The sequence below is a fragment of the Vicugna pacos genome, unplaced genomic scaffold, assembly GCF_048564905.1.
Source record: "Vicugna pacos unplaced genomic scaffold, VicPac4 scaffold_20, whole genome shotgun sequence".
NCBI lineage: Eukaryota > Metazoa > Chordata > Mammalia > Artiodactyla > Camelidae > Vicugna > Vicugna pacos.
The window spans coordinates 71,634,689-71,705,425 of NW_027328741.1; the positions used below are offsets into that span (position 1 = coordinate 71,634,689).

At 44.7% G+C, this 70,737-nt stretch overlaps 8 long non-coding RNA genes across 16 annotated transcripts; all 8 read right to left on the reverse strand.

Annotated features, from left to right (window-relative positions):
• Nucleotides 1–16,725: 16,725 nt before the first annotated feature.
• LOC140693922 (uncharacterized) lies at nt 16,726–21,806 on the reverse strand. 2 transcript variants are annotated; one of them, XR_012069631.1, is made up of 4 exons: nt 21,646–21,785; nt 18,365–18,437; nt 17,199–17,269; nt 16,726–16,991 (listed from the first exon to the last, which is right to left on the reverse strand). It is a non-coding gene; the product is annotated as an uncharacterized lncRNA (long non-coding RNA). The 2 variants fall into 2 exon arrangements; XR_012069632.1 differs by lacking the exon at nt 18,365–18,437 and having other exon boundaries at nt 21,646–21,806.
• Nucleotides 21,807–22,025: 219 nt separating this feature from the next.
• On the reverse strand, nt 22,026–27,106 carry LOC140693929 (uncharacterized). Of its 2 annotated transcripts, XR_012069647.1 has the most exons (4): nt 26,946–27,085; nt 23,665–23,737; nt 22,499–22,569; nt 22,026–22,291 (listed from the first exon to the last, which is right to left on the reverse strand). It is a non-coding gene; the product is annotated as an uncharacterized lncRNA (long non-coding RNA). The 2 variants fall into 2 exon arrangements; XR_012069646.1 differs by lacking the exon at nt 23,665–23,737 and having other exon boundaries at nt 26,946–27,106.
• A 219-nt stretch (nt 27,107–27,325) lies between these two features.
• On the reverse strand, nt 27,326–32,406 carry LOC140693927 (uncharacterized). Of its 2 annotated transcripts, XR_012069641.1 has the most exons (4): nt 32,246–32,385; nt 28,965–29,037; nt 27,799–27,869; nt 27,326–27,591 (listed from the first exon to the last, which is right to left on the reverse strand). It is a non-coding gene; the product is annotated as an uncharacterized lncRNA (long non-coding RNA). The 2 variants fall into 2 exon arrangements; XR_012069642.1 differs by lacking the exon at nt 28,965–29,037 and having other exon boundaries at nt 32,246–32,406.
• A 219-nt stretch (nt 32,407–32,625) lies between these two features.
• LOC140693926 (uncharacterized) lies at nt 32,626–37,706 on the reverse strand. 2 transcript variants are annotated; one of them, XR_012069639.1, is made up of 4 exons: nt 37,546–37,685; nt 34,265–34,337; nt 33,099–33,169; nt 32,626–32,891 (listed from the first exon to the last, which is right to left on the reverse strand). It is a non-coding gene; the product is annotated as an uncharacterized lncRNA (long non-coding RNA). The 2 variants fall into 2 exon arrangements; XR_012069640.1 differs by lacking the exon at nt 34,265–34,337 and having other exon boundaries at nt 37,546–37,706.
• A 219-nt stretch (nt 37,707–37,925) lies between these two features.
• On the reverse strand, nt 37,926–43,006 carry LOC140693924 (uncharacterized). Of its 2 annotated transcripts, XR_012069635.1 has the most exons (4): nt 42,846–42,985; nt 39,565–39,637; nt 38,399–38,469; nt 37,926–38,191 (listed from the first exon to the last, which is right to left on the reverse strand). It is a non-coding gene; the product is annotated as an uncharacterized lncRNA (long non-coding RNA). The 2 variants fall into 2 exon arrangements; XR_012069636.1 differs by lacking the exon at nt 39,565–39,637 and having other exon boundaries at nt 42,846–43,006.
• A 219-nt stretch (nt 43,007–43,225) lies between these two features.
• LOC140693925 (uncharacterized) lies at nt 43,226–48,306 on the reverse strand. 2 transcript variants are annotated; one of them, XR_012069637.1, is made up of 4 exons: nt 48,146–48,285; nt 44,865–44,937; nt 43,699–43,769; nt 43,226–43,491 (listed from the first exon to the last, which is right to left on the reverse strand). It is a non-coding gene; the product is annotated as an uncharacterized lncRNA (long non-coding RNA). The 2 variants fall into 2 exon arrangements; XR_012069638.1 differs by lacking the exon at nt 44,865–44,937 and having other exon boundaries at nt 48,146–48,306.
• A 221-nt stretch (nt 48,307–48,527) lies between these two features.
• On the reverse strand, nt 48,528–53,606 carry LOC140693932 (uncharacterized). 2 transcript variants are annotated; one of them, XR_012069650.1, is made up of 4 exons: nt 53,446–53,585; nt 50,165–50,237; nt 48,999–49,069; nt 48,528–48,791 (listed from the first exon to the last, which is right to left on the reverse strand). It is a non-coding gene; the product is annotated as an uncharacterized lncRNA (long non-coding RNA). The 2 variants fall into 2 exon arrangements; XR_012069651.1 differs by lacking the exon at nt 50,165–50,237 and having other exon boundaries at nt 53,446–53,606.
• Nucleotides 53,607–53,825: 219 nt separating this feature from the next.
• On the reverse strand, nt 53,826–58,906 carry LOC140693923 (uncharacterized). 2 transcript variants are annotated; one of them, XR_012069633.1, is made up of 4 exons: nt 58,746–58,885; nt 55,465–55,537; nt 54,299–54,369; nt 53,826–54,091 (listed from the first exon to the last, which is right to left on the reverse strand). It is a non-coding gene; the product is annotated as an uncharacterized lncRNA (long non-coding RNA). The 2 variants fall into 2 exon arrangements; XR_012069634.1 differs by lacking the exon at nt 55,465–55,537 and having other exon boundaries at nt 58,746–58,906.
• Between the last annotated feature and the right edge of the window lie 11,831 nt (nt 58,907–70,737).

A 70,737-nucleotide genomic window follows, 5' to 3' on the forward strand; every position in this document is an offset into this window, starting at 1 on the left:
AACCAACAACATAATGCCATTTTCAGCAACATGGATGCTCCTGGAGAAAATCAGTCTAAGTGAAGTAAGCCAGAAAGAGAAAGAAAAATACCATATGAGATTGCTCATACATTGAATCCAAAACAAAACAAAACAAAACAAGAAAACTCAAATACAAAACAGAAATAGACACACAGACATAGAATAAAAAGTTTTGGTGGCCAAGGTGGCGGGGGGTGGGAATAGATAGACTGGGAGTTCTATGTTGTAGAATAGATAAACAGGATTTAATTATATAGTACAGGGAAATATATAAAAGAACTTACGGCCACCCACAGAGGAAAAAAATGGGACAATAAATGTATATATGTTCATTGCAACTGCAAAATTGTGCTGTACGCTGGAATTGGAGACAACTTTGTAAAATGACTGTAAATCAATAAAAAAACTTAAAAACAGAAAAAAACATGATCCTAAATACTACAGGTGTAAATATAAAATAGAGAGAAAAATAAAACTATGCAAAAGAGCAGTAAAATCAAAGATTTTTTATTTTTTTTTAAGACAAGCAAAATCAAAAAACCTCTAGCCAGGTGCATCATGAAGAAAAGAGAGATGCTCCAAAGAAATAAAGGAATAAATAAAAGAAAAGAAATAACAACTATTCCCACAGGTATACAAAAAAGGGATAATTTGTCAACACTTACATGCCAATAAACTGGACAACTTAGAAGAAATAGACAAGTGTCTAGAAAGAGACAGAGATAAGGAGAAACAAGTAATTTGAACAAACTGTTTACTAGAAGAAAGATAGAATCTGCATTTTAAAAAATCGTTAAATAGAAGTGTAGATTTAAGAAACTCCCATGGAGAACTGTACAAAAATACAAAGCAGAACTTATACTCTTCAAACTATTCAAAAATATTGAAGATGTGGGAAACTACAAAATTCTATGTAACTTTCATCACCCTGATAGCAAAGTCAGCAAACAAAGTAGAAGCAAAGGGAACTTCAAGCCAGTAAATTTGATAGATTTAGAAGCAAAAATTATACAAAATATTATTAGCAAACTATATTCAGCAATACCTAAAATGAATCATACACCATGGTCAACTTGGATTCATTGCAGGGTCACAAGAGATTTTCAACATACACAAATCAATCTGTTTGATACATCACATTAACAAAAGGAAAAGAGAAAATGACGTGGTCATCCCAATAAATCCATAAAAAGTATTTCACAAAATTCAACATTTGTTCATTAAAACAGTAATAACAGCAACAACAACAAAAACAGCAACAACAGAAACCTCTTACATGAGTAGGATTCAGGAAATATATCTCAACATAACTAAAGTCATTAATTACAATCCCACAGACAACATAATATGCCAGAATGAAAAACTGAAAGCCAAATTGAGGAATAAGACAAGGTTGCCCAATCTCACCAATTCTATTAAACACAGTATGGGAAGTCCTAGCAACAGCAGTCGGACCAGAAAAAAATTTATTCAAGTTGGAATGAATGAAGTAAAACTGTTATTATTTTAGATGACATGATAATCTATATAGAGATCCCTAAAGATTCTCCAAACCAAAACAACTAAATCTAATAAAGAGACTTAGCAAAGTTGCATGATTCATGATTAATATACAAAGACTGTCACATTTCTTTACACTAACAATGAAATATTCCAATTTTAAAAAATCCATATGAAATCAGATCATAAAATGAAAACTCTATGGAAAATCCAAGATAATAAAATCTATAGGGCACTGATAAAAAATTTGAAGATGATGCAAAGAAATTGAAAGAAATCTCAAAGTCTTAGATTAGAGGAATTAATAATGTTAACATATACACACTACAGTATGTCTACAGATATAATGTGATTCAGATCGAACTACATGATATTTTCCACAGAAGTAAAAACAGTCCTATGATTTGTATGGAACTGCAAAAGAAACAGAACTGCCAAGGAAAGAATGAGGAAAAAGAACAAATTTGGAGGCATAACCCATAACCCTCCCAGATCTCAGACTATATTACAAAAATACAGTAATCAAAACAGCACAATACTGGATAACAAACAAACATGTATATCAATGGAACAGAACACAGAGGCAGAAATATAACATCACACCTATGGTCAACTAAACTATGACAAAGGAAACAAAAATAAACAATGCCTTAAAGACAGTCTTCAGCAAGTGATGTTGAGAAAGCTAGACAGCTACATGTAAATCAAAGAAATAAGAACACTCCCTCACACTGTATAAAGATAAACTCAAAATGTTTTAAATATATGAATCTAATACATAACAGAATAAAACTCCTGGAAACTAACATAGGCAAAACAAGACAAAAATCGTAGCAAAATTTTCTGTCACAATCCCAAGCTGAAAACAATAAAGGCAAACTAAACAAATAGGTCCTAATTAAACTTAAAAGCTTCTACACAGCAAAATAAATAGAATGAAAGTTGAAGTTCCAAATGGCAGAAAACATTAGGAAACAATGCAATCAAAAATTGGCTAATTTCTAAAATACTCAAACCGTTCATTCAAATCCATTTCAAAAATCTACAAACATCTCAGCCAGAAAATGAGCAGAAGACAATTCCCTAAAAAAGACACACAGATGACAAACAGGAACATAAAAATGTGCACACATTGCTAACCATTATACAAAGGCAAGACAAAAATAAAATAATGTTATACATCACTCTAGTGAGAAGGGCTGTCATTCAAATATCTACAAATAATAAAGACTGGGGAGGTTGTGGAGAAAAGGGACTCTCCAATGCTGCTGGTGGGAATGAAAATTTGTGCAACCACTTTGGAAACAGTATGGAAGTTCCTTTAAATAATAAAAATAGACCTAGCCTATGACCCAGCAATCTCACTCCTGGACATATAAAATATAAACCTGAAAACAAAGAATCCTAGGGTAAAACATAAGAAGTACACTTGACTTAATTTGATTCTTTATATGTCTCCTCTGGCAAGGGAAGCAGAAGCAAAACTAACAAAATATGATTAGATCACTCTAAACAGATTTACACTGAAGAAGAAATGATCAATGAAGTGAAAAGTCAACCAACACAATGGGAGAATATATTTTCAAGTGATATTTTCCAATCAAGTGTTAATATCCAAAATATATGGCAAACTCTTACCCCAAACAAAAACGAACAGACCAAAGAATCCAAATAAAAGAAAATGTCCATAAGGAACTGAATAGATAGATCTGAATCAATTATCTGTAGAAAACATACAGTTGGCTAAATGACACATGAAAATATGTTCAGAGTTATAAATTATTAGGAAAGTCATAAACCAAAAATGAGACAAGACCTCACAATTGTCAGAAAGCTCTCAACAAAAAGAAAATATATATATGTTGGTGAGATTGTGGAGAAAAAGGAACACCATGCACACTGTTGATAGGAATGCAAAATATTGATTCCATTGCATATATACATCAAATTTTCATCATCCATTTTTCTGTCAAGGGATGTCGAGTTTGTAGGCCCCTGTCTGAATGCTCTAGGGAATAAGCCCATGGGCTGAAATGATAAATAAGCTGTGAGGAATTCACATATCCAGGCTGGATAAGAAATGGCCTACTCAATGTATCCAGTATGGATGACTGGATAGCCAATGCTGGGTAAGATCCTCAGAGGAGGACAACCTAAGTCAGGCAAAGCCGGCTGGATAAGAGGTGGCCTACTTAATGAAGTTCCATGATGAACTTTAAAACAATCCTTGATCATTTAACATCCTGCGCTTACTGCAGGAGCATGGGGACATAAATAGCTTAAGATTATTATCATTGTTATAACTTAGATGATATGTGAGTCATTGTGCAAGTCCTATATAAACCCTTCTTCTAAGAATCAATAAACAGAGAACTGCTTCGCTTCTCTCCACACAGTGTTTGTGTGTAAATGATATCATGCCAGTGACAGGATTAATTTAATTTGTTGGGAGTATCATAAAAGGATGTTGCATTGTATACAATACACTTTCTGCACCTTTTGAGACGATTGTGAGTTTTATTTCTCATTCTATTAGTGTGGCATGTCACCTTTATTGATTTGAATATTTTGAAGTATTGTTAAACCAAGGGATAAATCCCTTTACCTATGTATGTGTATGATACATTAAATGTGTTGTCGAATTCATTTTGCTTGTTTTTTGTTGAGAATTTTGGCACATATGTTCATCAGGGATAATATTGTATATATTACATCTAATGTCCTTTCTAGCATTTTAGTGCAAATAAAGCTCACATCATAAAACATGTTTGGAATCTTTCACACCCTTCAAATTCTGGGATGATTTGGGGAAGAATTGGTGAAAATTTGATTTCAAATATATGACAGAATTCACCAGTAAATTAGTCTTGTAAATTTTTTCTGGTTTGGGAAGTTGGGATTAATGATTTACTCAAACACTCTTTTGCTCTATTTTACTTTCTAATTTCTTCTTGATTCAGGATTGGAAGACATATGTTTCTGGGAATTTGTCTTTTGTTCTAAGTCATTCAAATCGTTGACTAGTGGTAATTTCTTATGATGCTTTGCATCTCTACAACATCAGTGGTAATATCTTCTCTTTAATTTCTAATTTTATTTGAGTCTTTATTTTCTTAGCCAACCTAAAATTTTTCCAGTTTATGTTGAAAAGAAACAGACTTAGGTATTTTCTTTTTTATCTTTTCAATTGTTTCTGTTGTTATTTGTCTTACTCCCATTCATTCAATTTTCTTCTTTATTCTTTCTGTTGTTTCCTAGATTCTTGAGTTGTGAAGTTAAGTATTGTGTATCTTTGTATATCATTTATTATTATATATTTTTATTTATTTATTATTTATTTATTTATTTACATATTTTTTCATTTATTTATCATTGAATTACTGCCATTTACAATGTGTCAATCTGTGGTGTATAACACAGTGTCCCGTACATGCATATAATTGAGTGCCTATTAAACATTACCTCACGAGATTTAAATTATTGCCCTGTGTCTTACAGGAGAAATTTTGAAAAAAATCTATTTTTATATATAGTGGATAACATTTTTAAATCTACAGCTCCCAAATATATCCTCTCACAGCCCCTTTCCACAGTAATCATAAAATTGTTTAGTAGATCTGCGAGTGTGTTTCAGTTTTGTAGATGAAATCATAGTGTTCTCACCCAAATATTTTCTAAGGTTCCACATATGTCATGTCTTGTATTATTTTTCTTTCTCTTTCTGTCTAACTTCAATTAGGATGACACTTTTTGGGAACATCCATTTTGCTGGAAAAGTCATTGTTTTATCATTTTTCATTGCAGAATATTATTCCATTGTATAAATATGACATAATTTCTGAATACTGTCATCTGTTTTGGGGAATTATGTTGCTTCCATGTCGTGGCTGTTGTTTATAGCACTGTGAAGAACATTGTGGTGCAGGTATCTTTTTGAATTAGGGTTCCCTTTGATATATACCCAGAAGTGGAATTGCTGGATCGTATCTTAAGTCTATTTTCATTCTTTTGAGGAATCCCCATCCTGGTTTCCACAATGACTGCACCAAACTACATTCCTTCCAAAAGTGTAGGAGGGTTCACTTTCTCCACAGCTACCCCAGCATTTAAAGTTTGTGGACTTTTGAATGATGGCCATTGTGACTATTGTGAGGTGATACTTCATTATAGTTTTGAATAACCCTTCTCTGATTATGATAGTGAGCAATTTTCTTTTTCATATTTGTATGTGGCGTTTGTGTGTCTCTATTGGAGAATGGCTTGTTTAGGGCTTCTGCCCATTTTCAGATTGGGTTTCTTGTTTTTATTTTTTTATTACTATTAGGATGTATGAAGTCTTTATATTTTAGAAATTAAGACTTTGTCAGTTGCATCACTTCTAAATATTTTCTTTAATCCTGTTGTTTGTCATTTTGCATTTTTTATGGTTCCCTTTGCTGTGCAAAAGCTTATAAGTTTAATTAGGTCCCATTTATTAATTTTGCTCTTACATCAATTACATAGGTAGGTTCTTCTAGGAGATCATTGCTGAGATTTATCTCAGAGTGTATTGCCTATGTTTTCTTCTAGGAGTTTAACTGTGTCTTGCTTTTCATTTAAGTCTTCAAGCCATTTTGAGTTTATTCTTGTGTATGGAGTGGTGGAGTGTTCTAACTCCATTGCTCTGCATGCTGCTATCCAGTTTTCCCAACGCCAGTTGGTGAAGGGATCGTCATTCTTTGTCATTTTCCTTTCTACTCTGTCAAAGATTAATTGAACATAGGCCTGTAGATTTCTTCCTAGGCCCTCTATTCTGTTCCATTGGTCCATATGCCTATTTCTGTACCAATGTCATGTCATTTTGATTATTATAACTCTGCAATACTCTATGGAGACCTGGTGGTTAATTCTTCCAGCCTCTTTCTTTTTCTTTAATTTTGCTTTGGAAATTATGGATCTTTTATGACTCTATGTAAATCTTAGCATCATTTGTTTCAGTCCTTAAAAGAAATGTTTTGCATAATTTGATAGGAAATCACATTAAGTCTGTGGACTGCCTTGGGCATTGTGACCATTTTAACCATAATGTTTATTCCATTACAAGACCATTGGGTATCTTTTCAATACTTCAAATGTTTTTTGATTTCTTCAATCAATCTTTTCTAGTTCTCCATGTATAATTCATTCACCTCTCTGGTCATATTTATTCTTAAGCATTTTATTATTTTCAGTGCAGTTATTAAAGCGGTTGTTTCTACACTTTGTTTTCCTGTTGATTCAATGGTAGTGTAAAGAAATCAAATTGGTATTTGACCTTACTCTGGGTACATTGCCCTGTTCCTTTTTTAGCCTTAGTAATTTTTTGTGAAGCTTTTATATTTTTCTATATATAGTGTCTTGTGTGCATATTGTGAAAATTTACCTCTTCTTTTCCAGTCTGAATATTTAATTTCTTTTTCTTGCCTGATCGTTGTGGCTAGGAATTCCAAGACTATATTGAATTGAAATTGTGAGAATGGGCAACCTTATCTTGTCTCAGGATTTTGTGGGAAGGTTTCAGTTTTTCACAATTGAGTATTTTGCTGGCTATATATTTGTCATAATTAGCTTTTATTATGTTGAGATATGGTCCCTCTATTCCCACTGTGATAAGAACTTTTATTGCAAATAGGTGTTAAATTTTATCAAATGCTTTCTCTGCATCTACTGAGATGCTCATGTTGTTTTTTGTCCTCTCTGTTGTTGATATGGTGTATCACAATTGATTGATTGATTTACGTATGATAAACCATCATTTTTTTACTGGGATGAACCTAAGTTGACTACGGTGTATAATCTTTTTTTACATGCTGTTGGATTCAGTATGTAATAATTTCTTAAGGACATTTACATTTATGTTTATCAATGATATTTGCCTATAGATTTCTCTTGGGGCAGTGTCTCTGTCTGGTTTTGGTATCAGATTGAAGTTGGCCTTACAGTGTGAGTTTGGGAATACTCTCTCTATATCAATCTTTTGGAAGAGTCTGAGGAGGGCTGATATGTATTATTCTTTGTATGTTTGTTCCAATTCCGAAGTGAAGCTATTTGGGTCTGAATTTGTTTGCAGAGATTTTTTATTTTATTGATAATTTTTTTCGATTTTTGGTGATCGGACTGTTCAAATGGTTAATTTCTTCTTGATGCAATATAGGTGGGCTGAATATTTCCAAAAACTTCTCCATTATTTCCTGGTTATCCAGTTTGTTTCCATACATTTGCTCATGGTATTCACTTATGATATTATGCAAATTTGTTGTACATGTTTTAGTTTCTCCATTTTCATTTATTATGTTAATTGCGTTCTCTCTCTTTTTTTGTTGGTGGGTCTGTCCAGAGTTTTGTCAATTTTGTTTGCTATTTCAAAAAAGAGTTTGATTGATTTTTTCTATTTTCTAATTTGTATTTCAAATTTTCTTCCTTGATCTTTCTTATTTCCCACTTTGTGCTGACCTTTGGCTTTGTTTAATCTTCTTCTCATGATTAGTTTACATACAACGTAAGATTATTTATTTGTAATTGCTGTTCTACATTGAAGAGGGCCGTGTCACTTTCAACTTCCCTCTTAAGCCAGCTTTAACTGTATTCCATAGACTTTGTGTAGTGTTTTGTCATAATTGTCAAGATATTTTTTAATTACTTCTTTTACTTCATCACCTCCCCCCCTTGGAATAGAACCACATTTTTTAATGTACATGTTTTCATATTTTCTCACAATTTTTCGGTGATGGAATTCTAGTTTCATGGTATTATACTCAGAAAAGTTGCCTAAAATAATTTTTATCTTCTTAAATTTGTTGAGGCTTCTTCTTTGCCTGAGTCAATCCTAGAAAATGTACCATCTGCACTGGAAAAGAATGTATATACTGTTTTGGGAAGTAGTACTTCTACATTCATAACCTGGGCTGGGATGGTTTGGTTTGAGGCACAGGATGCACAACAGCTCTGTGGTTGTCTTCGTGCATCCGGGCCACAAGGATGAGAGGACAAGGAAGAGTGGTCAAAGTCCACAGCATGAGAAGTTGAAGCATTCCTCTCAGCATTATCTCCCAAAAGCAGATGCTACATTTTGGATGGCACAGAAATGGTACGGCACCAAGGACACCAAGGTCGGTCTGCGGGATCATTCCAGCAGGCACTGATGTATGACATCCATAGGTATGTTTCCACTGGTGTTTCTGTAGACAGACAAGTTCTGGGAGGAACTAGTTTCATTGGGACATTCCCATGAAACTAGAGAGCACAAGCAAACTCTCAGTTTGCAGTTTTGGAAACACTCCAAAATGAAATAGAGCCGAATGCAGAGCTGAGAACCTTTAGAAGCTTAATTTCCACAAGAGGAAGAGTCCTGTGCACTTTCAGAATTGAGAGATCAGCATAATAATTGTGTGGTTATGCTAATCGAAATAGTATGGGGGGTTAATCACAAACAAAGGAAACAACAGCAATTGGAAATATGCCAGACAACACACACAGGAACAGGACATGGCATCAATGTCTAGGAGAAGTTGTCTTCACAGAAATAGCATGGAATTGCATAGAGCCAAGAGTCTAAAATTTTCACTTAACAAAACCCTAGAAGTCTGCATTAGATACCTGATATTACCTGACCAGTAGAGATGAAGAAGTACAGTAAAAGAAACAGGAAGTACAATTTTCAGTTCCAAAAGACTGAAGGCCCAAAAGATAAGCTTTCAAACAACTAGACTGCAAAACGCTACCAGAGCAAGTATTGAAAACAGAGGTGAGGGAAACACTGAAGAACAACAGGGTCTCAGAATCACAAAAGGCAGAACACCAGAAAAGGGGAAGAGAAAGTCTCAAGACGAGCCAAATACTATCAGAAAACTCAGTGGATGAGATAATATCAGGGCAAAAATTCAGTCCTAAGCAGACTACATAATGCAGAGGGATGCGTGAATGACTGTGAAGACAGGGGAACAGAAATCCCTCGGTCACAAGCACACATAGAAAAGCAAGTTCAAACCAATGAACACATTGCTGTCGAATCCTGGGTAAGAAAAGGCATGAAAGACAAGGAGTCATAAGAGTCCCAGATGGAAAAGCAAGAGATAAAGAGAAAAAAATATCTGAAAAGATATCTGAAAAAATATTTGACTGAAAATTGCTTAAACACAAGAAAGAATCATCTATTCACATTCAAGAAGTACACAGCGTCCAAAGGAGGTGGAATACCAATAGAACTACCAGCGGCGGTATGATTCAAATCAACAGAGTTCACGAGCACCGCAGTGATTAAAATTGCACCTGGAGGAAAACAACATAGTCACCAGAGTACATCCAGAGGGGTTTCAGCTGATATATCGGCAGCAATATTGTAGGACAGGGAGGAGTGCCAGGACATAGACCATATCCTGAATGGTAAAATGCTGCCATCTCTGGTAGCCTATGTCACATGACCCCCATTTCTAATAATGGCAGAGATAGAGAATTCCACAGACCGGCAAATCTTAAAAGAATTCAGCAGTTCAAAACTTTTCCTAAAAGAAAGGTTGAGAATATTCCCCTGAATAGAAAAGCAGCAAGATGAAATGGAAAAGAAGCAAACCATTATTGGAAATGCAAGAAGAGCTTGAGTGGCAAAGAAGAAACAAGAAGGCAAGGAGGACATCAAAACCCTAATGATGGGAGAGGGAAGCAGGAAATCGTAGGTGATTGGAAGCACTTTCTTATGTGAATCAGCTTATATGACTCTCTCTTTGAAGTGAACGGAGAGATGAATGGCATGACATTTTTGCTAAACAAACGAGAAGCAGGCCAACAAAGAATCAAACAGACAAACAAGTAACAAAAGGGTATGGTTGACTGACATATAACAAGGGAACCAGGATTATTCACAAGAAAATACTGAAGGTGATGTGAAGGATCATTTAGCATGCATCAACCCAGTATCGTGGCTTGCATATATTCAGCACACTTGTTTTGTAAATCATAGGTGTGCATTTCTATTCATAAATATTGATTCATAAGAGCATATTGTGACCTAAACCAAATGCCGATTTGGTATCAGATGGATTCCTAGTCCGTGATATAGACTTGCAAGTCTTCCAACAGGACGAATGAATGCCATATTCTACCCTACATAGAGAAGAAATGGCATAAGCCTATAACAAAGACAAGTAGATCTGCAAAAGTGTACCAAGAGCAAAAGGGATAGACATTAATGTGCACATTGTTGTTGGTTTCATTTCTTGGAGTTTCAGCCCCAATGAAACCAATGGATACATGTCCTGAGAGTGCGGGGGCTTCAGCAGAAATCAACCAACGTATATGTATCCTGGATGTACGGGTATTACAGGAACATAAGATTCTTTATTGGGTCTCTGTGTACTGTGAAGTGTAAGAAAGTTAAAACACGTGTGGAACCATCAACTGAAAATGGACACACTTCCCTCCTTTGGTACTGTGCATACAAATCTGAACAAAAGGATACAGGGGAGAACAAAGGCCCATGGGACGCTAGTGGGTAGAATCACATTTGCCTTAGGAACCTCTCGTCGGGTGCAGCCACTCCCCTAACAACGACAAGAGGCAGCAGGCTTTGGGGGTGGCAGTTAGCGGTTGGATTCCAGGTGGAATGTTGGTGTGTACCGCGAGGCTTGTTGTGGCTGGTGGATCCTAGGTAACCGGGCAGAGTTCTGTGGGTGGATCAGTGTGATGGAGGGGCTGCCGCCCTCTGTGGAGCTTGGCTTAGTTCTTTGGTCTGGGAAGCTGTGTAAGTTCGAGATACTGCTGCTGTTCCCCTAAGACCTGAGTTCAAGGGTCAGTTTCCAGAACCTGAAAGGCAGATAGTGGAAGATCAGCCTATCATCAGCTTACTGGTAAGGCTCCGAAGTACTTACAGACTTGCCCAGTCCTGTTGAAGTCGACCTTATGGGAGACACGAAGAGAAGCTGGCTGAAAAGCGGGCTGCACAGTCTGAGGTGAGATGCGAACACATTGATTAGAAATATTCTGCTACAATGGAGAATACTGGCCTGGAGACAGCTGTAGACAATACCAGGATCAAAAGACATTCATGAGACATATTGAACCTTGCTGATACTGGCAGAAACATACAGAGTGCCAACGTGGACTTGTGGAAGTTCCTCAATTCTCTGCTCCAAGAACGGGTCCAAGATGCCTGACGTCTAAAAGAGAAGAGATGGCAGAGATGAACAAAACGCTCATGTTCTTGAAAGAGGTCGTGAGAATCCACACTTCCCAAGGAGCATTTCCAAGCCATTCAGACCGAAATGCACCAATCCCAGGTAAGCCTTATTCCAGGTTTGGGCCTAGCTAGCAAGCACTTTCTCTTCCATCCTCTCCACTCAGGCATCCATATTGAAGGATCAGTACCTGACCTGCAATGAGCCAGTACGAGAAATGCAAGACCTTCCTAGAATCAGAGTTCTTCCTGCTTCACACTCTGTGAACAACAGTGAAATCCTTAAAGGTCAAATAGAATCGACTGAAATAGCTAGGAATTGAAAAATTCACTCACACAAAGAAACACTGTCCTTCCTCAAGATTCTGCCAATGCTGGGTTTATGTCAACTCTGGGGTGAAGGGAATGTGGTAAGTGAGGGGAATCTTTGACTGAACTTGAATATGTATTAGGCCTCATATTTTCAAGACAGTATAGGTAAATATTATAAGTTTGAAAGTGAACTCAACTGTAAAGGTCGACAAAGACATTAAAGATTCAGCTTATGTGGAGAGTCATTCACTTGATTCAAGCCCCCGGGGCACTAAATCATGGGGGAGCAGACTTGGTTGCGTTAAATGACTTTAACAAACATGATCGGATGATTAAGCGTTCTCATCACTCATAGAAAAACACCTGGTTCTCAATAGCCTAACATAGCTGCAGCAGGGTTCTCATAAATATAATGCTTCTAGGTGGTTTTGGATTCAAACCTAAAAGTATATATTTGGTTTGTTTACTTTTGTATTTTCCTAGAGTGGGATGTTACACCTAGAATGCCAACACTGGCCAGTAGGAGTCATAGGGAGTAAACGGCACAACATGCACAAGTGAATCCAATGTTGGGGGTTATTCCTATTTTTCAATAGGTATTTCATGGTTCCTGTTGGTTTCGGAGGCTTCAACAGGAAAGAATTGACATGAACCCTTTAACAGTTTGGACTGCTAGTTTACATTCTATCTGTCTATGTTTTCCTTGAAGCTGAAAAAATGTTAAAAAAAATGACAAGTCTCACTTCTAGGTCGATTTAGTATGTTTCAAAAGCTAACTTCATTTTCGTATAACTCCCTAAACATGTAAACCGATTCTATTAAACTTGTTAAAGCCTGCAAATGAGATGTCAACACAATGTCAAAACTGGAGTCTTCGGACAATCCCTCCCACCATGGCTGTATAGAAACAAAGAGCAAAACAAAAATCACATTTCTGTGAAATGAATCTGGAAAGTGTTGATTCATCGATGCCCAGTTGGCAGAGAAGCAGTGCGACCTGCGCTCACTCGCTCCCATGTACACAGCAATGGAAATATGCACTCACCCAGCCCTTGGCACAGGACACTTGCCGAAGAGAGGTCTGTTACTTCCAAAGACAGGATGAGGCCTCAGAACACCTGGAAGCAGGAGAAGGCAAAGCAGGGAATGGAAACCAGTGCAGGGTCTGACCCCTGGTGATGGAGCAGCAAAGGTGAAACTCTCTTTAACTTGGACGCACACTCTCAAGTGGACAGGAGACATGGGATTGAAGGTGATGTGCTGAGTGTTAGAAGAGTGCACAGCAGACGCTTGGCTGGCAGAACTCAAAGAAACCAGCACAAAATATCCCCAAAGTTGATTCTGAGACCAAGATCCGAGCTGCCAAATTTGAGGTAGCAGAGGCAGCGGTCAGTGAGGAATAGGGCTATGGATGATGGCACACGATGGTTCTCAGGGATCTAGAGTGGGTTGTGGGATGTGGTGGGTCTATCAAGAGAGCAAACCCACCAGTGACACCAATGAGAAAGCAACTACACTGGCGTGCGCGGTTGAGATTATCTATATGTCCCATGGCTACACACAGTGAATCTGCAGGGCCAGGGACCAATTGGGCATTTGGCCAATAGAGCACGTGTGGGGCTGAATCATAGATATCATGCATCGGGTCTGAGGGATCCAGGGGGCCTTCACTTTGAAATCAGAATGAAAAGCCTTAGGATCTGCTACATTCATAACCTGCTCTAGGATTATGGTTTGATTCGAGGCACAGGGTGCGCAACAGCTCTCTGGTTGCCTTCGTGCACCCGTGCCACAAGGACGAGAGGACAAGAAAGAGAGGTCCAAGTCCACAGCGTGAGAAGTGGAGGCATTTCCTTCAGCATTATCTCCCAAAAGCCGATGCTACATTTTGGATGGCACCGGCACGGTACGGCACCGAGGACACCAAGGTCGGTCTGCGGGATCTTTCCAGCAGGCCCTGATGTGTGACATCCATAGATCTGCTTCCACTGGTGTTTCTGTAGACAGAGAAGCTCTGGGAAGGACTGGTTTCACTGGGACATTCCCGTGGCACTACAAAGCACAAACGCACTCTCAGTTGGCTGTTTTGGAAACACTCCAAAATGACACAGAGCAGAATGCAGAGCTGAGAACTTTAGAAGCTTCATTTCCACAAGAGGAAGTGTCCTGTGCACTTTCAGAATTGTGAGATAAGCGTAATCAAAAGGAGTTTATGCTAATCGAAATAGTATGGGGTGTTCATCCAAACAAAGGCAACACCAGCAATTGGAGGGGTACCAGGCAACACACACAGGAACAGGACATGGCATCAATGTCTAGGAGAAATTGTCCTCACAGGAATCCCATGGAATTGCGCAGAGCCAAGAGTCTAAAGTTTTCACTTAACAAAGCCCTACAAGTCTACATTAGATACCTGATATTACCTGACCAGTGGAGATGAAGAAGTACAGTAAAAGAAGCAGGAAGTTCCATTTTCAGTTCCAAAGAGATTGAAGGCCCAAAAGATAAGCTTTCACACAACTAGACTGCAAAACTCTATCCAGAGCAAGTATTGAAAACGGAGGTGAGGGAATCCCTGAAAAACAACAGTGTCTCAGAATCACAAAAGGCAGAATGCCAGAAAAGGGGAAGAGAAAGTCGAAAGACGAGCCAAATAATATCAGAAAACTCAATGGATGGGATCATATCAAGGCTAAGATTCAGTCCTAAGCAGACTACATAATGCAGAGGGACGCGTGAATGACTGTGAAGACAGGGGGACAGAAATCCCTCGTCAGAAACAGACATAGGAAAGCAAGTGCAAACCAATGAACACATTGCTGTTGAATCCTGGGGTAAGACAAGGCATGAAAGACTAGGATTCGTAAGAGTCCCAGATGGAAAAGCAAGAGAGAAAGAAACACAAAATTTCTGAAAAGTGATCTGTCGAAAAATCAGACTGAAACTTGCTGAAAGCCAAGAGAGAATCATCTATGCGAATTCAGGAAGTACACAGCATCCAAAGGAGGTGGAATCCCAATAGACCTACCAGCAGCTGAAGGAGTCAAATCAACAAAGTTCGTGAGCATCCCAGTGATTTAAAATGCGCCTGGAGGAAAACAACATAGTCCCAAGACAACCTCCAGAGGGGTTTCAGCTGATATCTCGGCAGCCATATTGCAGGAGAGGGAGGAGTGCCAGGACATAGACCACATCCTGAATGGCCAAATGCTGCCATCTAGGGTAGCCTAGGCCACATGACCGCCATTTCTAATAACGGCAGAGCTAGAGAATTCCACAGACCGGCCAATCTTAAAAGAATTCAGCAGTTCCAACCTTATCCTAAAAGAAAGGTTGAGAATCCTCCCCTGAATAGAAAAGCAGCAAGATGAAATGGAAAGAAGAAAACCAGTATTGGAAATGCAAGAAGAGCATGAGTGGCAAAAAGAAACAAGAAGAAGGCAAGGAGGACATCAAATCCCTAAAGATGGGAGAGGGAAGCAGGAAGTCCTAGGTGATTGGAAGCACTATCTTAAGTGAATCAGCTTATATGACTCTCTGTTGGAAGCCAACGGAGAGATGCATGGCCTGACGTGATTGCAAAACAAACGAGAAGCAGACCAACAAAGAATCAAACCAACAAACAAGCACCCAAAGGGTACGGTTGGCTGACAGATACCAAGGGAACCATGATTATTCGAAAGAAAATACTCAAGGTGATGTCAAGAATCATTCAGCCCGCATCGACCCAGTATCGCGGCTTGCATGTACTCAGCACACTTGTATTCGGAAATCAGAGGCGTGCATTTATATTCGTAAGTATTGATTCATAAGAGCATATCGTGACCTACCCAAATGCCGATTTGGAGTCAAATGGATTCCTAGTCCGTGATATAGACTTGCAAGTCTTCCAACAGGATGAATGAATGCCATATTCTACCCTACGTCGAGAAGAAATGGCATAAGCCTATCACAAAGACAAGTGGCTCTGCAAAAGTGTACTAAGTGCAAATGAGACAGACAGTAAAGTGCACATTGGGGTTGGTTTCATTTCTAGGAATTTCAGCCCCCATGAAACCAATGGATCCATGTCCTGAGAGTGCGGGGGTTTCAGCAGAAATCAACCGACGGATATGTATTCCGGGTGTCCGGATGTTACAGGAACAATAGTTTCCTGTAGTGGGTCTCTGTGTACTGTGAACTCTTAGACAGTTTAAAGACGTGTGAAATAAATCAACTGAAAATGGACACACCTCCCTCCGTTGGTACTGTGCATAGAGATCTGAACAAAAGGGAAGAGGGAAGAACAAAGGCCCATGGGACGCTAGTGGGTAGAATCACATTTACCTTAGGAACCTCTCGTCGGGTGCAGCCCCTCCCCCAACACTGACAAGATGCAGCAGCCATTGGGGATGGCAGTTAGCGGTTGGATTCCAGGTGGAATGTTGGTGTGTACCGCGAGGCTTGTTGTGGCTGGTGGATCCTAGGTAACCGGGCAGAGTTCTGTGGGTGGATCAGTGTGATGGAGGGGCTGCCGCCCTCTGTGGAGCTTGGCTTAGGTCTTTGGTCCGGGAAGCTGTGTCAGTTCTAGATACTGCTGCTGCCCAAAGACCTGAGTTCATGGGTCAGTTTCCAGAACCTGAAAGGGCAGACAGTGGAAGATCTGCCTGTCATCAGCTTACTGGTGAGGCTCCGAGGTACTGTCAGACTTGCCCAGTCCTGGTGAAGTCGACTTTATGGGAGACACGAAGAGAAGCTGGCCGAAAAGCTGGCTGCACGGATTGAGGAGAGATGCGAACACACTGATGAGAGATGTTGTGCTACAGTGGAGAATACTGGCCTGGAGACAGCTGTAGAGGATACCAGGCTCGAAAGACATTCATGAGACATATTGAACCTCGCTGATCCTGGCAGAAACCTACGGAGTGCCAACGTGGACTTGAGGAAGTTCCTCGATTCTCTGCTCCAAGAACGGGTCCAAGATCCCTGACGTCTAAAAGAGAAGAGATGGCCGAGATGATCAAAACGCTCATGTTCTTGGAAGAGGTCGTGAGAATCCACACGTCCCAAGGGGCATTTCCAAGCCCTTCAGACCAAAATGCAAAACGCCCAGGGAAGCCTTTTCCCAGGTTGGGGCCTAGCTATCAAGCACTTGCTCTTCCCTCCCCTCTACTCAGGCATCCATTTGAAGGATCAGTACCTGAGCTGCAATGAAGCCAGTACGAGAATGGCAAGCCCCTCCTAGAACCAGAGTTCCTCCAGCTTCACACTCTGTGAACAACAGTGATCTCCTTAAAGGTCAAAGAGTCTCGACTGAAATATATAGGGATTGAATACTTACCTCCCACAAAGAAACGATGGCCTTCCACTAGATTCCGCAAATGCTGGGTTTATGTCTTCTCTGGGGTGAAGGGAGTGTGGTAAGTGAGGGGAATCTTTGACTGAACTTGAATATGTATTAGGCCTCCGTTTTTCAAGACAGTCTAGGTAAATATTAGAATCAGATAGTGAACTGAACTGTAAAAGTCGCCAATGACATTAAAGACACAGCTATGTGGACAGTCTTTCACTTGAGTCAAGCCCCCGGGGGCACTATATCATGGGGTGCAGACTTGGTTGCGTTCAATTGCTTTACCCAACATGATCAGATGGTTAAGGTTTCTCATCACTGATAGGAGAACACCTGGTTCTCAATAGCCTAGCATAGCTGCAGCAGGGTTCCCTGAGCTATAATGCCTCTAGGTGCTTTTGGATTCAAACCTAAATGTATTTATTTGGTTTGTGTTCTCTTGTATTTTCCTAGAGAGGGATGTTACCCCTTGAAATGCCAACACTGGCCAGTAGGTGTCATTGGGAGTAAAGGGCACCACATGCACTAGTGAATCCAAGGTTGGGGGTTATTTCATGTTTCCAATAGGTATTTCATGGTTCCTGTTGGTTTCGGAGGCTTCAACAGGAAAGAGTTGACATGACCCCTTTAACAGTTTGGACCGCTAGTTTGCATTCTATCTGTCTAGGTTTTCCTTAGTGCTGACAAAATGTTACCAAAATTGACAAGTCTGGCTTCTAGGTCGATTTAGTATGTTTCAAAAGTTAACTTCATTTTCGTATAACTCCCTAAACATGTAAGTCGTTTCTATTAAACTTGTTAAAGCCTGCAAATGAGATATCAACACAATGTCAAAACTGGAGTCTTCGGACAATCCCTCCCACCACGGCTGTATAGAAACAAAGAGCAAAACAAAAATCACATTTCTGTGAAATGAATCTGGAAAGTGTTGATTCATCGATGCCCAGTTGGCAGAGAAGCAGTGCGACCTGCGCTCACTCGCTCCCATGTACACAGCATGGGAAGTATCCACTCACCCAGCCCTTGGCACAGGACACTTGCCGAAGAGAGGTCTGTTACTTCCAAAGACAGGATGAGGCCTCAGAACACCTGGAAGCAGGAGAAGGCAAAGCAGGGAATGGAAACCAGTGCAGGGTCTGACCCCTGGTGATGGAGCAGCAAAGGTGAAACTCTCTTTAACTTGGACGCACACTCTCAAGTGGACAGGAGACATGGGATTGAAGGTGATGTGCTGAGTGTTAGAAGAGTGCACAGCAGACGCTTGGCTGGCAGAACTCAAAGAAACCAGCACAAAATATCCCCAAAGTTGATTCTGAGACCAAGATCCGAGCTGCCAAATTTGAGGTAGCAGAGGCAGCGGTCAGTGAGGAATAGGGCTATGGATGATGGCACACGATGGTTCTCAGGGATCTAGAGTGGGTTGTGGGATGTGGTGGGTCTATCAAGAGAGCAAACCCACCAGTGACACCAATGAGAAAGCAACTACACTGGCGTGCGCGGTTGAGATTATCTATATGTCCCATGGCTACACACAGTGAATCTGCAGGGCCAGGGACCAATTGGGCATTTGGCCAATAGAGCACGTGTGGGGCTGAATCATAGATATCATGCATCGGGTCTGAGGGATCCAGGGGGCCTTCACTTTGAAATCAGAATGAAAAGCCTTAGGATCTGCTACATTCATAACCTGCTCTAGGATTATGGTTTGATTCGAGGCACAGGGTGCGCAACAGCTCTCTGGTTGCCTTCGTGCACCCGTGCCACAAGGACGAGAGGACAAGAAAGAGAGGTCCAAGTCCACAGCGTGAGAAGTGGAGGCATTTCCTTCAGCATTATCTCCCAAAAGCCGATGCTACATTTTGGATGGCACCAGCACGGTACGGCACCGAGGACACCAAGGTCGGTCTGCGGGATCTTTCCAGCAGGCCCTGATGTGTGACATCCATAGATCTGCTTCCACTGGTGTTTCTGTAGACAGAGAAGCTCTGGGAAGGACTGGTTTCACTGGGACATTCCCGTGGCACTACAAAGCACAAACGCACTCTCAGTTGGCTGTTTTGGAAACACTCCAAAATGACACAGAGCAGAATGCAGAGCTGAGAACTTTAGAAGCTTCATTTCCACAAGAGGAAGTGTCCTGTGCACTTTCAGAATTGTGAGATAAGCGTAATCAAAAGGAGTTTATGCTAATCGAAATAGTATGGGGTGTTCATCCAAACAAAGGCAACACCAGCAATTGGAGGGGTACCAGGCAACACACACAGGAACAGGACATGGCATCAATGTCTAGGAGAAATTGTCCTCACAGGAATCCCATGGAATTGCGCAGAGCCAAGAGTCTAAAGTTTTCACTTAACAAAGCCCTACAAGTCTACATTAGATACCTGATATTACCTGACCAGTGGAGATGAAGAAGTACAGTAAAAGAAGCAGGAAGTTCCATTTTCAGTTCCAAAGAGATTGAAGGCCCAAAAGATAAGCTTTCACACAACTAGACTGCAAAACTCTATCCAGAGCAAGTATTGAAAACGGAGGTGAGGGAATCCCTGAAAAACAACAGTGTCTCAGAATCACAAAAGGCAGAATGCCAGAAAAGGGGAAGAGAAAGTCGAAAGACGAGCCAAATAATATCAGAAAACTCAATGGATGGGATCATATCAAGGCTAAGATTCAGTCCTAAGCAGACTACATAATGCAGAGGGACGCGTGAATGACTGTGAAGACAGGGGGACAGAAATCCCTCGTCAGAAACAGACATAGGAAAGCAAGTGCAAACCAATGAACACATTGCTGTTGAATCCTGGGGTAAGACAAGGCATGAAAGACTAGGATTCGTAAGAGTCCCAGATGGAAAAGCAAGAGAGAAAGAAACACAAAATTTCTGAAAAGTGATCTGTCGAAAAATCAGACTGAAACTTGCTGAAAGCCAAGAGAGAATCATCTATGCGAATTCAGGAAGTACACAGCATCCAAAGGAGGTGGAATCCCAATAGACCTACCAGCAGCTGAAGGAGTCAAATCAACAAAGTTCGTGAGCATCCCAGTGATTTAAAATGCGCCTGGAGGAAAACAACATAGTCCCAAGACAACCTCCAGAGGGGTTTCAGCTGATATCTCGGCAGCCATATTGCAGGAGAGGGAGGAGTGCCAGGACATAGACCACATCCTGAATGGCCAAATGCTGCCATCTAGGGTAGCCTAGGCCACATGACCGCCATTTCTAATAACGGCAGAGCTAGAGAATTCCACAGACCGGCCAATCTTAAAAGAATTCAGCAGTTCCAACCTTATCCTAAAAGAAAGGTTGAGAATCCTCCCCTGAATAGAAAAGCAGCAAGATGAAATGGAAAGAAGAAAACCAGTATTGGAAATGCAAGAAGAGCATGAGTGGCAAAAAGAAACAAGAAGAAGGCAAGGAGGACATCAAATCCCTAAAGATGGGAGAGGGAAGCAGGAAGTCCTAGGTGATTGGAAGCACTATCTTAAGTGAATCAGCTTATATGACTCTCTGTTGGAAGCCAACGGAGAGATGCATGGCCTGACGTGATTGCAAAACAAACGAGAAGCAGACCAACAAAGAATCAAACCAACAAACAAGCACCCAAAGGGTACGGTTGGCTGACAGATACCAAGGGAACCATGATTATTCGAAAGAAAATACTCAAGGTGATGTCAAGAATCATTCAGCCCGCATCGACCCAGTATCGCGGCTTGCATGTACTCAGCACACTTGTATTCGGAAATCAGAGGCGTGCATTTATATTCGTAAGTATTGATTCATAAGAGCATATCGTGACCTACCCAAATGCCGATTTGGAGTCAAATGGATTCCTAGTCCGTGATATAGACTTGCAAGTCTTCCAACAGGATGAATGAATGCCATATTCTACCCTACGTCGAGAAGAAATGGCATAAGCCTATCACAAAGACAAGTGGCTCTGCAAAAGTGTACTAAGTGCAAATGAGACAGACAGTAAAGTGCACATTGGGGTTGGTTTCATTTCTAGGAATTTCAGCCCCCATGAAACCAATGGATCCATGTCCTGAGAGTGCGGGGGTTTCAGCAGAAATCAACCGACGGATATGTATTCCGGGTGTCCGGATGTTACAGGAACAATAGTTTCCTGTAGTGGGTCTCTGTGTACTGTGAACTCTTAGACAGTTTAAAGACGTGTGAAATAAATCAACTGAAAATGGACACACCTCCCTCCGTTGGTACTGTGCATAGAGATCTGAACAAAAGGGAAGAGGGAAGAACAAAGGCCCATGGGACGCTAGTGGGTAGAATCACATTTACCTTAGGAACCTCTCGTCGGGTGCAGCCCCTCCCCCAACACTGACAAGATGCAGCAGCCATTGGGGATGGCAGTTAGCGGTTGGATTCCAGGTGGAATGTTGGTGTGTACCGCGAGGCTTGTTGTGGCTGGTGGATCCTAGGTAACCGGGCAGAGTTCTGTGGGTGGATCAGTGTGATGGAGGGGCTGCCACCCTCTGTGGAGCTTGGCTTAGGTCTTTGGTCCGGGAAGCTGTGTCAGTTCTAGATACTGCTGCTGCCCAAAGACCTGAGTTCATGGGTCAGTTTCCAGAACCTGAAAGGGCAGACAGTGGAAGATCTGCCTGTCATCAGCTTACTGGTGAGGCTCCGAGGTACTGTCAGACTTGCCCAGTCCTGGTGAAGTCGACTTTATGGGAGACACGAAGAGAAGCTGGCCGAAAAGCTGGCTGCACGGATTGAGGAGAGATGCGAACACACTGATGAGAGATGTTGTGCTACAGTGGAGAATACTGGCCTGGAGACAGCTGTAGAGGATACCAGGCTCGAAAGACATTCATGAGACATATTGAACCTCGCTGATCCTGGCAGAAACCTACGGAGTGCCAACGTGGACTTGAGGAAGTTCCTCGATTCTCTGCTCCAAGAACGGGTCCAAGATCCCTGACGTCTAAAAGAGAAGAGATGGCCGAGATGATCAAAACGCTCATGTTCTTGGAAGAGGTCGTGAGAATCCACACGTCCCAAGGGGCATTTCCAAGCCCTTCAGACCAAAATGCAAAACGCCCAGGGAAGCCTTTTCCCAGGTTGGGGCCTAGCTATCAAGCACTTGCTCTTCCCTCCCCTCTACTCAGGCATCCATTTGAAGGATCAGTACCTGAGCTGCAATGAAGCCAGTACGAGAATGGCAAGCCCCTCCTAGAACCAGAGTTCCTCCAGCTTCACACTCTGTGAACAACAGTGATCTCCTTAAAGGTCAAAGAGTCTCGACTGAAATATATAGGGATTGAATACTTACCTCCCACAAAGAAACGATGGCCTTCCACTAGATTCCGCAAATGCTGGGTTTATGTCTTCTCTGGGGTGAAGGGAGTGTGGTAAGTGAGGGGAATCTTTGACTGAACTTGAATATGTATTAGGCCTCCGTTTTTCAAGACAGTCTAGGTAAATATTAGAATCAGATAGTGAACTGAACTGTAAAAGTCGCCAATGACATTAAAGACACAGCTATGTGGACAGTCTTTCACTTGAGTTAAGCCCCCGGGGGCACTCTATCATGGGGTGCAGACTTGGTTGCGTTCAATTGCTTTACCCAACATGATCAGATGGTTAAGGTTTCTCATCACTGATAGGAGAAAACCTGGTTCTCAATAGCCTAGCATAGCTGCAGCAGGGTTCCCTGAGCTATAATGCCTCTAGGTGCTTTTGGATTCAAACCTAAATGTATTTATTTGGTTTGTGTTCTCTTGTATTTTCCTAGAGAGGGATGTTACCCCTTGAAATGCCAACACTGGCCAGTAGGTGTCATTGGGAGTAAAGGGCACCACATGCACTAGTGAATCCAAGGTTGGGGGTTATTTCATGTTTCCAATAGGTATTTCATGGTTCCTGTTGGTTTCGGAGGCTTCAACAGGAAAGAGTTGACATGACCCCTTTAACAGTTTGGACCGCTAGTTTGCATTCTATCTGTCTAGGTTTTCCTTAGTGCTGACAAAATGTTACCAAAATTGACAAGTCTGGCTTCTAGGTCGATTTAGTACGTTTCAAAAGTTAACTTCATTTTCGTATAACTCCCTAAACATGTAAGTCGTTTCTATTAAACTTGTTAAAGCCTGCAAATGAGATATCAACACAATGTCAAAACTGGAGTCTTCGGACAATCCCTCCCACCACGGCTGTATAGAAACAAAGAGCAAAACAAAAATCACATTTCTGTGAAATGAATCTGGAAAGTGTTGATTCATCGATGCCCAGTTGGCAGAGAAGCAGTGCGACCTGCGCTCACTCGCTCCCATGTACACAGCATGGGAAGTATCCACTCACCCAGCCCTTGGCACAGGACACTTGCCGAAGAGAGGTCTGTTACTTCCAAAGACAGGATGAGGCCTCAGAACACCTGGAAGCAGGAGAAGGCAAAGCAGGGAATGGAAACCAGTGCAGGGTCTGACCCCTGGTGATGGAGCAGCAAAGGTGAAACTCTCTTTAACTTGGACGCACACTCTCAAGTGGACAGGAGACATGGGATTGAAGGTGATGTGCTGAGTGTTAGAAGAGTGCACAGCAGACGCTTGGCTGGCAGAACTCAAAGAAACCAGCACAAAATATCCCCAAAGTTGATTCTGAGACCAAGATCCGAGCTGCCAAATTTGAGGTAGCAGAGGCAGCGGTCAGTGAGGAATAGGGCTATGGATGATGGCACACGATGGTTCTCAGGGATCTAGAGTGGGTTGTGGGATGTGGTGGGTCTATCAAGAGAGCAAACCCACCAGTGACACCAATGAGAAAGCAACTACACTGGCGTGCGCGGTTGAGATTATCTATATGTCCCATGGCTACACACAGTGAATCTGCAGGGCCAGGGACCAATTGGGCATTTGGCCAATAGAGCACGTGTGGGGCTGAATCATAGATATCATGCATCGGGTCTGAGGGATCCAGGGGGCCTTCACTTTGAAATCAGAATGAAAAGCCTTAGGATCTGCTACATTCATAACCTGCTCTAGGATTATGGTTTGATTCGAGGCACAGGGTGCGCAACAGCTCTCTGGTTGCCTTCGTGCACCCGTGCCACAAGGACGAGAGGACAAGAAAGAGAGGTCCAAGTCCACAGCGTGAGAAGTGGAGGCATTTCCTTCAGCATTATCTCCCAAAAGCCGATGCTACATTTTGGATGGCACCGGCACGGTACGGCACCGAGGACACCAAGGTCGGTCTGCGGGATCTTTCCAGCAGGCCCTGATGTGTGACATCCATAGATCTGCTTCCACTGGTGTTTCTGTAGACAGAGAAGCTCTGGGAAGGACTGGTTTCACTGGGACATTCCCGTGGCACTACAAAGCACAAACGCACTCTCAGTTGGCTGTTTTGGAAACACTCCAAAATGACACAGAGCAGAATGCAGAGCTGAGAACTTTAGAAGCTTCATTTCCACAAGAGGAAGTGTCCTGTGCACTTTCAGAATTGTGAGATAAGCGTAATCAAAAGGAGTTTATGCTAATCGAAATAGTATGGGGTGTTCATCCAAACAAAGGCAACACCAGCAATTGGAGGGGTACCAGGCAACACACACAGGAACAGGACATGGCATCAATGTCTAGGAGAAATTGTCCTCACAGGAATCCCATGGAATTGCGCAGAGCCAAGAGTCTAAAGTTTTCACTTAACAAAGCCCTACAAGTCTACATTAGATACCTGATATTACCTGACCAGTGGAGATGAAGAAGTACAGTAAAAGAAGCAGGAAGTTCCATTTTCAGTTCCAAAGAGATTGAAGGCCCAAAAGATAAGCTTTCACACAACTAGACTGCAAAACTCTATCCAGAGCAAGTATTGAAAACGGAGGTGAGGGAATCCCTGAAAAACAACAGTGTCTCAGAATCACAAAAGGCAGAATGCCAGAAAAGGGGAAGAGAAAGTCGAAAGACGAGCCAAATAATATCAGAAAACTCAATGGATGGGATCATATCAAGGCTAAGATTCAGTCCTAAGCAGACTACATAATGCAGAGGGACGCGTGAATGACTGTGAAGACAGGGGGACAGAAATCCCTCGTCAGAAACAGACATAGGAAAGCAAGTGCAAACCAATGAACACATTGCTGTTGAATCCTGGGGTAAGACAAGGCATGAAAGACTAGGATTCGTAAGAGTCCCAGATGGAAAAGCAAGAGAGAAAGAAACACAAAATTTCTGAAAAGTGATCTGTCGAAAAATCAGACTGAAACTTGCTGAAAGCCAAGAGAGAATCATCTATGCGAATTCAGGAAGTACACAGCATCCAAAGGAGGTGGAATCCCAATAGACCTACCAGCAGCTGAAGGAGTCAAATCAACAAAGTTCATGAGCATCCCAGTGATTTAAAATGCGCCTGGAGGAAAACAACATAGTCCCAAGACAACCTCCAGAGGGGTTTCAGCTGATATCTCGGCAGCCATATTGCAGGAGAGGGAGGAGTGCCAGGACATAGACCACATCCTGAATGGCCAAATGCTGCCATCTAGGGTAGCCTAGGCCACATGACCGCCATTTCTAATAACGGCAGAGCTAGAGAATTCCACAGACCGGCCAATCTTAAAAGAATTCAGCAGTTCCAACCTTATCCTAAAAGAAAGGTTGAGAATCCTCCCCTGAATAGAAAAGCAGCAAGATGAAATGGAAAGAAGAAAACCAGTATTGGAAATGCAAGAAGAGCATGAGTGGCAAAAAGAAACAAGAAGAAGGCAAGGAGGACATCAAATCCCTAAAGATGGGAGAGGGAAGCAGGAAGTCCTAGGTGATTGGAAGCACTATCTTAAGTGAATCAGCTTATATGACTCTCTGTTGGAAGCCAACGGAGAGATGCATGGCCTGACGTGATTGCAAAACAAACGAGAAGCAGACCAACAAAGAATCAAACCAACAAACAAGCACCCAAAGGGTACGGTTGGCTGACAGATACCAAGGGAACCATGATTATTCGAAAGAAAATACTCAAGGTGATGTCAAGAATCATTCAGCCCGCATCGACCCAGTATCGCGGCTTGCATGTACTCAGCACACTTGTATTCGGAAATCAGAGGCGTGCATTTATATTCGTAAGTATTGATTCATAAGAGCATATCGTGACCTACCCAAATGCCGATTTGGAGTCAAATGGATTCCTAGTCCGTGATATAGACTTGCAAGTCTTCCAACAGGATGAATGAATGCCATATTCTACCCTACGTCGAGAAGAAATGGCATAAGCCTATCACAAAGACAAGTGGCTCTGCAAAAGTGTACTAAGTGCAAAAGAGACAGACAGTAAAGTGCACATTCGGGTTGGTTTCATTTCTAGGAATTTCAGCCCCCATGAAACCAATGGATCCATGTCCTGAGAGTGCGGGGGTTTCAGCAGAAATCAACCGACGGATATGTATTCCGGGTGTCCGGATGTTACAGGAACAATAGTTTCCTGTAGTGGGTCTCTGTGTACTGTGAACTCTTAGACAGTTTAAAGACGTGTGAAATAAATCAACTGAAAATGGACACACCTCCCTCCGTTGGTACTGTGCATAGAGATCTGAACAAAAGGGAAGAGGGAAGAACAAAGGCCCATGGGACGCTAGTGGGTAGAATCACATTTACCTTAGGAACCTCTCGTCGGGTGCAGCCCCTCCCCCAACACTGACAAGATGCAGCAGCCATTGGGGATGGCAGTTAGCGGTTGGATTCCAGGTGGAATGTTGGTGTGTACCGCGAGGCTTGTTGTGGCTGGTGGATCCTAGGTAACCGGGCAGAGTTCTGTGGGTGGATCAGTGTGATGGAGGGGCTGCCGCCCTCTGTGGAGCTTGGCTTAGGTCTTTGGTCCGGGAAGCTGTGTCAGTTCTAGATACTGCTGCTGCCCAAAGACCTGAGTTCATGGGTCAGTTTCCAGAACCTGAAAGGGCAGACAGTGGAAGATCTGCCTGTCATCAGCTTACTGGTGAGGCTCCGAGGTACTGTCAGACTTGCCCAGTCCTGGTGAAGTCGACTTTATGGGAGACACGAAGAGAAGCTGGCCGAAAAGCTGGCTGCACGGATTGAGGAGAGATGCGAACACACTGATGAGAGATGTTGTGCTACAGTGGAGAATACTGGCCTGGAGACAGCTGTAGAGGATACCAGGCTCGAAAGACATTCATGAGACATATTGAACCTCGCTGATCCTGGCAGAAACCTACGGAGTGCCAACGTGGACTTGAGGAAGTTCCTCGATTCTCTGCTCCAAGAACGGGTCCAAGATCCCTGACGTCTAAAAGAGAAGAGATGGCCGAGATGATCAAAACGCTCATGTTCTTGGAAGAGGTCGTGAGAATCCACACGTCCCAAGGGGCATTTCCAAGCCCTTCAGACCAAAATGCAAAAAGCCCAGGGAAGCCTTTTCCCAGGTTGGGGCCTAGCTATCAAGCACTTGCTCTTCCCTCCCCTCTACTCAGGCATCCATTTGAAGGATCAGTACCTGAGCTGCAATGAAGCCAGTACGAGAATGGCAAGCCCCTCCTAGAACCAGAGTTCCTCCAGCTTCACACTCTGTGAACAACAGTGATCTCCTTAAAGGTCAAAGAGTCTCGACTGAAATATATAGGGATTGAATACTTACCTCCCACAAAGAAACGATGGCCTTCCACTAGATTCCGCAAATGCTGGGTTTATGTCTTCTCTGGGGTGAAGGGAGTGTGGTAAGTGAGGGGAATCTTTGACTGAACTTGAATATGTATTAGGCCTCCGTTTTTCAAGACAGTCTAGGTAAATATTAGAATCAGATAGTGAACTGAACTGTAAAAGTCGCCAATGACATTAAAGACACAGCTATGTGGACAGTCTTTCACTTGAGTTAAGCCCCCGGGGGCACTCTATCATGGGGTGCAGACTTGGTTGCGTTCAATTGCTTTACCCAACATGATCAGATGGTTAAGGTTTCTCATCACTGATAGGAGAAAACCTGGTTCTCAATAGCCTAGCATAGCTGCAGCAGGGTTCCCTGAGCTATAATGCCTCTAGGTGCTTTTGGATTCAAACCTAAATGTATTTATTTGGTTTGTGTTCTCTTGTATTTTCCTAGAGAGGGATGTTACCCCTTGAAATGCCAACACTGGCCAGTAGGTGTCATTGGGAGTAAAGGGCACCACATGCACTAGTGAATCCAAGGTTGGGGGTTATTTCATGTTTCCAATAGGTATTTCATGGTTCCTGTTGGTTTCGGAGGCTTCAACAGGAAAGAGTTGACATGACCCCTTTAACAGTTTGGACCGCTAGTTTGCATTCTATCTGTCTAGGTTTTCCTTAGTGCTGACAAAATGTTACCAAAATTGACAAGTCTGGCTTCTAGGTCGATTTAGTACGTTTCAAAAGTTAACTTCATTTTCGTATAACTCCCTAAACATGTAAGTCGTTTCTATTAAACTTGTTAAAGCCTGCAAATGAGATATCAACACAATGTCAAAACTGGAGTCTTCGGACAATCCCTCCCACCACGGCTGTATAGAAACAAAGAGCAAAACAAAAATCACATTTCTGTGAAATGAATCTGGAAAGTGTTGATTCATCGATGCCCAGTTGGCAGAGAAGCAGTGCGACCTGCGCTCACTCGCTCCCATGTACACAGCAATGGAAATATGCACTCACCCAGCCCTTGGCACAGGACACTTGCCGAAGAGAGGTCTGTTACTTCCAAAGACAGGATGAGGCCTCAGAACACCTGGAAGCAGGAGAAGGCAAAGCAGGGAATGGAAACCAGTGCAGGGTCTGACCCCTGGTGATGGAGCAGCAAAGGTGAAACTCTCTTTAACTTGGACGCACACTCTCAAGTGGACAGGAGACATGGGATTGAAGGTGATGTGCTGAGTGTTAGAAGAGTGCACAGCAGACGCTTGGCTGGCAGAACTCAAAGAAACCAGCACAAAATATCCCCAAAGTTGATTCTGAGACCAAGATCCGAGCTGCCAAATTTGAGGTAGCAGAGGCAGCGGTCAGTGAGGAATAGGGCTATGGATGATGGCACACGATGGTTCTCAGGGATCTAGAGTGGGTTGTGGGATGTGGTGGGTCTATCAAGAGAGCAAACCCACCAGTGACACCAATGAGAAAGCAACTACACTGGCGTGCGCGGTTGAGATTATCTATATGTCCCATGGCTACACACAGTGAATCTGCAGGGCCAGGGACCAATTGGGCATTTGGCCAATAGAGCACGTGTGGGGCTGAATCATAGATATCATGCATCGGGTCTGAGGGATCCAGGGGGCCTTCACTTTGAAATCAGAATGAAAAGCCTTAGGATCTGCTACATTCATAACCTGCTCTAGGATTATGGTTTGATTCGAGGCACAGGGTGCGCAACAGCTCTCTGGTTGCCTTCGTGCACCCGTGCCACAAGGACGAGAGGACAAGAAAGAGAGGTCCAAGTCCACAGCGTGAGAAGTGGAGGCATTTCCTTCAGCATTATCTCCCAAAAGCCGATGCTACATTTTGGATGGCACCGGCACGGTACGGCACCGAGGACACCAAGGTCGGTCTGCGGGATCTTTCCAGCAGGCCCTGATGTGTGACATCCATAGATCTGCTTCCACTGGTGTTTCTGTAGACAGAGAAGCTCTGGGAAGGACTGGTTTCACTGGGACATTCCCGTGGCACTACAAAGCACAAACGCACTCTCAGTTGGCTGTTTTGGAAACACTCCAAAATGACACAGAGCAGAATGCAGAGCTGAGAACTTTAGAAGCTTCATTTCCACAAGAGGAAGTGTCCTGTGCACTTTCAGAATTGTGAGATAAGCGTAATCAAAAGGAGTTTATGCTAATCGAAATAGTATGGGGTGTTCATCCAAACAAAGGCAACACCAGCAATTGGAGGGGTACCAGGCAACACACACAGGAACAGGACATGGCATCAATGTCTAGGAGAAATTGTCCTCACAGGAATCCCATGGAATTGCGCAGAGCCAAGAGTCTAAAGTTTTCACTTAACAAAGCCCTACAAGTCTACATTAGATACCTGATATTACCTGACCAGTGGAGATGAAGAAGTACAGTAAAAGAAGCAGGAAGTTCCATTTTCAGTTCCAAAGAGATTGAAGGCCCAAAAGATAAGCTTTCACACAACTAGACTGCAAAACTCTATCCAGAGCAAGTATTGAAAACGGAGGTGAGGGAATCCCTGAAAAACAACAGTGTCTCAGAATCACAAAAGGCAGAATGCCAGAAAAGGGGAAGAGAAAGTCGAAAGACGAGCCAAATAATATCAGAAAACTCAATGGATGGGATCATATCAAGGCTAAGATTCAGTCCTAAGCAGACTACATAATGCAGAGGGACGCGTGAATGACTGTGAAGACAGGGGGACAGAAATCCCTCGTCAGAAACAGACATAGGAAAGCAAGTGCAAACCAATGAACACATTGCTGTTGAATCCTGGGGTAAGACAAGGCATGAAAGACTAGGATTCGTAAGAGTCCCAGATGGAAAAGCAAGAGAGAAAGAAACACAAAATTTCTGAAAAGTGATCTGTCGAAAAATCAGACTGAAACTTGCTGAAAGCCAAGAGAGAATCATCTATGCGAATTCAGGAAGTACACAGCATCCAAAGGAGGTGGAATCCCAATAGACCTACCAGCAGCTGAAGGAGTCAAATCAACAAAGTTCATGAGCATCCCAGTGATTTAAAATGCGCCTGGAGGAAAACAACATAGTCCCAAGACAACCTCCAGAGGGGTTTCAGCTGATATCTCGGCAGCCATATTGCAGGAGAGGGAGGAGTGCCAGGACATAGACCACATCCTGAATGGCCAAATGCTGCCATCTAGGGTAGCCTAGGCCACATGACCGCCATTTCTAATAACGGCAGAGCTAGAGAATTCCACAGACCGGCCAATCTTAAAAGAATTCAGCAGTTCCAACCTTATCCTAAAAGAAAGGTTGAGAATCCTCCCCTGAATAGAAAAGCAGCAAGATGAAATGGAAAGAAGAAAACCAGTATTGGAAATGCAAGAAGAGCATGAGTGGCAAAAAGAAACAAGAAGAAGGCAAGGAGGACATCAAATCCCTAAAGATGGGAGAGGGAAGCAGGAAGTCCTAGGTGATTGGAAGCACTATCTTAAGTGAATCAGCTTATATGACTCTCTGTTGGAAGCCAACGGAGAGATGCATGGCCTGACGTGATTGCAAAACAAACGAGAAGCAGACCAACAAAGAATCAAACCAACAAACAAGCACCCAAAGGGTACGGTTGGCTGACAGATACCAAGGGAACCATGATTATTCGAAAGAAAATACTCAAGGTGATGTCAAGAATCATTCAGCCCGCATCGACCCAGTATCGCGGCTTGCATGTACTCAGCACACTTGTATTCGGAAATCAGAGGCGTGCATTTATATTCGTAAGTATTGATTCATAAGAGCATATCGTGACCTACCCAAATGCCGATTTGGAGTCAAATGGATTCCTAGTCCGTGATATAGACTTGCAAGTCTTCCAACAGGATGAATGAATGCCATATTCTACCCTACGTCGAGAAGAAATGGCATAAGCCTATCACAAAGACAAGTGGCTCTGCAAAAGTGTACTAAGTGCAAAAGAGACAGACAGTAAAGTGCACATTGGGGTTGGTTTCATTTCTAGGAATTTCAGCCCCCATGAAACCAATGGATCCATGTCCTGAGAGTGCGGGGGTTTCAGCAGAAATCAACCGACGGATATGTATTCCGGGTGTCCGGATGTTACAGGAACAATAGTTTCCTGTAGTGGGTCTCTGTGTACTGTGAACTCTTAGACAGTTTAAAGACGTGTGAAATAAATCAACTGAAAATGGACACACCTCCCTCCGTTGGTACTGTGCATAGAGATCTGAACAAAAGGGAAGAGGGAAGAACAAAGGCCCATGGGACGCTAGTGGGTAGAATCACATTTACCTTAGGAACCTCTCGTCGGGTGCAGCCCCTCCCCCAACACTGACAAGATGCAGCAGCCATTGGGGATGGCAGTTAGCGGTTGGATTCCAGGTGGAATGTTGGTGTGTACCGCGAGGCTTGTTGTGGCTGGTGGATCCTAGGTAACCGGGCAGAGTTCTGTGGGTGGATCAGTGTGATGGAGGGGCTGCCGCCCTCTGTGGAGCTTGGCTTAGGTCTTTGGTCCGGGAAGCTGTGTCAGTTCTAGATACTGCTGCTGCCCAAAGACCTGAGTTCATGGGTCAGTTTCCAGAACCTGAAAGGGCAGACAGTGGAAGATCTGCCTGTCATCAGCTTACTGGTGAGGCTCCGAGGTACTGTCAGACTTGCCCAGTCCTGGTGAAGTCGACTTTATGGGAGACACGAAGAGAAGCTGGCCGAAAAGCTGGCTGCACGGATTGAGGAGAGATGCGAACACACTGATGAGAGATGTTGTGCTACAGTGGAGAATACTGGCCTGGAGACAGCTGTAGAGGATACCAGGCTCGAAAGACATTCATGAGACATATTGAACCTCGCTGATCCTGGCAGAAACCTACGGAGTGCCAACGTGGACTTGAGGAAGTTCCTCGATTCTCTGCTCCAAGAACGGGTCCAAGATCCCTGACGTCTAAAAGAGAAGAGATGGCCGAGATGATCAAAACGCTCATGTTCTTGGAAGAGGTCGTGAGAATCCACACGTCCCAAGGGGCATTTCCAAGCCCTTCAGACCAAAATGCAAAAAGCCCAGGGAAGCCTTTTCCCAGGTTGGGGCCTAGCTATCAAGCACTTGCTCTTCCCTCCCCTCTACTCAGGCATCCATTTGAAGGATCAGTACCTGAGCTGCAATGAAGCCAGTACGAGAATGGCAAGCCCCTCCTAGAACCAGAGTTCCTCCAGCTTCACACTCTGTGAACAACAGTGATCTCCTTAAAGGTCAAAGAGTCTCGACTGAAATATATAGGGATTGAATACTTACCTCCCACAAAGAAACGATGGCCTTCCACTAGATTCCGCAAATGCTGGGTTTATGTCTTCTCTGGGGTGAAGGGAGTGTGGTAAGTGAGGGGAATCTTTGACTGAACTTGAATATGTATTAGGCCTCCGTTTTTCAAGACAGTCTAGGTAAATATTAGAATCAGATAGTGAACTGAACTGTAAAAGTCGCCAATGACATTAAAGACACAGCTATGTGGACAGTCTTTCACTTGAGTCAAGCCCCCGGGGGCACTATATCATGGGGTGCAGACTTGGTTGCGTTCAATTGCTTTACCCAACATGATCAGATGGTTAAGGTTTCTCATCACTGATAGGAGAACACCTGGTTCTCAATAGCCTAGCATAGCTGCAGCAGGGTTCCCTGAGCTATAATGCCTCTAGGTGCTTTTGGATTCAAACCTAAATGTATTTATTTGGTTTGTGTTCTCTTGTATTTTCCTAGAGAGGGATGTTACCCCTTGAAATGCCAACACTGGCCAGTAGGTGTCATTGGGAGTAAAGGGCACCACATGCACTAGTGAATCCAAGGTTGGGGGTTATTTCATGTTTCCAATAGGTATTTCATGGTTCCTGTTGGTTTCGGAGGCTTCAACAGGAAAGAGTTGACATGACCCCTTTAACAGTTTGGACCGCTAGTTTGCATTCTATCTGTCTAGGTTTTCCTTAGTGCTGACAAAATGTTACCAAAATTGACAAGTCTGGCTTCTAGGTCGATTTAGTACGTTTCAAAAGTTAACTTCATTTTCGTATAACTCCCTAAACATGTAAGTCGTTTCTATTAAACTTGTTAAAGCCTGCAAATGAGATATCAACACAATGTCAAAACTGGAGTCTTCGGACAATCCCTCCCACCACGGCTGTATAGAAACAAAGAGCAAAACAAAAATCACATTTCTGTGAAATGAATCTGGAAAGTGTTGATTCATCGATGCCCAGTTGGCAGAGAAGCAGTGCGACCTGCGCTCACTCGCTCCCATGTACACAGCATGGGAAGTATCCACTCACCCAGCCCTTGGCACAGGACACTTGCCGAAGAGAGGTCTGTTACTTCCAAAGACAGGATGAGGCCTCAGAACACCTGGAAGCAGGAGAAGGCAAAGCAGGGAATGGAAACCAGTGCAGGGTCTGACCCCTGGTGATGGAGCAGCAAAGGTGAAACTCTCTTTAACTTGGACGCACACTCTCAAGTGGACAGGAGACATGGGATTGAAGGTGATGTGCTGAGTGTTAGAAGAGTGCACAGCAGACGCTTGGTTGGCAGAACTCAAAGAAACCAGCACAAAATATCCCCAAAGTTGATTCTGAGACCAAGATCCGAGCTGCCAAATTTGAGGTAGCAGAGGCAGCGGTCAGTGAGGAATAGGGCTATGGATGATGGCACACGATGGTTCTCAGGGATCTAGAGTGGGTTGTGGGATGTGGTGGGTCTATCAAGAGAGCAAACCCACCAGTGACACCAATGAGAAAGCAACTACACTGGCGTGCGCGGTTGAGATTATCTATATGTCCCATGGCTACACACAGTGAATCTGCAGGGCCAGGGACCAATTGGGCATTTGGCCAATAGAGCACGTGTGGGGCTGAATCATAGATATCATGCATCGGGTCTGAGGGATCCAGGGGGCCTTCACTTTGAAATCAGAATGAAAAGCCTTAGGATCTGCTACATTCATAACCTGCTCTAGGATTATGGTTTGATTCGAGGCACAGGGTGCGCAACAGCTCTCTGGTTGCCTTCGTGCACCCGTGCCACAAGGACGAGAGGACAAGAAAGAGAGGTCCAAGTCCACAGCGTGAGAAGTGGAGGCATTTCCTTCAGCATTATCTCCCAAAAGCCGATGCTACATTTTGGATGGCACCGGCACGGTACGGCACCGAGGACACCAAGGTCGGTCTGCGGGATCTTTCCAGCAGGCCCTGATGTGTGACATCCATAGATCTGCTTCCACTGGTGTTTCTGTAGACAGAGAAGCTCTGGGAAGGACTGGTTTCACTGGGACATTCCCGTGGCACTACAAAGCACAAACGCACTCTCAGTTGGCTGTTTTGGAAACACTCCAAAATGACACAGAGCAGAATGCAGAGCTGAGAACTTTAGAAGCTTCATTTCCACAAGAGGAAGTGTCCTGTGCACTTTCAGAATTGTGAGATAAGCGTAATCAAAAGGAGTTTATGCTAATCGAAATAGTATGGGGTGTTCATCCAAACAAAGGCAACACCAGCAATTGGAGGGGTACCAGGCAACACACACAGGAACAGGACATGGCATCAATGTCTAGGAGAAATTGTCCTCACAGGAATCCCATGGAATTGCGCAGAGCCAAGAGTCTAAAGTTTTCACTTAACAAAGCCCTACAAGTCTACATTAGATACCTGATATTACCTGACCAGTGGAGATGAAGAAGTACAGTAAAAGAAGCAGGAAGTTCCATTTTCAGTTCCAAAGAGATTGAAGGCCCAAAAGATAAGCTTTCACACAACTAGACTGCAAAACTCTATCCAGAGCAAGTATTGAAAACGGAGGTGAGGGAATCCCTGAAAAACAACAGTGTCTCAGAATCACAAAAGGCAGAATGCCAGAAAAGGGGAAGAGAAAGTCGAAAGACGAGCCAAATAATATCAGAAAACTCAATGGATGGGATCATATCAAGGCTAAGATTCAGTCCTAAGCAGACTACATAATGCAGAGGGACGCGTGAATGACTGTGAAGACAGGGGGACAGAAATCCCTCGTCAGAAACAGACATAGGAAAGCAAGTGCAAACCAATGAACACATTGCTGTTGAATCCTGGGGTAAGACAAGGCATGAAAGACTAGGATTCGTAAGAGTCCCAGATGGAAAAGCAAGAGAGAAAGAAACACAAAATTTCTGAAAAGTGATCTGTCGAAAAATCAGACTGAAACTTGCTGAAAGCCAAGAGAGAATCATCTATGCGAATTCAGGAAGTACACAGCATCCAAAGGAGGTGGAATCCCAATAGACCTACCAGCAGCTGAAGGAGTCAAATCAACAAAGTTCATGAGCATCCCAGTGATTTAAAATGCGCCTGGAGGAAAACAACATAGTCCCAAGACAACCTCCAGAGAGGTTTCAGCTGATATCTCGGCAGCCATATTGCAGGAGAGGGAGGAGTGCCAGGACATAGACCACATCCTGAATGGCCAAATGCTGCCATCTAGGGTAGAATAGGCCACATGACCGCCATTTCTAATAACGGCAGAGCTAGAGAATTCCACAGACCGGCCAATCTTAAAAGAATTCAGCAGTTCCAACCTTATCCTAAAAGAAAGGTTGAGAATCCTCCCCTGAATAGAAAAGCAGCAAGATGAAATGGAAAGAAGAAAACCAGTATTGGAAATGCAAGAAGAGCATGAGTGGCAGAAAGAAACAAGAAGAAGGCAAGGAGGACATCAAATCCCTAAAGATGGGAGAGGGAAGCAGGAAGTCCTAGGTGATTGGAAGCACTATCTTAAGTGAATCAGCTTATATGACTCTCTGTTGGAAGCCAACGGAGAGATGCATGGCCTGACGTGATTGCAAAACAAACGAGAAGCAGACCAACAAAGAATCAAACCAACAAACAAGCACCCAAAGGGTACGGTTGGCTGACAGATACCAAGGGAACCATGATTATTCGAAAGAAAATACTCAAGGTGATGTCAAGAATCATTCAGCCCGCATCGACCCAGTATCGCGGCTTGCATGTACTCAGCACACTTGTATTCGGAAATCAGAGGCGTGCATTTATATTCGTAAGTATTGATTCATAAGAGCATATCGTGACCTACCCAAATGCCGATTTGGAGTCAAATGGATTCCTAGTCCGTGATATAGACTTGCAAGTCTTCCAACAGGATGAATGAATGCCATATTCTACCCTACGTCGAGAAGAAATGGCATAAGCCTATCACAAAGACAAGTGGCTCTGCAAAAGTGTACTAAGTGCAAAAGAGACAGACAGTAAAGTGCACATTGGGGTTGGTTTCATTTCTAGGAATTTCAGCCCCCATGAAACCAATGGATCCATGTCCTGAGAGTGCGGGGGTTTCAGCAGAAATCAACCGACGGATATGTATTCCGGGTGTCCGGATGTTACAGGAACAATAGTTTCCTGTAGTGGGTCTCTGTGTACTGTGAACTCTTAGACAGTTTAAAGACGTGTGAAATAAATCAACTGAAAATGGACACACCTCCCTCCGTTTGTACTGTGCATAGAGATCTGAACAAAAGGGAAGAGGGAAGAACAAAGGCCCATGGGACGCTAGTGGGTAGAATCACATTTACCTTAGGAACCTCTCGTCGGGTGCAGCCCCTCCCCCAACACTGACAAGATGCAGCAGCCATTGGGGATGGCAGTTAGCGGTTGGATTCCAGGTGGAATGTTGGTGTGTACCGCGAGGCTTGTTGTGGCTGGTGGATCCTAGGTAACCGGGCAGAGTTCTGTGGGTGGATCAGTGTGATGGAGGGGCTGCCGCCCTCTGTGGAGCTTGGCTTAGGTCTTTGGTCCGGGAAGCTGTGTCAGTTCTAGATACTGCTGCTGCCCAAAGACCTGAGTTCACGGGTCAGTTTCCAGAACCTGAAAGGGCAGACAGTGGAAGATCTGCCTGTCATCAGCTTACTGGTGAGGCTCCGAGGTACTGTCAGACTTGCCCAGTCCTGGTGAAGTCGACTTTATGGGAGACACGAAGAGAAGCTGGCCGAAAAGCTGGCTGCACGGATTGAGGAGAGATGCGAACACACTGATGAGAGATGTTGTGCTACAGTGGAGAATACTGGCCTGGAGACAGCTGTAGAGGATACCAGGCTCGAAAGACATTCATGAGACATATTGAACCTCGCTGATCCTGGCAGAAACCTACGGAGTGCCAACGTGGACTTGAGGAAGTTCCTCGATTCTCTGCTCCAAGAACGGGTCCAAGATCCCTGACGTCTAAAAGAGAAGAGATGGCCGAGATGATCAAAACGCTCATGTTCTTGGAAGAGGTCGTGAGAATCCACACGTCCCAAGGGGCATTTCCAAGCCCTTCAGACCAAAATGCAAAAAGCCCAGGGAAGCCTTTTCCCAGGTTGGGGCCTAGCTATCAAGCACTTGCTCTTCCCTCCCCTCTACTCAGGCATCCATTTGAAGGATCAGTACCTGAGCTGCAATGAAGCCAGTACGAGAATGGCAAGCCCCTCCTAGAACCAGAGTTCCTCCAGCTTCACACTCTGTGAACAACAGTGATCTCCTTAAAGGTCAAAGAGTCTCGACTGAAATATATAGGGATTGAATACTTACCTCCCACAAAGAAACGATGGCCTTCCACTAGATTCCGCAAATGCTGGGTTTATGTCTTCTCTGGGGTGAAGGGAGTGTGGTAAGTGAGGGGAATCTTTGACTGAACTTGAATATGTATTAGGCCTCCGTTTTTCAAGACAGTCTAGGTAAATATTAGAATCAGATAGTGAACTGAACTGTAAAAGTCGCCAATGACATTAAAGACACAGCTATGTGGACAGTCTTTCACTTGAGTCAAGCCCCCGGGGGCACTATATCATGGGGTGCAGACTTGGTTGCGTTCAATTGCTTTACCCAACATGATCAGATGGTTAAGGTTTCTCATCACTGATAGGAGAACACCTGGTTCTCAATAGCCTAGCATAGCTGCAGCAGGGTTCCCTGAGCTATAATGCCTCTAGGTGCTTTTGGATTCAAACCTAAATGTATTTATTTGGTTTGTGTTCTCTTGTATTTTCCTAGAGAGGGATGTTACCCCTTGAAATGCCAACACTGGCCAGCAGGTGTCATTGGGAGTAAAGGGCACCACATGCACTAGTGAATCCAAGGTTGGGGGTTATTTCATGTTTCCAATAGGTATTTCATGGTTCCTGTTGGTTTCGGAGGCTTCAACAGGAAAGAGTTGACATGACCCCTTTAACAGTTTGGACCGCTAGTTTGCATTCTATCTGTCTAGGTTTTCCTTAGTGCTGACAAAATGTTACCAAAATTGACAAGTCTGGCTTCTAGGTCGATTTAGTATGTTTCAAAAGTTAACTTCATTTTCGTATAACTCCCTAAACATGTAAGTCGTTTCTATTAAACTTGTTAAAGCCTGCAAATGAGATATCAACACAATGTCAAAACTGGAGTCTTCGGACAATCCCTCTCACCACGGCTGTATAGAAACAAAGAGCAAAACAAAAATCACATTTCTGTGAAATGAATCTGGAAAGTGTTGATTCATCGATGCCCAGTTGGCAGAGAAGCAGTGCGACCTGCGCTCACTCGCTCCCATGTACACAGCATGGGAAGTATCCACTCACCCAGCCCTTGGCACAGGACACTTGCCGAAGAGAGGTCTGTTACTTCCAAAGACAGGATGAGGCCTCAGAACACCTGGAAGCAGGAGAAGGCAAAGCAGGGAATGGAAACCAGTGCAGGGTCTGACCCCTGGTGATGGAGCAGCAAAGGTGAAACTCTCTTTAACTTGGACGCACACTCTCAAGTGGACAGGAGACATGGGATTGAAGGTGATGTGCTGAGTGTTAGAAGAGTGCACAGCAGACGCTTGGCTGGCAGAACTCAAAGAAACCAGCACAAAATATCCCCAAAGTTGATTCTGAGACCAAGATCCGAGCTGCCAAATTTGAGGTAGCAGAGGCAGCGGTCAGTGAGGAATAGGGCTATGGATGATGGCACACGATGGTTCTCAGGGATCTAGAGTGGGTTGTGGGATGTGGTGGGTCTATCAAGAGAGCAAACCCACCAGTGACACCAATGAGAAAGCAACTACACTGGCGTGCGCGGTTGAGATTATCTATATGTCCCATGGCTACACACAGTGAATCTGCAGGGCCAGGGACCAATTGGGCATTTGGCCAATAGAGCACGTGTGGGGCTGAATCATAGATATCATGCATCGGGTCTGAGGGATCCAGGGGGCCTTCACTTTGAAATCAGAATGAAAAGCCTTAGGATCTGCTACATTCATAACCTGCTCTAGGATTATGGTTTGATTCGAGGCACAGGGTGCGCAACAGCTCTCTGGTTGCCTTCGTGCACCCGTGCCACAAGGACGAGAGGACAAGAAAGAGAGGTCCAAGTCCACAGCGTGAGAAGTGGAGGCATTTCCTTCAGCATTATCTCCCAAAAGCCGATGCTACATTTTGGATGGCACCGGCACGGTACGGCACCGAGGACACCAAGGTCGGTCTGCGGGATCTTTCCAGCAGGCCCTGATGTGTGACATCCATAGATCTGCTTCCACTGGTGTTTCTGTAGACAGAGAAGCTCTGGGAAGGACTGGTTTCACTGGGACATTCCCGTGGCACTACAAAGCACAAACGCACTCTCAGTTGGCTGTTTTGGAAACACTCCAAAATGACACAGAGCAGAATGCAGAGCTGAGAACTTTAGAAGCTTCATTTCCACAAGAGGAGGTGTCCTGTGCACTTTCAGAATTGTGAGATAAGCGTAATCAAAAGGAGTTTATGCTAATCGAAATAGTATGGGGTGTTCATCCAAACAAAGGCAACACCAGCAATTGGAGGGGTACCAGGCAACACACACAGGAACAGGACATGGCATCAATGTCTAGGAGAAATTGTCCTCACAGGAATCCCATGGAATTGCGCAGAGACAAGAGTCTAAAGTTTTCACTTAACAAAGCCCTACAAGTCTACATTAGATACCTGATATTACCTGACCAGTGGAGATGAAGAAGTACAGTAAAAGAAGCAGGAAGTTCCATTTTCAGTTCCAAAGAGATTGAAGGCCCAAAAGATAAGCTTTCACACAACTAGACTGCAAAACTCTATCCAGAGCAAGTATTGAAAACGGAGGTGAGGGAATCCCTGAAAAACAACAGTGTCTCAGAATCACAAAAGGCAGAATGCCAGAAAAGGGGAAGAGAAAGTCGAAAGACGAGCCAAATAATATCAGAAAACTCAATGGATGGGATCATATCAAGGCTAAGATTCAGTCCTAAGCAGACTACATAATGCAGAGGGACGCGTGAATGACTGTGAAGACAGGGGGACAGAAATCCCTCGTCAGAAACAGACATAGGAAAGCAAGTGCAAACCAATGAACACATTGCTGTTGAATCCTGGGGTAAGACAAGGCATGAAAGACTAGGATTCGTAAGAGTCCCAGATGGAAAAGCAAGAGAGAAAGAAACACAAAATTTCTGAAAAGTGATCTGTCGAAAAATCAGACTGAAACTTGCTGAAAGCCAAGAGAGAATCATCTATGCGAATTCAGGAAGTACACAGCATCCAAAGGAGGTGGAATCCCAATAGACCTACCAGCAGCTGAAGGAGTCAAATCAACAAAGTTCATGAGCATCCCAGTGATTTAAAATGCGCCTGGAGGAAAACAACATAGTCCCAAGACAACCTCCAGAGGGGTTTCAGCTGATATCTCGGCAGCCATATTGCAGGAGAGGGAGGAGTGCCAGGACATAGACCACATCCTGAATGGCCAAATGCTGCCATCTAGGGTAGCCTAGGCCACATGACCGCCATTTCTAATAACGGCAGAGCTAGAGAATTCCACAGACCGGCCAATCTTAAAAGAATTCAGCAGTTCCAACCTTATCCTAAAAGAAAGGTTGAGAATCCTCCCCTGAATAGAAAAGCAGCAAGATGAAATGGAAAGAAGAAAACCAGTATTGGAAATGCAAGAAGAGCATGAGTGGCAAAAAGAAACAAGAAGAAGGCAAGGAGGACATCAAATCCCTAAAGATGGGAGAGGGAAGCAGGAAGTCCTAGGTGATTGGAAGCACTATCTTAAGTGAATCAGCTTATATGACTCTCTGTTGGAAGCCAACGGAGAGATGCATGGCCTGACGTGATTGCAAAACAAACGAGAAGCAGACCAACAAAGAATCAAACCAACAAACAAGCACCCAAAGGGTACGGTTGGCTGACAGATACCAAGGGAACCATGATTATTCGAAAGAAAATACTCAAGGTGATGTCAAGAATCATTCAGCCCGCATCGACCCAGTATCGCGGCTTGCATGTACTCAGCACACTTGTATTCGGAAATCAGAGGCGTGCATTTATATTCGTAAGTATTGATTCATAAGAGCATATCGTGACCTACCCAAATGCCGATTTGGAGTCAAATGGATTCCTAGTCCGTGATATAGACTTGCAAGTCTTCCAACAGGATGAATGAATGCCATATTCTACCCTACGTCGAGAAGAAATGGCATAAGCCTATCACAAAGACAAGTGGCTCTGCAAAAGTGTACTAAGTGCAAAAGAGACAGACAGTAAAGTGCACATTGGGGTTGGTTTCATTTCTAGGAATTTCAGCCCCCATGAAACCAATGGATCCATGTCCTGAGAGTGCGGGGGTTTCAGCAGAAATCAACCGACGGATATGTATTCCGGGTGTCCGGATGTTACAGGAACAATAGTTTCCTGTAGTGGGTCTCTGTGTACTGTGAACTCTTAGACAGTTTAAAGACGTGTGAAATAAATCAACTGAAAATGGACACACCTCCCTCCGTTGGTACTGTGCATAGAGATCTGAACAAAAGGGAAGAGGGAAGAACAAAGGCCCATGGGACGCTAGTGGGTAGAATCACATTTACCTTAGGAACCTCTCGTCGGGTGCAGCCCCTCCCCCAACACTGACAAGATGCAGCAGCCATTGGGGATGGCAGTTAGCGGTTGGATTCCAGGTGGAATGTTGGTGTGTACCGCGAGGCTTGTTGTGGCTGGTGGATCCTAGGTAACCGGGCAGAGTTCTGTGGGTGGATCAGTGTGATGGAGGGGCTGCCGCCCTCTGTGGAGCTTGGCTTAGGTCTTTGGTCCGGGAAGCTGTGTCAGTTCTAGATACTGCTGCTGCCCAAAGACCTGAGTTCATGGGTCAGTTTCCAGAACCTGAAAGGGCAGACAGTGGAAGATCTGCCTGTCATCAGCTTACTGGTGAGGCTCCGAGGTACTGTCAGACTTGCCCAGTCCTGGTGAAGTCGACTTTATGGGAGACACGAAGAGAAGCTGGCCGAAAAGCTGGCTGCACGGATTGAGGAGAGATGCGAACACACTGATGAGAGATGTTGTGCTACAGTGGAGAATACTGGCCTGGAGACAGCTGTAGAGGATACCAGGCTCGAAAGACATTCATGAGACATATTGAACCTCGCTGATCCTGGCAGAAACCTACGGAGTGCCAACGTGGACTTGAGGAAGTTCCTCGATTCTCTGCTCCAAGAACGGGTCCAAGATCCCTGACGTCTAAAAGAGAAGAGATGGCCGAGATGATCAAAACGCTCATGTTCTTGGAAGAGGTCGTGAGAATCCACACGTCCCAAGGGGCATTTCCAAGCCCTTCAGACCAAAATGCAAAAAGCCCAGGGAAGCCTTTTCCCAGGTTGGGGCCTAGCTATCAAGCACTTGCTCTTCCCTCCCCTCTACTCAGGCATCCATTTGAAGGATCAGTACCTGAGCTGCAATGAAGCCAGTACGAGAATGGCAAGCCCCTCCTAGAACCAGAGTTCCTCCAGCTTCACACTCTGTGAACAACAGTGATCTCCTTAAAGGTCAAAGAGTCTCGACTGAAATATATAGGGATTGAATACTTACCTCCCACAAAGAAACGATGGCCTTCCACTAGATTCCGCAAATGCTGGGTTTATGTCTTCTCTGGGGTGAAGGGAGTGTGGTAAGTGAGGGGAATCTTTGACTGAACTTGAATATGTATTAGGCCTCCGTTTTTCAAGACAGTCTAGGTAAATATTAGAATCAGATAGTGAACTGAACTGTAAAAGTCGCCAATGACATTAAAGACACAGCTATGTGGACAGTCTTTCACTTGAGTCAAGCCCCCGGGGGCACTATATCATGGGGTGCAGACTTGGTTGCGTTCAATTGCTTTACCCAACATGATCAGATGGTTAAGGTTTCTCATCACTGATAGGAGAACACCTGGTTCTCAATAGCCTAGCATAGCTGCAGCAGGGTTCCCTGAGCTATAATGCCTCTAGGTGCTTTTGGATTCAAACCTAAATGTATTTATTTGGTTTGTGTTCTCTTGTATTTTCCTAGAGAGGGATGTTACCCCTTGAAATGCCAACACTGGCCAGTAGGTGTCATTGGGAGTAAAGGGCACCACATGCACTAGTGAATCCAAGGTTGGGGGTTATTTCATGTTTCCAATAGGTATTTCATGGTTCCTGTTGGTTTCGGAGGCTTCAACAGGAAAGAGTTGACATGACCCCTTTAACAGTTTGGACCGCTAGTTTGCATTCTATCTGTCTAGGTTTTCCTTAGTGCTGACAAAATGTTACCAAAATTGACAAGTCTGGCTTCTAGGTCGATTTAGTATGTTTCAAAAGTTAACTTCATTTTCGTATAACTCCCTAAACATGTAAGTCGTTTCTATTAAACTTGTTAAAGCCTGCAAATGAGATATCAACACAATGTCAAAACTGGAGTCTTCGGACAATCCCTCCCACCACGGCTGTATAGAAACAAAGAGCAAAACAAAAATCACATTTCTGTGAAATGAATCTGGAAAGTGTTGATTCATCGATGCCCAGTTGGCAGAGAAGCAGTGCGACCTGCGCTCACTCGCTCCCATGTACACAGCATGGGAAGTATCCACTCACCCAGCCCTTGGCACAGGACACTTGCCGAAGAGAGGTCTGTTACTTCCAAAGACAGGATGAGGCCTCAGAACACCTGGAAGCAGGAGAAGGCAAAGCAGGGAATGGAAACCAGTGCAGGGTCTGACCCCTGGTGATGGAGCAGCAAAGGTGAAACTCTCTTTAACTTGGACGCACACTCTCAAGTGGACAGGAGACATGGGATTGAAGGTGATGTGCTGAGTGTTAGAAGAGTGCACAGCAGACGCTTGGCTGGCAGAACTCAAAGAAACCAGCACAAAATATCCCCAAAGTTGATTCTGAGACCAAGATCCGAGCTGCCAAATTTGAGGTAGCAGAGGCAGCGGTCAGTGAGGAATAGGGCTATGGATGATGGCACACGATGGTTCTCAGGGATCTAGAGTGGGTTGTGGGATGTGGTGGGTCTATCAAGAGAGCAAACCCACCAGTGACACCAATGAGAAAGCAACTACACTGGCGTGCGCGGTTGAGATTATCTATATGTCCCATGGCTACACACAGTGAATCTGCAGGGCCAGGGACCAATTGGGCATTTGGCCAATAGAGCACGTGTGGGGCTGAATCATAGATATCATGCATCGGGTCTGAGGGATCCAGGGGGCCTTCACTTTGAAATCAGAATGAAAAGCCTTAGGATCTGCTACATTCATAACCTGCTCTAGGATTATGGTTTGATTCGAGGCACAGGGTGCGCAACAGCTCTCTGGTTGCCTTCGTGCACCCGTGCCACAAGGACGAGAGGACAAGAAAGAGAGGTCCAAGTCCACAGCGTGAGAAGTGGAGGCATTTCCTTCAGCATTATCTCCCAAAAGCCGATGCTACATTTTGGATGGCACCGGCACGGTACGGCACCGAGGACACCAAGGTCGGTCTGCGGGATCTTTCCAGCAGGCCCTGATGTGTGACATCCATAGATCTGCTTCCACTGGTGTTTCTGTAGACAGAGAAGCTCTGGGAAGGACTGGTTTCACTGGGACATTCCCGTGGCACTACAAAGCACAAACGCACTCTCAGTTGGCTGTTTTGGAAACACTCCAAAATGACACAGAGCAGAATGCAGAGCTGAGAACTTTAGAAGCTTCATTTCCACAAGAGGAAGTGTCCTGTGCACTTTCAGAATTGTGAGATAAGCGTAATCAAAAGGAGTTTATGCTAATCGAAATAGTATGGGGTGTTCATCCAAACAAAGGCAACACCAGCAATTGGAGGGGTACCAGGCAACACACACAGGAACAGGACATGGCATCAATGTCTAGGAGAAATTGTCCTCACAGGAATCCCATGGAATTGCGCAGAGACAAGAGTCTAAAGTTTTCACTTAACAAAGCCCTACAAGTCTACATTAGATACCTGATATTACCTGACCAGTGGAGATGAAGAAGTACAGTAAAAGAAGCAGGAAGTTCCATTTTCAGTTCCAAAGAGATTGAAGGCCCAAAAGATAAGCTTTCACACAACTAGACTGCAAAACTCTATCCAGAGCAAGTATTGAAAACGGAGGTGAGGGAATCCCTGAAAAACAACAGTGTCTCAGAATCACAAAAGGCAGAATGCCAGAAAAGGGGAAGAGAAAGTCGAAAGACGAGCCAAATAATATCAGAAAACTCAATGGATGGGATCATATCAAGGCTAAGATTCAGTCCTAAGCAGACTACATAATGCAGAGGGACGCGTGAATGACTGTGAAGACAGGGGGACAGAAATCCCTCGTCAGAAACAGACATAGGAAAGCAAGTGCAAACCAATGAACACATTGCTGTTGAATCCTGGGGTAAGACAAGGCATGAAAGACTAGGATTCGTAAGAGTCCCAGATGGAAAAGCAAGAGAGAAAGAAACACAAAATTTCTGAAAAGTGATCTGTCGAAAAATCAGACTGAAACTTGCTGAAAGCCAAGAGAGAATCATCTATGCGAATTCAGGAAGTACACAGCATCCAAAGGAGGTGGAATCCCAATAGACCTACCAGCAGCTGAAGGAGTCAAATCAACAAAGTTCATGAGCATCCCAGTGATTTAAAATGCGCCTGGAGGAAAACAACATAGTCCCAAGACAACCTCCAGAGGGGTTTCAGCTGATATCTCGGCAGCCATATTGCAGGAGAGGGAGGAGTGCCAGGACATAGACCACATCCTGAATGGCCAAATGCTGCCATCTAGGGTAGCCTAGGCCACATGACCGCCATTTCTAATAACGGCAGAGCTAGAGAATTCCACAGACCGGCCAATCTTAAAAGAATTCAGCAGTTCCAACCTTATCCTAAAAGAAAGGTTGAGAATCCTCCCCTGAATAGAAAAGCAGCAAGATGAAATGGAAAGAAGAAAACCAGTATTGGAAATGCAAGAAGAGCATGAGTGGCAAAAAGAAACAAGAAGAAGGCAAGGAGGACATCAAATCCCTAAAGATGGGAGAGGGAAGCAGGAAGTCCTAGGTGATTGGAAGCACTATCTTAAGTGAATCAGCTTATATGACTCTCTGTTGGAAGCCAACGGAGAGATGCATGGCCTGACGTGATTGCAAAACAAACGAGAAGCAGACCAACAAAGAATCAAACCAACAAACAAGCACCCAAAGGGTACGGTTGGCTGACAGATACCAAGGGAACCATGATTATTCGAAAGAAAATACTCAAGGTGATGTCAAGAATCATTCAGCCCGCATCGACCCAGTATCGCGGCTTGCATGTACTCAGCACACTTGTATTCGGAAATCAGAGGCGTGCATTTATATTCGTAAGTATTGATTCATAAGAGCATATCGTGACCAACCCAAATGACGATTTGGAGTCAAATGGATTCCTAGTCCGTGATATAGACTTGCAAGTCTTCCAACAGGATGAATGAATGCCATATTCTACCCTACGTCGAGAAGAAATGGCATAAGCCTATCACAAAGACAAGTGGCTCTGCAAAAGTGTACTAAGTGCAAAAGAGACAGACAGTAAAGTGCACATTGGGGTTGGTTTCATTTCTAGGAATTTCAGCCCCCATGAAACCAATGGATCCATGTCCTGAGAGTGCGGGGGTTTCAGCAGAAATCAACCGACGGATATGTATTCCGGGTGTCCGGATGTTACAGGAACAATAGTTTCCTGTAGTGGGTCTCTGTGTACTGTGAACTCTTAGACAGTTTAAAGACGTGTGAAATAAATCAACTGAAAATGGACACACCTCCCTCCGTTGGTACTGTGCATAGAGATCTGAACAAAAGGGAAGAGGGAAGAACAAAGGCCCATGGGACGCTAGTGGGTAGAATCACATTTACCTTAGGAACCTCTCGTCGGGTGCAGCCCCTCCCCCAACACTGACAAGATGCAGCAGCCATTGGGGATGGCAGTTAGCGGTTGGATTCCAGGTGGAATGTTGGTGTGTACCGCGAGGCTTGTTGTGGCTGGTGGATCCTAGGTAACCGGGCAGAGTTCTGTGGGTGGATCAGTGTGATGGAGGGGCTGCCGCCCTCTGTGGAGCTTGGCTTAGGTCTTTGGTCCGGGAAGCTGTGTCAGTTCTAGATACTGCTGCTGCCCAAAGACCTGAGTTCATGGGTCAGTTTCCAGAACCTGAAAGGGCAGACAGTGGAAGATCTGCCTGTCATCAGCTTACTGGTGAGGCTCCGAGGTACTGTCAGACTTGCCCAGTCCTGGTGAAGTCGACTTTATGGGAGACACGAAGAGAAGCTGGCCGAAAAGCTGGCTGCACGGACTGAGGAGAGATGCGAACACACTGATGAGAGATGTTGTGCTACAGTGGAGAATACTGGCCTGGAGACAGCTGTAGAGGATACCAGGCTCGAAAGACATTCATGAGACATATTGAACCTCGCTGATCCTGGCAGAAACCTACGGAGTGCCAACGTGGACTTGAGGAAGTTCCTCGATTCTCTGCTCCAAGAACGGGTCCAAGATCCCTGACGTCTAAAAGAGAAGAGATGGCCGAGATGATCAAAACGCTCATGTTCTTGGAAGAGGTCGTGAGAATCCACACGTCCCAAGGGGCATTTCCAAGCCCTTCAGACCAAAATGCAAAAAGCCCAGGGAAGCCTTTTCCCAGGTTGGGGCCTAGCTATCAAGCACTTGCTCTTCCCTCCCCTCTACTCAGGCATCCATTTGAAGGATCAGTACCTGAGCTGCAATGAAGCCAGTACGAGAATGGCAAGCCCCTCCTAGAACCAGAGTTCCTCCAGCTTCACACTCTGTGAACAACAGTGATCTCCTTAAAGGTCAAAGAGTCTCGACTGAAATATATAGGGATTGAATACTTACCTCCCACAAAGAAACGATGGCCTTCCACTAGATTCCGCAAATGCTGGGTTTATGTCTTCTCTGGGGTGAAGGGAGTGTGGTAAGTGAGGGGAATCTTTGACTGAACTTGAATATGTATTAGGCCTCCGTTTTTCAAGACAGTCTAGGTAAATATTAGAATCAGATAGTGAACTGAACTGTAAAAGTCGCCAATGACATTAAAGACACAGCTATGTGGACAGTCTTTCACTTGAGTCAAGCCCCCGGGGGCACTATATCATGGGGTGCAGACTTGGTTGCGTTCAATTGCTTTACCCAACATGATCAGATGGTTAAGGTTTCTCATCACTGATAGGAGAACACCTGGTTCTCAATAGCCTAGCATAGCTGCAGCAGGGTTCCCTGAGCTATAATGCCTCTAGGTGCTTTTGGATTCAAACCTAAATGTATTTATTTGGTTTGTGTTCTCTTGTATTTTCCTAGAGAGGGATGTTACCCCTTGAAATGCCAACACTGGCCAGTAGGTGTCATTGGGAGTAAAGGGCACCACATGCACTAGTGAATCCAAGGTTGGGGGTTATTTCATGTTTCCAATAGGTATTTCATGGTTCCTGTTGGTTTCGGAGGCTTCAACAGGAAAGAGTTGACATGACCCCTTTAACAGTTTGGACCGCTAGTTTGCATTCTATCTGTCTAGGTTTTCCTTAGTGCTGACAAAATGTTACCAAAATTGACAAGTCTGGCTTCTAGGTCGATTTAGTACGTTTCAAAAGTTAACTTCATTTTCGTATAACTCCCTAAACATGTAAGTCGTTTCTATTAAACTTGTTAAAGCCTGCAAATGAGATATCAACACAATGTCAAAACTGGAGTCTTCGGACAATCCCTCCCACCACGGCTGTATAGAAACAAAGAGCAAAACAAAAATCACATTTCTGTGAAATGAATCTGGAAAGTGTTGATTCATCGATGCCCAGTTGGCAGAGAAGCAGTGCGACCTGCGTTCACTCGCTCCCATGTACACAGCATGGGAAGTATCCACTCACCCAGCCCTTGGCACAGGACACTTGCCGAAGAGAGGTCTGTTACTTCCAAAGACAGGATGAGGCCTCAGAACACCTGGAAGCAGGAGAAGGCAAAGCAGGGAATGGAAACCAGTGCAGGGTCTGACCCCTGGTGATGGAGCAGCAAAGGTGAAACTCTCTTTAACTTGGACGCACACTCTCAAGTGGACAGGAGACATGGGATTGAAGGTGATGTGCTGAGTGTTAGAAGAGTGCACAGCAGACGCTTGGCTGGCAGAACTCAAAGAAACCAGCACAAAATATCCCCAAAGTTGATTCTGAGACCAAGATCCGAGCTGCCAAATTTGAGGTAGCAGAGGCAGCGGTCAGTGAGGAATAGGGCTATGGATGATGGCACACGATGGTTCTCAGGGATCTAGAGTGGGTTGTGGGATGTGGTGGGTCTATCAAGAGAGCAAACCCACCAGTGACACCAATGAGAAAGCAACTACACTGGCGTGCGCGGTTGAGATTATCTATATGTCCCATGGCTACACACAGTGAATCTGCAGGGCCAGGGACCAATTGGGCATTTGGCCAATAGAGCACGTGTGGGGCTGAATCATAGATATCATGCATCGGGTCTGAGGGATCCAGGGGGCCTTCACTTTGAAATCAGAATGAAAAGCCTTAGGATCTGCTACATTCATAACCTGCTCTAGGATTATGGTTTGATTCGAGGCACAGGGTGCGCAACAGCTCTCTGGTTGCCTTCGTGCACCCGTGCCACAAGGACGAGAGGACAAGAAAGAGAGGTCCAAGTCCACAGCGTGAGAAGTGGAGGCATTTCCTTCAGCATTATCTCCCAAAAGCCGATGCTACATTTTGGATGGCACCGGCACGGTACGGCACCGAGGACACCAAGGTCGGTCTGCGGGATCTTTCCAGCAGGCCCTGATGTGTGACATCCATAGATCTGCTTCCACTGGTGTTTCTGTAGACAGAGAAGCTCTGGGAAGGACTGGTTTCACTGGGACATTCCCGTGGCACTACAAAACACAAACGCACTCTCAGTTGGCTGTTTTGGAAACACTCCAAAATGACACAGAGCAGAATGCAGAGCTGAGAACTTTAGAAGCTTCATTTCCACAAGAGGAAGTGTCCTGTACACTTTCAGAATTGTGAGATAAGCGTAATCAAAAGGAGTTTATGCTAATCGAAATAGTATGGGGTGTTCATCCAAACAAAGGCAACACCAGCAATTGGAGGGGTACCAGGCAACACACACAGGAACAGGACATGGCATCAATGTCTAGGAGAAATTGTCCTCACAGGAATCCCATGGAATTGCGCAGAGCCAAGAGTCTAAAGTTTTCACTTAACAAAGCCCTACAAGTCTACATTAGATACCTGATATTACCTGACCAGTGGAGATGAAGAAGTACAGTAAAAGAAGCAGGAAGTTCCATTTTCAGTTCCAAAGAGATTGAAGGCCCAAAAGATAAGCTTTCACACAACTAGACTGCAAAACTCTATCCAGAGCAAGTATTGAAAACGGAGGTGAGGGAATCCCTGAAAAACAACAGTGTCTCAGAATCACAAAAGGCAGAATGCCAGAAAAGGGGAAGAGAAAGTCGAAAGACGAGCCAAATAATATCAGAAAACTCAATGGATGGGATCATATCAAGGCTAAGATTCAGTCCTAAGCAGACTACATAATGCAGAGGGACGCGTGAATGACTGTGAAGACAGGGGGACAGAAATCCCTCGTCAGAAACAGACATAGGAAAGCAAGTGCAAACCAATGAACACATTGCTGTTGAATCCTGGGGTAAGACAAGGCATGAAAGACTAGGATTCGTAAGAGTCCCAGATGGAAAAGCAAGAGAGAAAGAAACACAAAATTTCTGAAAAGTGATCTGTCGAAAAATCAGACTGAAACTTGCTGAAAGCCAAGAGAGAATCATCTATGCGAATTCAGGAAGTACACAGCATCCAAAGGAGGTGGAATCCCAATAGACCTACCAGCAGCTGAAGGAGTCAAATCAACAAAGTTCATGAGCATCCCAGTGATTTAAAATGCGCCTGGAGGAAAACAACATAGTCCCAAGACAACCTCCAGAGGGGTTTCAGCTGATATCTCGGCAGCCATATTGCAGGAGAGGGAGGAGTGCCAGGACATAGACCACATCCTGAATGGCCAAATGCTGCCATCTAGGGTAGCCTAGGCCACATGACCGCCATTTCTAATAACGGCAGAGCTAGAGAATTCCACAGACCGGCCAATCTTAAAAGAATTCAGCAGTTCCAACCTTATCCTAAAAGAAAGGTTGAGAATCCTCCCCTGAATAGAAAAGCAGCAAGATGAAATGGAAAGAAGAAAACCAGTATTGGAAATGCAAGAAGAGCATGAGTGGCAAAAAGAAACAAGAAGAAGGCAAGGAGGACATCAAATCCCTAAAGATGGGAGAGGGAAGCAGGAAGTCCTAGGTGATTGGAAGCACTATCTTAAGTGAATCAGCTTATATGACTCTCTGTTGGAAGCCAACGGAGAGATGCATGGCCTGACGTGATTGCAAAACAAACGAGAAGCAGACCAACAAAGAATCAAACCAACAAACAAGCACCCAAAGGGTACGGTTGGCTGACAGATACCAAGGGAACCATGATTATTCGAAAGAAAATACTCAAGGTGATGTCAAGAATCATTCAGCCCGCATCGACCCAGTATCGCGGCTTGCATGTACTCAGCACACTTGTATTCGGAAATCAGAGGCGTGCATTTATATTCGTAAGTATTGATTCATAAGAGCATATCGTGACCAACCCAAATGACGATTTGGAGTCAAATGGATTCCTAGTCCGTGATATAGACTTGCAAGTCTTCCAACAGGATGAATGAATGCCATATTCTACCCTACGTCGAGAAGAAATGGCATAAGCCTATCACAAAGACAAGTGGCTCTGCAAAAGTGTACTAAGTGCAAAAGAGACAGACAGTAAAGTGCACATTGGGGTTGGTTTCATTTCTAGGAATTTCAGCCCCCATGAAACCAATGGATCCATGTCCTGAGAGTGCGGGGGTTTCAGCAGAAATCAACCGACGGATATGTATTCCGGGTGTCCGGATGTTACAGGAACAATAGTTTCCTGTAGTGGGTCTCTGTGTACTGTGAACTCTTAGACAGTTTAAAGACGTGTGAAATAAATCAACTGAAAATGGACACACCTCCCTCCGTTGGTACTGTGCATAGAGATCTGAACAAAAGGGAAGAGGGAAGAACAAAGGCCCATGGGACGCTAGTGGGTAGAATCACATTTACCTTAGGAACCTCTCGTCGGGTGCAGCCCCTCCCCCAACACTGACAAGATGCAGCAGCCATTGGGGATGGCAGTTAGCGGTTGGATTCCAGGTGGAATGTTGGTGTGTACCGCGAGGCTTGTTGTGGCTGGTGGATCCTAGGTAACCGGGCAGAGTTCTGTGGGTGGATCAGTGTGATGGAGGGGCTGCCGCCCTCTGTGGAGCTTGGCTTAGGTCTTTGGTCCGGGAAGCTGTGTCAGTTCTAGATACTGCTGCTGCCCAAAGACCTGAGTTCATGGGTCAGTTTCCAGAACCTGAAAGGGCAGACAGTGGAAGATCTGCCTGTCATCAGCTTACTGGTGAGGCTCCGAGGTACTGTCAGACTTGCCCAGTCCTGGTGAAGTCGACTTTATGGGAGACACGAAGAGAAGCTGGCCGAAAAGCTGGCTGCACGGATTGAGGAGAGATGCGAACACACTGATGAGAGATGTTGTGCTACAGTGGAGAATACTGGCCTGGAGACAGCTGTAGAGGATACCAGGCTCGAAAGACATTCATGAGACATATTGAACCTCGCTGATCCTGGCAGAAACCTACGGAGTGCCAACGTGGACTTGAGGAAGTTCCTCGATTCTCTGCTCCAAGAACGGGTCCAAGATCCCTGACGTCTAAAAGAGAAGAGATGGCCGAGATGATCAAAACGCTCATGTTCTTGGAAGAGGTCGTGAGAATCCACACGTCCCAAGGGGCATTTCCAAGCCCTTCAGACCAAAATGCAAAAAGCCCAGGGAAGCCTTTTCCCAGGTTGGGGCCTAGCTATCAAGCACTTGCTCTTCCCTCCCCTCTACTCAGGCATCCATTTGAAGGATCAGTACCTGAGCTGCAATGAAGCCAGTACGAGAATGGCAAGCCCCTCCTAGAACCAGAGTTCCTCCAGCTTCACACTCTGTGAACAACAGTGATCTCCTTAAAGGTCAAAGAGTCTCGACTGAAATATATAGGGATTGAATACTTACCTCCCACAAAGAAACGATGGCCTTCCACTAGATTCCGCAAATGCTGGGTTTATGTCTTCTCTGGGGTGAAGGGAGTGTGGTAAGTGAGGGGAATCTTTGACTGAACTTGAATATGTATTAGGCCTCCGTTTTTCAAGACAGTCTAGGTAAATATTAGAATCAGATAGTGAACTGAAATGTAAAAGTCGCCAATGACATTAAAGACACAGCTATGTGGACAGTCTTTCACTTGAGTCAAGCCCCCGGGGGCACTATATCATGGGGTGCAGACTTGGTTGCGTTCAATTGCTTTACCCAACATGATCAGATGGTTAAGGTTTCTCATCACTGATAGGAGAACACCTGGTTCTCAATAGCCTAGCATAGCTGCAGCAGGGTTCCCTGAGCTATAATGCCTCTAGGTGCTTTTGGATTCAAACCTAAATGTATTTATTTGGTTTGTGTTCTCTTGTATTTTCCTAGAGAGGGATGTTACCCCTTGAAATGCCAACACTGGCCAGTAGGTGTCATTGGGAGTAAAGGGCACCACATGCACTAGTGAATACAAGGTTGGGGGTTATTTCATGTTTCCAATAGGTATTTCATGGTTCCTGTTGGTTTCGGAGGCTTCAACAGGAAAGAGTTGACATGACCCCTTTAACAGTTTGGACCGCTAGTTTGCATTCTATCTGTCTAGGTTTTCCTTAGTGCTGACAAAATGTTACCAAAATTGACAAGTCTGGCTTCTAGGTCGATTTAGTATGTTTCAAAAGTTAACTTCATTTTCGTATAACTCCCTAAACATGTAAGTCGTTTCTATTAAACTTGTTAAAGCCTGCAAATGAGATATCAACACAATGTCAAAACTGGAGTCTTCGGACAATCCCTCCCACCACGGCTGTATAGAAACAAAGAGCAAAACAAAAATCACATTTCTGTGAAATGAATCTGGAAAGTGTTGATTCATCGATGCCCAGTTGGCAGAGAAGCAGTGCGACCTGCGTTCACTCGCTCCCATGTACACAGCATGGGAAGTATCCACTCACCCAGCCCTTGGCACAGGACACTTGCCGAAGAGAGGTCTGTTACTTCCAAAGACAGGATGAGGCCTCAGAACACCTGGAAGCAGGAGAAGGCAAAGCAGGGAATGGAAACCAGTGCAGGGTCTGACCCCTGGTGATGGAGCAGCAAAGGTGAAACTCTCTTTAACTTGGACGCACACTCTCAAGTGGACAGGAGACATGGGATTGAAGGTGATGTGCTGAGTGTTAGAAGAGTGCACAGCAGACGCTTGGCTGGCAGAACTCAAAGAAACCAGCACAAAATATCCCCAAAGTTGATTCTGAGACCAAGATCCGAGCTGCCAAATTTGAGGTAGCAGAGGCAGCGGTCAGTGAGGAATAGGGCTATGGATGATGGCACACGATGGTTCTCAGGGATCTAGAGTGGGTTGTGGGATGTGGTGGGTCTATCAAGAGAGCAAACCCACCAGTGACACCAATGAGAAAGCAACTACACTGGCGTGCGCGGTTGAGATTATCTATATGTCCCATGGCTACACACAGTGAATCTGCAGGGCCAGGGACCAATTGGGCATTTGGCCAATAGAGCACGTGTGGGGCTGAATCATAGATATCATGCATCGGGTCTGAGGGATCCAGGGGGCCTTCACTTTGAAATCAGAATGAAAAGCCTTAGGATCTGCTACATTCATAACCTGCTCTAGGATTATGGTTTGATTCGAGGCACAGGGTGCGCAACAGCTCTCTGGTTGCCTTCGTGCACCCGTGCCACAAGGACGAGAGGACAAGAAAGAGAGGTCCAAGTCCACAGCGTGAGAAGTGGAGGCATTTCCTTCAGCATTATCTCCCAAAAGCCGATGCTACATTTTGGATGGCACCGGCACAGTACGGCACCGAGGACACCAAGGTCGGTCTGCGGGATCTTTCCAGCAGGCCCTGATGTGTGACATCCATAGATCTGCTTCCACTGGTGTTTCTGTAGACAGAGAAGCTCTGGGAAGGACTGGTTTCACTGGGACATTCCCGTGGCACTACAAAGCACAAACGCACTCTCAGTTGGCTGTTTTGGAAACACTCCAAAATGACACAGAGCAGAATGCAGAGCTGAGAACTTTAGAAGCTTCATTTCCACAAGAGGAAGTGTCCTGTGCACTTTCAGAATTGTGAGATAAGCGTAATCAAAAGGAGTTTATGCTAATCGAAATAGTATGGGGTGTTCATCCAAACAAAGGCAACACCAGCAATTGGAGGGGTACCAGGCAACACACACAGGAACAGGACATGGCATCAATGTCTAGGAGAAATTGTCCTCACAGGAATCCCATGGAATTGCGCAGAGCCAAGAGTCTAAAGTTTTCACTTAACAAAGCCCTACAAGTCTACATTAGATACCTGATATTACCTGACCAGTGGAGATGAAGAAGTACAGTAAAAGAAGCAGGAAGTTCCATTTTCAGTTCCAAAGAGATTGAAGGCCCAAAAGATAAGCTTTCACACAACTAGACTGCAAAACTCTATCCAGAGCAAGTATTGAAAACGGAGGTGAGGGAATCCCTGAAAAACAACAGTGTCTCAGAATCACAAAAGGCAGAATGCCAGAAAAGGGGAAGAGAAAGTCGAAAGACGAGCCAAATAATATCAGAAAACTCAATGGATGGGATCATATCAAGGCTAAGATTCAGTCCTAAGCAGACTACATAATGCAGAGGGACGCGTGAATGACTGTGAAGACAGGGGGACAGAAATCCCTCGTCAGAAACAGACATAGGAAAGCAAGTGCAAACCAATGAACACATTGCTGTTGAATCCTGGGGTAAGACAAGGCATGAAAGACTAGGATTCGTAAGAGTCCCAGATGGAAAAGCAAGAGAGAAAGAAACACAAAATTTCTGAAAAGTGATCTGTCGAAAAATCAGACTGAAACTTGCTGAAAGCCAAGAGAGAATCATCTATGCGAATTCAGGAAGTACACAGCATCCAAAGGAGGTGGAATCCCAATAGACCTACCAGCAGCTGAAGGAGTCAAATCAACAAAGTTCATGAGCATCCCAGTGATTTAAAATGCGCCTGGAGGAAAACAACATAGTCCCAAGACAACCTCCAGAGGGGTTTCAGCTGATATCTCGGCAGCCATATTGCAGGAGAGGGAGGAGTGCCAGGACATAGACCACATCCTGAATGGCCAAATGCTGCCATCTAGGGTAGCCTAGGCCACATGACCGCCATTTCTAATAACGGCAGAGCTAGAGAATTCCACAGACCGGCCAATCTTAAAAGAATTCAGCAGTTCCAACCTTATCCTAAAAGAAAGGTTGAGAATCCTCCCCTGAATAGAAAAGCAGCAAGATGAAATGGAAAGAAGAAAACCAGTATTGGAAATGCAAGAAGAGCATGAGTGGCAAAAAGAAACAAGAAGAAGGCAAGGAGGACATCAAATCCCTAAAGATGGGAGAGGGAAGCAGGAAGTCCTAGGTGATTGGAAGCACTATCTTAAGTGAATCAGCTTATATGACTCTCTGTTGGAAGCCAACGGAGAGATGCATGGCCTGACGTGATTGCAAAACAAACGAGAAGCAGACCAACAAAGAATCAAACCAACAAACAAGCACCCAAAGGGTACGGTTGGCTGACAGATACCAAGGGAACCATGATTATTCGAAAGAAAATACTCAAGGTGATGTCAAGAATCATTCAGCCCGCATCGACCCAGTATCGCGGCTTGCATGTACTCAGCACACTTGTATTCGGAAATCAGAGGCGTGCATTTATATTCGTAAGTATTGATTCATAAGAGCATATCGTGACCTACCCAAATGCCGATTTGGAGTCAAATGGATTCCTAGTCCGTGATATAGACTTGCAAGTCTTCCAACAGGATGAATGAATGCCATATTCTACCCTACGTCGAGAAGAAATGGCATAAGCCTATCACAAAGACAAGTGGCTCTGCAAAAGTGTACTAAGTGCAAAAGAGACAGACAGTAAAGTGCACATTGGGGTTGGTTTCATTTCTAGGAATTTCAGCCCCCATGAAACCAATGGATCCATGTCCTGAGAGTGCGGGGGTTTCAGCAGAAATCAACCGACGGATATGTATTCCGGGTGTCCGAATGTTACAGGAACAATAGTTTCCTGTAGTGGGTCTCTGTGTACTGTGAACTCTTAGACAGTTTAAAGACGTGTGAAATAAATCAACTGAAAATGGACACACCTCCCTCCGTTGGTACTGTGCATAGAGATCTGAACAAAAGGGAAGAGGGAAGAACAAAGGCCCATGGGACGCTAGTGGGTAGAATCACATTTACCTTAGGAACCTCTCGTCGGGTGCAGCCCCTCCCCCAACACTGACAAGATGCAGCAGCCATTGGGGATGGCAGTTAGCGGTTGGATTCCAGGTGGAATGTTGGTGTGTACCGCGAGGCTTGTTGTGGCTGGTGGATCCTAGGTAACCGGGCAGAGTTCTGTGGGTGGATCAGTGTGATGGAGGGGCTGCCGCCCTCTGTGGAGCTTGGCTTAGGTCTTTGGTCCGGGAAGCTGTGTCAGTTCTAGATACTGCTGCTGCCCAAAGACCTGAGTTCATGGGTCAGTTTCCAGAACCTGAAAGGGCAGACAGTGGAAGATCTGCCTGTCATCAGCTTACTGGTGAGGCTCCGAGGTACTGTCAGACTTGCCCAGTCCTGGTGAAGTCGACTTTATGGGAGACACGAAGAGAAGCTGGCCGAAAAGCTGGCTGCACGGACTGAGGAGAGATGCGAACACACTGATGAGAGATGTTGTGCTACAGTGGAGAATACTGGCCTGGAGACAGCTGTAGAGGATACCAGGCTCGAAAGACATTCATGAGACATATTGAACCTCGCTGATCCTGGCAGAAACCTACGGAGTGCCAACGTGGACTTGAGGAAGTTCCTCGATTCTCTGCTCCAAGAACGGGTCCAAGATCCCTGACGTCTAAAAGAGAAGAGATGGCCGAGATGATCAAAACGCTCATGTTCTTGGAAGAGGTCGTGAGAATCCACACGTCCCAAGGGGCATTTCCAAGCCCTTCAGACCAAAATGCAAAAAGCCCAGGGAAGCCTTTTCCCAGGTTGGGGCCTAGCTATCAAGCACTTGCTCTTCCCTCCCCTCTACTCAGGCATCCATTTGAAGGATCAGTACCTGAGCTGCAATGAAGCCAGTACGAGAATGGCAAGCCCCTCCTAGAACCAGAGTTCCTCCAGCTTCACACTCTGTGAACAACAGTGATCTCCTTAAAGGTCAAAGAGTCTCGACTGAAATATATAGGGATTGAATACTTACCTCCCACAAAGAAACGATGGCCTTCCACTAGATTCCGCAAATGCTGGGTTTATGTCTTCTCTGGGGTGAAGGGAGTGTGGTAAGTGAGGGGAATCTTTGACTGAACTTGAATATGTATTAGGCCTCCGTTTTTCAAGACAGTCTAGGTAAATATTAGAATCAGATAGTGAACTGAACTGTAAAAGTCGCCAATGACATTAAAGACACAGCTATGTGGACAGTCTTTCACTTGAGTCAAGCCCCCGGGGGCACTATATCATGGGGTGCAGACTTGGTTGCGTTCAATTGCTTTACCCAACATGATCAGATGGTTAAGGTTTCTCATCACTGATAGGAGAACACCTGGTTCTCAATAGCCTAGCATAGCTGCAGCAGGGTTCCCTGAGCTATAATGCCTCTAGGTGCTTTTGGATTCAAACCTAAATGTATTTATTTGGTTTGTGTTCTCTTGTATTTTCCTAGAGAGGGATGTTACCCCTTGAAATGCCAACACTGGCCAGTAGGTGTCATTGGGAGTAAAGGGCACCACATGCACTAGTGAATCCAAGGTTGGGGGTTATTTCATGTTTCCAATAGGTATTTCATGGTTCCTGTTGGTTTCGGAGGCTTCAACAGGAAAGAGTTGACATGACCCCTTTAACAGTTTGGACCGCTAGTTTGCATTCTATCTGTCTAGGTTTTCCTTAGTGCTGACAAAATGTTACCAAAATTGACAAGTCTGGCTTCTAGGTCGATTTAGTACGTTTCAAAAGTTAACTTCATTTTCGTATAACTCCCTAAACATGTAAGTCGTTTCTATTAAACTTGTTAAAGCCTGCAAATGAGATATCAACACAATGTCAAAACTGGAGTCTTCGGACAATCCCTCCCACCACGGCTGTATAGAAACAAAGAGCAAAACAAAAATCACATTTCTGTGAAATGAATCTGGAAAGTGTTGATTCATCGATGCCCAGTTGGCAGAGAAGCAGTGCGACCTGCGCTCACTCGCTCCCATGTACACAGCATGGGAAGTATCCACTCACCCAGCCCTTGGCACAGGACACTTGCCGAAGAGAGGTCTGTTACTTCCAAAGACAGGATGAGGCCTCAGAACACCTGGAAGCAGGAGAAGGCAAAGCAGGGAATGGAAACCAGTGCAGGGTCTGACCCCTGGTGATGGAGCAGCAAAGGTGAAACTCTCTTTAACTTGGACGCACACTCTCAAGTGGACAGGAGACATGGGATTGAAGGTGATGTGCTGAGTGTTAGAAGAGTGCACAGCAGACGCTTGGCTGGCAGAACTCAAAGAAACCAGCACAAAATATCCCCAAAGTTGATTCTGAGACCAAGATCCGAGCTGCCAAATTTGAGGTAGCAGAGGCAGCGGTCAGTGAGGAATAGGGCTATGGATGATGGCACACGATGGTTCTCAGGGATCTAGAGTGGGTTGTGGGATGTGGTGGGTCTATCAAGAGAGCAAACCCACCAGTGACACCAATGAGAAAGCAACTACACTGGCGTGCGCGGTTGAGATTATCTATATGTCCCATGGCTACACACAGTGAATCTGCAGGGCCAGGGACCAATTGGGCATTTGGCCAATAGAGCACGTGTGGGGCTGAATCATAGATATCATGCATCGGGTCTGAGGGATCCAGGGGGCCTTCACTTTGAAATCAGAATGAAAAGCCTTAGGATCTGCTACATTCATAACCTGCTCTAGGATTATGGTTTGATTCGAGGCACAGGGTGCGCAACAGCTCTCTGGTTGCCTTCGTGCACCCGTGCCACAAGGACGAGAGGACAAGAAAGAGAGGTCCAAGTCCACAGCGTGAGAAGTGGAGGCATTTCCTTCAGCATTATCTCCCAAAAGCCGATGCTACATTTTGGATGGCACCGGCACGGTACGGCACCGAGGACACCAAGGTCGGTCTGCGGGATCTTTCCAGCAGGCCCTGATGTGTGACATCCATAGATCTGCTTCCACTGGTGTTTCTGTAGACAGAGAAGCTCTGGGAAGGACTGGTTTCACTGGGACATTCCCGTGGCACTACAAAGCACAAACGCACTCTCAGTTGGCTGTTTTGGAAACACTCCAAAATGACACAGAGCAGAATGCAGAGCTGAGAACTTTAGAAGCTTCATTTCCACAAGAGGAAGTGTCCTGTGCACTTTCAGAATTGTGAGATAAGCGTAATCAAAAGGAGTTTATGCTAATCGAAATAGTATGGGGTGTTCATCCAAACAAAGGCAACACCAGCAATTGGAGGGGTACCAGGCAACACACACAGGAACAGGACATGGCATCAATGTCTAGGAGAAATTGTCCTCACAGGAATCCCATGGAATTGCGCAGAGCCAAGAGTCTAAAGTTTTCACTTAACAAAGCCCTACAAGTCTACATTAGATACCTGATATTACCTGACCAGTGGAGATGAAGAAGTACAGTAAAAGAAGCAGGAAGTTCCATTTTCAGTTCCAAAGAGATTGAAGGCCCAAAAGATAAGCTTTCACACAACTAGACTGCAAAACTCTATCCAGAGCAAGTATTGAAAACGGAGGTGAGGGAATCCCTGAAAAACAACAGTGTCTCAGAATCACAAAAGGCAGAATGCCAGAAAAGGGGAAGAGAAAGTCGAAAGACGAGCCAAATAATATCAGAAAACTCAATGGATGGGATCATATCAAGGCTAAGATTCAGTCCTAAGCAGACTACATAATGCAGAGGGACGCGTGAATGACTGTGAAGACAGGGGGACAGAAATCCCTCGTCAGAAACAGACATAGGAAAGCAAGTGCAAACCAATGAACACATTGCTGTTGAATCCTGGGGTAAGACAAGGCATGAAAGACTAGGATTCGTAAGAGTCCCAGATGGAAAAGCAAGAGAGAAAGAAACACAAAATTTCTGAAAAGTGATCTGTCGAAAAATCAGACTGAAACTTGCTGAAAGCCAAGAGAGAATCATCTATGCGAATTCAGGAAGTACACAGCATCCAAAGGAGGTGGAATCCCAATAGACCTACCAGCAGCTGAAGGAGTCAAATCAACAAAGTTCATGAGCATCCCAGTGATTTAAAATGCGCCTGGAGGAAAACAACATAGTCCCAAGACAACCTCCAGAGGGGTTTCAGCTGATATCTCGGCAGCCATATTGCAGGAGAGGGAGGAGTGCCAGGACATAGACCACATCCTGAATGGCCAAATGCTGCCATCTAGGGTAGCCTAGGCCACATGACCGCCATTTCTAATAACGGCAGAGCTAGAGAATTCCACAGACCGGCCAATCTTAAAAGAATTCAGCAGTTCCAACCTTATCCTAAAAGAAAGGTTGAGAATCCTCCCCTGAATAGAAAAGCAGCAAGATGAAATGGAAAGAAGAAAACCAGTATTGGAAATGCAAGAAGAGCATGAGTGGCAAAAAGAAACAAGAAGAAGGCAAGGAGGACATCAAATCCCTAAAGATGGGAGAGGGAAGCAGGAAGTCCTAGGTGATTGGAAGCACTATCTTAAGTGAATCAGCTTATATGACTCTCTGTTGGAAGCCAACGGAGAGATGCATGGCCTGACGTGATTGCAAAACAAACGAGAAGCAGACCAACAAAGAATCAAACCAACAAACAAGCACCCAAAGGGTACGGTTGGCTGACAGATACCAAGGGAACCATGATTATTCGAAAGAAAATACTCAAGGTGATGTCAAGAATCATTCAGCCCGCATCGACCCAGTATCGCGGCTTGCATGTACTCAGCACACTTGTATTCGGAAATCAGAGGCGTGCATTTATATTCGTAAGTATTGATTCATAAGAGCATATCGTGACCTACCCAAATGCCGATTTGGAGTCAAATGGATTCCTAGTCCGTGATATAGACTTGCAAGTCTTCCAACAGGATGAATGAATGCCATATTCTACCCTACGTCGAGAAGAAATGGCATAAGCCTATAAGAAAGACAAGTAGCTCTGCAAAAGGGTACTAAGAGCAAAAGAGACAGACAGTAAAGTGCACATTGGGGTTGGATTCATTCCTAGGAATTTCAGCCCCCATGAAACCAATGGATCCATGTCCTGAGAGTGCGGGGGCTTCAGCAGAAATCAACCGACGGATATGTATTCCGGGTGTCCGGATATTACAGGAAAATAAGTTTCCTTTAGTGGGTCTCTGTGTTCTGTGAACGGTTAGAAAGTTTAAAGACGTGTGAAATAAATCAACTGAAAATGGACACACTTCCCTCCGTTGGTACTGTGCATACAGATCTGAAGAGAAGGAGAGAGGGAAGAACAAAGGCCCATGGGACGCTAGTGGGTAGAATCACATTTACCTTAGGAACCGCTCGTCGGATGCAGCCCCTCCCCCAACACTGACAAGATGCAGCAGCCATTGGGGATGGCAGTTAGCGGTTGGATTCCAGGTGGAATGTTGGTGTGTACCGCGAGGCTTGTTGTGGCTGGTGGATCCTAGGTAACCGGGCAGAGTTCTGTGGGTGGATCAGTGTGATGGAGGGGCTGCCGCCCTCTGTGGAGCTTGGCATAAGTCTTTGGTCCGGAAAGCTGTGTCAGTTCTAGATACTGCTGCTGCCCAAAGACCTGAGTTCATGGGTCAGTTTCCAGAACCTGAAAGGGCAGACAGTGGAAGATCTGCCTGTCATCAGCTTACTGGTGAGGCTCCGAGGTACTGTCAGACTTGCCCAGTCCTGGTGAAGTCGACTTTATGGGAGACACGAAGAGAAGCTGGCCGAAAAGCTGGCTGCACGGATTGAGGGGAGATGCGAACACACTGATGAGAGATGTTGTGCTACAGTGGAGAACACTGGCCTGGAGACAGCTGTAGAGGATACCAGGATCCAAAGGCTTTCATGAGACATATTGAACTTCGCTGACACTGGCAGAAACATACGGAGTGCCAACGTGGACTTGAGGAAGTTCCTCAATTCTCTGCTCCAAGAACGGTTCCAAGATCCCTGACGTCTAAAAGAAAAGAGATGTCAGAATTGATCAAAACGCTGAAGTACTTGGAAGAGGTCTTGAGAATCCACACATCCCAAGGGGCATTTCCAAGCAATTCATACCAAAGTGCAGCAAGCCCAGGTAAGCCTTTTCCCAGGTTTGGGCCTAGCTATCAAGCACTTGCTCTTCCCTCCCCTCCACTCAGGCATCCATTTTGAAGGATCACTACCTGAGCTGCTATGAAGCCAGCACGAGAAGAGCAAGCCCCTCCTACAATAAGAGTTCCTCCAGCTTCACACTCTGTGAACATCAGTGAACACCTTAAAGGTCAAATAGTCTCGACTGCAATTGAGAGGAATTGAATACTTTGCTCACACAAAGAAACGATAGCCTTCTGCTAGATTCAGCAAATGCTGGGATTATGCCTTCTCTGGGGTGAATGGAGTGTAGTAAGTGAGGGGAATCTTTGACTGAACTTGAATATGTATTAGGCCTCCAATTTTCAAGATATTATAAGTAAATATTAAAAGTCAGGTAGGGAACTGAACTGTAAAAGTGGCCAATGACATTAAAGTTACAGATTATGAGGACCGTCTTTCATTGAGTCAAGCCCCCGGAGCTCTATAGCATGGGGGTTGCAGACTTGGTTGCGTTAAATTGCTTTACCCAACATGATCGGATGATTAAGCGTTCTCATCACTGATAGAAGGACACCTGGCTCTCAGTAGACTAGAATGGCTGCAGCAGGGTTCTCATAGCTACATAGCTTTTAGGTGATTTTGGATTCAAACCTAAATGTATATATTTGGTTTGTTTTCTCTTGTATTTACCGAGAGAGTGATGTTACCCTTTGAAATGCCATCATTAGCCAGAAGGTGTCATTGGGAGTAAAGTGCACCACATGCACAAGTGAATCCAAGGTTGGGGGTTACTTCATGTTTCCAATAGATATTTCATGGTTCCTGTTGGTTTCGGAGGCTTCAACAGGAAAGAGTTGACATGACCCCTTTAACAGTTTGGACTGATACTTTGCATTCTATCAGTCTATGTTTTCCTTACAGCTGACAAAATGTTACCGAAATTGACAATTCTGGTTTCTAGGTCGATTTAGTACGTTTCAAAACTAACTTCATTTTCATATAACTCCCAAAACATGTAAATCAATTCTATTAAACTTTTTAAAGACTGCAAAAGAGATATCAACACAATGTCAAAATTGTAGTGTTCGGACAATCCCTCCCACCAATGCTGTATAGAAACAAAGAGCTAAACAAAAATCACATTTCTGTGAAATGTATCTGGAAAGTGTTGATTCATCGATGGCCAGTTGGCAGAGAAGCAGTGCAACGTGCGCTCACACGCTCCCATGTACAAAGCAATGGAAACATCCACTCACACAGCCCTTGGCACAGGACACTTGCCGAACAGAGGTCTGTTACTTCCAAAGACAGGATGAGGCCTCAGAACCCCTGGAATCAGGAGAAGGCAAATCAGGGACTGGAAACCAGTGCAGGGTCTGACCCCTGGTGATGGAGTAGCAAAGGTGAAACTCTCTTTAACTTGGACGCACACTCTCAAGTGGACAGGACACATGGGATTGAAGGTGATGCGCTGAGTGTTAGAAGAGTGCACAGCAGATGCTTGGCTGACAGAACTCCAAGAAACCAGCGCAAAATATCCCCACAGTTGATTCTGAGACCGAGATCTGAGCTGCCAAATTTGAGGTAGCAGAGGCAGCGGTCAGTGAGGGATAGGGCTACGGATGATGGCACACGCTGAGTCTCAGGGATCTGGAGTGCGTTGTGGGATATGGTGCGTAATATCAAGAGACCAAACCGACCCGTGACCCCAATGAGAAAGCAACCACACTGGCGCTCGCGGTTGAGATTACCGATATGTCCCATGGCCACACCCAGTGCATCTGCAGGACCAGAGACCAATTGCACATTTTGCCAATAGAGCACGTGTGGGGCTGAATCAGAGATATCGCACATCGGGTCTGAGGGATCCAGGGGGCCTTTGGTTTGAAATCAGTATGAAAAGCCTTAGGACCTTCTTCATTCATAACCTGGGCAAGGATTATGGATTTGTTTGAGGCACAGGATGCACAACAACTCTGTGGTTGCCTCCGTGCACCCGTGCCACAAGGATGAGAGGACAAGGAAGAGTGGTCCAAGTCCACCGCGTGAGAAGATGAAGTATTTCCTCCAGCATTATCTCCCAAAAGCAGATGCTACGTTTTGAATGGCACAGGCACGGTACTGCACCGAGGACACCAAGATCAGTCTGCGGGATCTTTCCAGCAGGCCCTGAAGTGTGACATCCATACATATGATTCCACAGATGTTTCTGTAGACAGCAAAGTTCTGGGAAGAACTTGTTTCATTGGGACATTCCCGTGACATTATAAAGCACAAGTGCACTCTCAGTTTGCTGTTTTGGAATCACTCCAAAATGACATAGAGCAGAATGCAGAGCTGAGAGCCTTTAGAAGCTTCATTTCCACCAGAGGTTGTGCCCTGTGAACATTCAGATTTGTGAGATAAGCGTAATGAAAATGAGGTTATGCTAATCGAAATAGTATGGGGTGTTCATCACAACAAAGGCAACAAAAGCAATTGGAGAAATACCAGACAACACACTCAGGAACAGGACATGGCATCAATGTCTAGCAGAAATTGTCCTCGCGGAAATCCCATGGAATTGCGTAGAGCCAAGTGTCTAAAATTTCTCTCAACAAAACCGTAGAAGTCTACATTAGATACCTGAAGTTACCTGACCAGTAGAGATGAAGAAGTACAGTAAAAGAAACAGGAAGTACCATTTTCAATTCCAATGACGTTGAAGGCCCAAAAGATAAGCTTTCAAACAACTAGACTGCAAAACGCTCTCCAGAGCAAGAATAGAAAACGGAGGTGAGGGAAACACTGAAGAACAACAGTGTCTCAGAATCACAAAAGGCAGAATACCAGAAAAGGGGAAGAGAAAGTCGAAAGACGAGCCAAATAATATCAGAAAACTCAGTGGATGAGATAATATCAGGGCTAAAATTCAGTCCTAAGCAGACTAGATAATGCGGAGGGACGCGTGAATGACTGTGAAGACAGGGGAACAGAAATCCCTCGGTCAGAAGCAGACATAGGAAAGCAAGTGCAAACCAATGAAAACATTGCTGTTGAATCCTGGGTAAGACAAGGCATGAAAGACTAGGATTCGGAAGAGTCCCAGATGGAAATGCAAGAGATAAAGCAACAAAAAATGTCTGAAAAGTCATCTGTAGAAAAATCAGACTGAAACTAGCTGAAAGCTAAGAAAGAATCATCTATGCGAATTCAGGAAGTACACAGCGTCCAAAGGAGGTGGAATCCCAATAGACCTACCAGCAGCTGTAGGATTCAAATCAACAAAGTTCATGAGCATCCCAGTGATTTAAAACGCGCCTGGAAAAAATCACCATAGTCACAAGAGAACCTCCAGAGGGGTTTCAGCTGATATCTCGGGCAGCAATATTGCAGGACAGGGAGGAGTGCCAGGACATAGACCATAACCTGAATGGCAAAATGCTGCCATCTCGGGTAGCCTATGCCACATGACCGCCATTTCTAATAACGGCAGAGCAAGAGATTTCCACAGACCGGCAAATCTTAAAAGAATTCAGCAGTTCGAAACTTATCCTACAAGAAAGGATGAGAATTCTCCCCTGAATAGAAATGCAGCAAGATGAAATGGAAAGAAGAAAACCAGTATTGGAAATGCAACAAGAGCATGAGTGGCAAAGAAGAAACTAGAAGAAGGCAAGGAGGACATCCAAACCCTAAAGATGGGAGAGGGAAGCAGGAAATCCTAGGTGATTGGAAGCACTATCTTAAGTGAATCAGCTTATGTGACTCTCTGTTGGAAGCGAACGGAGAGATGCATGGCCTGACGTGTTTGCAAAACAAACGAGAAGAAGACCAACAAAGAATCAAACAAACAAAAAAGCACCAAAAGGGTACGTTTGGCTGACATATAACAAGGGAACCATGATTATTCAAAAGAAAATACCCAAGGTGATGTCAAGGATGTTTCAGCACCCATTGAGCCAGTTTCGTGGCTTCAATGTACTCAGCACACTTGTATTCGGAAATCAGAGGCGTGCATTTATATTCGTAAATATTGATTGATATGAGCAAATCGTGACCTACCCCAAATGCCGATTTGGAATCAAATGGATGCCTAGTCCGTGATATAGACTTGCAAGTCTTCCAACAGGATGAATGAATGCCATATTCTAGCCTACGTCGAGAAGAAATGGCATAAGCCTATAAGAAAGACAAGTAGCTCTGCAAAAGGGTACTAAGAGCAAAAGAGACAGACAGTAAAGTGCACATTGGGGTTGGATTCATTCCTAGGAATTTCAGCCCCCATGAAACCAATGGATCCACGTCCTGAGAGTGCGGGGGCTTCAACAGAAATCAACCGACGGATATGTATTCCGGGTGTCCGGATATTACAGGAACATAATTTTCCTTTAGTGGGTCTCTGTGTACTGTGAACGGTTAGAAAGTTTAAAGACGTGTGAAATAAATCAACTGAAAATGGACACACTTCCCTCCATTGGTACTGTGCATACAGATCTGAAGAGAAGGAGAGAGGGAAGAACAAAGGCCCATGGGACGCTAGTGGGTAGAATCACATTTACCTTAGGAACCGCTCGTCGGATGCAGCCCCTCCCCCAACACTGACAAGATGCAGCAGCCATTGGGGATGGCAGTTAGCGGTTGGATTCCAGGTGGAATGTTGGTGTGTACCGCGAGGCTTGTTGTGGCTGGTGGATCCTAGGTAACCGGGCAGAGTTCTGTGGGTGGATCAGTGTGATGGAGGGGCTGCCGCCCTCTGTGGAGCTTGGCTTAGCTCTTTGTTCCGGGAAGCTGTGTCAGTTCGAGATACTGCTGCTGCCCAAAGACCTGAGCTCACGGGTCAGTTTCTAGAACCTGGAAGGGCAGACAGTGGAAGATCTGCCTGTCATCAACTTACTGGTGAGGCTCCGAGGTACTTTCAGGCTTGCCCAGTCCTGTTGAAGTCGACTTTATGGGAGACACGAAGAGAAGCTGGCCGAAAAGCTGGCTGCACGGATTGAGGAGAGATGCGAACACACTGATGAGAGATGTTGTGCTACAGTGGAGAATACTGGCCTGGAGACAGCTGTAGAGGATACCAGGCTCGAAAGACATTCATGAGACATATTGAACCTCGCTGATCCTGGCAGAAACCTACGGAGTGCCAACGTGGACTTGAAGTTTCTCGATTCTCTGCTCCAAGAACGGGTCCAAGATCCCTGACGTCTAAAAGAGAAGAGATGGCCGAGATGATCAAAACGCTCACGTTCTTGGAAGAGGTCGTGAGAATCCACACGTCCCAAGGGGCATTTCCAAGCCCTTCAGAGCAAAATGCAAAAAGCCCAGGTAAGCCTTTTCCCAGGTTTGGGCCTAGCTATCAAGCACTTGCACTTCCCTCCCCTACACTCAGGCAACCATTTTGAAGGATCACTACCTGAGCTGCTACGAAGCCAGCACGAGAAGAGCAAGCCCCTCCTACAATAAGAGTTCCTCCAGGTTCACACTCTGTGAACATCAGTGAACACCTTAAAGGTCAAATAGTCTCGACTGCAATAGATAGGAATTGAATACTTTCCTCACACAAAGAAACGATAGCCTTCTGCTAGATTCAGCAAATGCTGGGATTATGCCTTCTCTGGGGTGAATGGAGTGTGGTAAGTGAGGGGAATCTTTGACTGAACTTGAATATGTATTAGGCCTCCAGTTTTCAAGACATTATAGGTAAATATTAAAATTCAGATAGGGAACTGAACTGTAAAAGTCGCCAATGACATTAAAGATACAGATTATGAGGACCGTCTTTCAGTTGAGTCAAGCCCCCGGGAGCTCTATAGCATGGGGGTTGCAGACTTGGTTGCGTTAACTTGCTTTACCCAATATGATCGGATGATGAAGCGTTCTCATCACTGTTAGAAGAACACCTGGCTCTCAGTAGACTAGCATGGCTAAAGCAGGGTTCTCATAGCTAC